General features: G+C 43.1%; 1 protein-coding gene across 1 annotated transcript; it reads left to right on the top strand.

The window, feature by feature from the left end:
• The first annotated feature begins 37,860 nt into the window (after nt 1-37,860).
• On the top strand, nt 37,861-69,161 carry ISX (intestine specific homeobox). The gene is made up of 5 exons (XM_064154806.1): nt 37,861-38,032; nt 46,210-46,452; nt 63,082-63,233; nt 68,135-68,251; nt 68,925-69,161. The coding sequence occupies exons 1-5, from the start codon at nt 37,861-37,863 to the stop codon at nt 69,159-69,161; spliced, it is 921 nt and encodes a 306-aa protein (XP_064010876.1).
• The last annotated feature ends 2,928 nt before the right edge of the window (nt 69,162-72,089 follow it).

The raw sequence follows: 72,089 nt of genomic DNA, 5'->3' as shown, positions 1-72,089 counted from the left end.
TCCTTTCTTCCAGCTTGTCCTGGTGTCTAGCAGTTGTTTTTTTTCCCCTTCTTACATATGTTATTTAAGATGCTACCAGCGTCATTGACAGGCTCAGCCTTGGCCAATAGCAGGTTCATCTTGGAGCTGGTATTGACACTGTTGAATGAAGACAAAGCTTCTAGAAGCTTCCAACAGTAATTTTCCCACAGAAATCACCTCACAATGTTACCAAAACCTTGCCACATAAAAGCTAATACAAAACCTTATAAAGTCTGTGCCAGACATAGCACAAAGCCTGAAGTGCAGTAGCATTCATAAAGACAGAAAGCTGGACACAAGCTTTTTGGGGCCAAAAGAGCTAAAGCACTTTTGCTACGTAACTATAAAGAAAAAGTGAGTCAGAATGGAAAAGTGTTTGTCTCCTGTGCACAGGTAGCAAGATAGGAGGCTTGAAGCAGAAGTATCTCCTCAGTGTGGAAGCCTCTGTCTCTATCTGAAGAGAAATAGAGAGCTCACATTCATAGAATCATAGAATCAACCAGGCTGGAAAAGATCTCCAAGCTCATCCAGTCCAACCTATCCCCCAGCCCTGTCCAATCAACTAGACCATGGCACTAAGTGCTTCATCCAGTCTTTTCTTGAACACCTCCAGGGATGGTGACTCCACCACCTCCCTGGGCAGCCCATTCCAATGCCAATCACTCTCTCTGTGAAGAACTTCCTCCTAACATCCAGCCTAGACTTCCCCCCGCACAACTTGAGACTGTGTCCCCTTGTTCTGTTGCTGGTTGCCTGGGAGAAGAGACCAACCCCCATGTGGCTACAACCTCCCTTCAGGTAGTTGTAGGCAGCAATGAGGTCCCCCGTGAGCCTCCTCTTTTCTAGGCTAAACAACCCCAGCTCAGCCTCTCCTCACTGAGGAGCAAGGTGTCTTACAGTGCAGCAAATCCTTGCCTCTCAGCATGGCACCAGCTTTTGGGTCAGCTCTGCCCCACACCAACAGGAGCTCAGAAGGAACCAGAGCCCAATATGAAGCAGCTAATATTTGATACCTGAGTATCTGAAAGAGTTCAGAGGGTTAAAATAAATTAAAACTAACTAAATAAAAGTTCATGGCTGATGACCAACTCTGACCATTTTTGACAGAAGAAGACTGAATCCTGTTCCACCACCCATTTGTTTGAAAGGTACCACAAAACTGGGTAGGATGAAGAGAAGAGTCACAAAATGTAATTCAAATACTAGGAATGGAAAAAGAACAAAAAATCCTTCTGCCTTTCAGGGAAAGACTTAAGGAGCTCAATCTGGTTTAGTTAATCAAAAATAAGATTGAGAAGCAATGTGGCTACAGGGTATAATTACCCACGTGGGGAGAAAATACTGGCTACAAAAGGAATTTTTAATCCAGCAGAGAGAGACATAAAATGAGCTGATTTCCAGGAGGTGAAGCCCAGAAAATCCAACACGGTAATGGGGCACAGCTTCTTAGAAGCACAGATGATTAACCAGTGAAAGAAAATACCTAGAGAAATGGTGGGCTCTTCATCACTGTAGTCAGGTTGAATACTTCTCTGTAAGACCTGATTTCAACACAAGATATCAGACTCCATAAGTATATTCCCAGCAAAAACCTTTGGCCTCTGTTGCACCAGAGCACTTTTGGACTCTCATCTTACATTCACTTGCCCTCAACATCTCTTCTGCACAAAGACCCCAACCCCACACCAACAACACTACTTTCTTATCTCCACTTTGCCATTTTTTCTGCTGCTTCTTCCAAGACCAGTGCTTGGGTGCCCTGCGTTCTTCTGCTACTGATCTCCATCTTCTCCTTGACTTAGACATCTGCTGTTACTTTCCTCCTGCCATACTATGGTATCTCTCCACTTTGCTCCTTAATACTTCCTCTGTTTCTTTGCATGGTACCTACAAAAGCTGTCTGTGCTAACAAGCAGGTGAAAGAACCAGGGCAAGGAGCTCCAGGACAAGAATCGTCATGATCTGCTCCCACTCACGGGCCACCCATACTTTACACTTTTGATTGTTCTTTCTGCAGTGGCAGCTATCTTCTGAGGGACACTCAGCTCCAGAAAGGGTTTCCCAGGCAGCATTCCCCTTTTGATACCACAAACCTTACAGCGCTTGGCCTTGGGGAAGTGTTTGCTCTGCCTCCTCCTCCCCACCCCAGCAGTCTGACCCAAGGGGTCAGCCTCACTACCCCTTCCAATCTCTACCAAAATTGTTCTTCCTCTTTTTACGTCCAAAATAAACACTGCTCCTCTAGTGATAACATTCATTGACACAGTTGAAGCACTGTAACCTGCAGAGCCTGCACCAGCCTGGCTTTCAGTCAATTGATACATCTTTGTAATAACATTCATTGACACAGTTGAAGCATTGTAACCTACAGAGCCTGTACCAGTCTGGGTTTCAGTGAATTGATACAGCTTTGTAATAAAATGGCCCACCTGCTGGCATTTCAGGGCAAACATGCACTGATGGTGACTGCCTTGGTGAAGCCCACTTGTTGAGAATGGTACAAAGCTCCAGAGTCCCATCAGAATCCTCACTAAGCCTGGGCAACCAAGTCACATTAAACTCTAAAAATGCTCCTCTTTTTTTTCGTGCTTGGCTTGAAAAGCATCTTCAGCTCTTCCTCCCATGAGTAGGACATGGCTAGCACAATCTGTGCATTTATCAGCATTGGCATGGATTATTAGAAGCAGCCATACCTGGACATCAGTTTTAGGTCTTCCCTCAAGTCCAGATGGAATACAACACGTTGCCTTCTGTATGGCTGAAGTCACAGCAAGCACTCGGAGCTGTAGTCCCTTCCCTAGCTTGCAGATAGCCTCTGGCATCAATTCAAAGCCTCATTTTTTCAAAGAAGCTGAAGGATTAAATCCCTGTTTCATGAAGGACCAAATTTCAATCTGTGACCTGTGTTGGCAGTTGGGCTTCTCTGAGCCAGTGCCTCTAAGAACTGATAGCAAAACAGCTCTGATTAAAAGGAAGTATCTGTGGAAATTTTTCAAGCAAGGAGATTCCCAAGCCTGGGGTTCTCTAAAGGATGTCACTCAGTTTCACCTGGATACAACTTTATTGCCATCACTGACACTAACAATACAAAAAGTCTTATTCTCCCTACCTCATGCCCTCGTTCCTTCTAAAGAGAACAGTCATCCATGCAGAGTTCTGACCCCAAAGAAAGGAAACTGTCAGGAGCTCCATGAACTCTATGTGGAATTTGGTGACTGATTTTTTTTTTCCCTACATAAAAAAAGTGCTTGGAGGCTGCAGTAATGGATGTGATATAAAATGCTACAAAGAAGCAGGAGAACTTGACCCTGACTTTCTAGGTCAGCTGTCAAAGAAATAACCCTAATTTCTTGCACTCTGGAAATGAGTGCTGAATAAGGGAATTGCACAGATGAGAAATGCAGCTTGTAAATGTAGATGAAGACTAAGCCACTCAACTCCTACTCAATTCTAATGCAGTTCCAGAGCTCACTCCAAAAAGCACTTTCACTATATCTGCATCATTTCCATTGCCCCAGGAAGAGGTATGCAAAATACTGCAACTGAGGAGTTTAGGTGCAAGCCTGGTGTTCTCCTGTGGCTTTCCTAACATCAAGATGACTGAGTTTACACCACTTTTCCCCCTCCAGTGTTGGAAGGAGAAGGGGAAAACATGAAGGAGCAATAATTCAGTACATTAAATATACATGCATGTGTGTACATATTTATAAAGACAGAGAGAAAAAGAGAGTTAATAAACTACAAAATCCATGAGCCAATTACAATTGGCTTCCCCTCCCCTATTTTTTTCCATTTATTGTGCAAAATCAGCCTTAAGCTCCAATTCCTAAATACTCATTGCAGTAATTCTCTCCAGCAGAGAATTATTATTTACTGCTTGCATTCTCCCTTTGAATAGGAAATAACAAGCTGCAGATATAGAAGAACTGGGCTTAAAGTAAGGTATTTCCCATTTTGCTCAGAATGGCTTTGCTAGAAGCATTAATTGCATTGTACAAGTTGCAAATTTGAAATTTTCACTGAATTTTCAGTGAAAAAAATCTATTAGTTCTGGAGTCATATTGTGCTAGTTTGAAGCAGGCTAGAATGTTTTGGTGAGAGAAAGTAGATAATTGGCTGTGAAAGGAAAACAATGGTTATGTCTCCTTCCCTCACAGTGTCGCTGAGAGGTGTGGGAACAAGAAAGTAAACATTAGACAACACTTTTTGCCATTTTCTCTCTCTCTGCTTTTGGCTTCAGACTGAGCTACAGCTCCCTAACCTCACTGCCACTAACCTTGCTCCTTAACCTCTTGGCTGAACCTCTCTTCTTTCTTTGGACTGGGGTAAGGTTGAGAGGGGCAGGGGAAAGGTGCAGGGGTGGTGGAGAGCCCCTCCTGGGGACTCAGGTTTCTGGGAGGGGAGTTGTGTTTCTGTATTGTTTTTACCTTGTATATTTTTGTATATTTCTCTATATATTGTAAATAGCTGCTTGTATATTGTGCTAGCTGTAAATAAATAGCTTCATTTATGTTCCCAGAGTCCGGCTGAGTTAGCTGGGGTTCTTTCTAAAGTGTAGGGGGGCGGGTAACAGCCAAACCACCACACGTATTTATCTCTTGACATCACACGGCATAGAGTAAAGCTACAAACCCATAACTCTATCACACAATCACTGAGCATTGGTGAGGAGCAAGAGACCTGGAGAGAAGAGACCAACCCCCACCTGGCTACAGCCTCCCTTCAGGTAGTTGTAGACAGCAATGAGGTCCCCCCTGAGCCTCCTCTTTTCTAGGCTAAACAACCCCAGCTCGGCCTCTCCTCATTGAGAAGCAAGGTGTCTTACAGTGCAGCAAATCCTTGCATCTTAGCATGGCACCAGCTTTTGGGTGCCCCACACCAACAGGAGCTCAGAAGGAACCAGAGCCCAATCTGAAGCAGCTAATATCTGATACCTGAGTATCTGAAGGAGTTCAGAGGGTTAAAATAAATTTAAACTAACTAAATAAAATAGCATATTGTTTACTATAAAAAAAGATAGAAGTTCATGGTTGATGACCAACTCTGACCATTGGTGACAGAAGAAGAGTTACAAATTACAATTTGAAAATTTCACTGAATTTTCAGTGAAAAAAAATCTATTAGTTCTGGAGCCATATTTATCTCTTGACATCAGTTACACACAGCATAGAGTAAAGCTACAAACCCAAAACTCTATCACACAATCACTGAGCATTGGTGGGGAGCAAGGGGAAGCTGTGGTGATGAAAAACAAAAGAGATAACAAGAAAAAGAGCCATCTTGGTAACAAGTGTGACCTTGCATTTGGTGTCAGTAAACAAATATTGGTGATAATCTACTGAAAGTTGCTAGAAGTCAAGCATCAGAAGGTAGAAAATTGCACTAGGATTGTGCTTGCAGCTTTATTCAGAATAAAACACTGATGTTTTTGCCAGGCTAACAATGCTAATCAATTAACAAACCTTCCAGGCCAGACTAGCAAATGAAAAAAGAGAGATGCTTATCCAGCCTCTGAAGTGCTGCAGAGCACAAAGCGTGGGCTCACTCCATATGTTCTTCCTTGTCCAGTAAATGTCAGTGTTGCTTTTGCATGTTTAATGACAGGGTTTTTACAATCCACTGAGCCTAGGAAATATTAGAGGAGCTATGAGTGGTTAAATTCAGCTAGAGTGAGGACAACTCTTCTCACCATTCTTCAAAATTGGTGGAAATGTACACCACTAAGAGGTGTGGGTAGTAGGTTCCCCAGCACTAAATAAAGCTGCCACAGTGCTTTATTTGCCCCAGAGAGGCAGTTCTTCATATATTCATGCCTGAGCCCCTGCTGGTCCAGCATCCCAGGCCTTTATGCTTGTTGGCAGCCCTTGCACTACACCCAGCCTTACCTTAATCTCTCGACAATGGGATGAAGTAATTTCTTGAGCAAATAAATAACAGGAGGCTATGAATCATGAGGCTATTACTTCTTCAAGGGTTCCGTTTCTAATTCAGAGCAGAAATCTTCTAATGATGCCATCAGCTGCAAGAAAGGAAGCTTGAGTCATCACAGCCTGTGGGTAAAATGTGTGCAATACACAATTGCCTCTTTGTTTAGATAAGCTGGCTTTGCCACACACAAGCCTTCTGACTGCCTCTAATAAGGAGGAATTGGTTTGATACTTGCCCCCACTGCAAACTGAGAGCCAATATGCTGTCATGCACTCACTCTTTTTCTTATACTTAAGTGCTGAGATATGGATCACAAATGGTCACTCGAAAATCACAAAAAGATGTGCCTTTTTGTGCCCAGCACAATCCTGTCATGCACTTAGTCCGTCTTCATAGACCCCTACCCATGTACCTCCCTTCCCAGAAGCTGTTATGTAAGTCACAATTGAGCTCATGCACGGCTCCCCATGCTCAGCTGTGCCATGTAGCTGTGGTGTACCTTACAGACCAGAACCGGGAGATGTCAGAGCAGCTGCAGCATCAAACGTTTGGGCTGGTGTGCTCAGAGAGCCTCAAAACCTGTGCTGAGGACCCACAGACTGTATGGCTTATGGGAAGAGAAAGGTCAGTACATCACAGCAGCCTGAAGATGGTACTGAGCAATGCAGTGAGCATGTGGTTGAAAAAGGCTTAGCACTTGGAGTTTCCTGGTTTTGGGGAGAGCAGGAGCATTCTTCCCAACACTGCAGGGAGATATTCCTTCTTTCCAGGGGTGGAGATGGGTTGGTGGCTTGGGTCATTCTTGTCCTAGTGGAAAACCTGAGTTTGCTTCACCACCTAGCAAAGACAGACTGACATCTACCTTTTCCCACATTCATTTGAGCTGCTTAACAACCTGTCTATCTTTTAGGCTTTTCCAATTCTTAATCCAACATGAGCCACAGGCAGATGGGAATGCTCAATCAGGTCAAACAGCAAGAAAGCACAAGCAACTGTTGCTTTCTACTCCAATGATCAGAGCATTTGCCTGGGTAGAGAAAATATCTGGGTTTGGCATTTCACCCTGAACAGTTGCTGAAATGTTAGATAACGGTTTCCTGAGGCAGAGCTTGTTAGCTTGGTCACATTAATACAACTCGAATGCCTTCAGACTGGAGCTTGTCTCTCAATGCACTGCTGCATTGTGGGGATGCCCAGATGGCAAACGGCTGGCTCCCATGCCTCTAGGCAAGTCCATCATTGTTATGAGAAGAGCCATACAACAGCACAGGACATAGCATGTATGAAGACCATACATGCTTTTCCTTTGCTTACACTCTCTGAGAGTGGCAGTGCTCTGACAGACCCTCTGATATCTGCTTCTAAAATAAATACGTGCTAGTGTCATTCATAAGTTGTTAAGCAAATCCTTGTTTACTGCTATCCTTTTAATGTCTGTTGCTAAATAGCTGTCTCTTGTCTCCACCTCCTTTTGCAATGCATACAAGACTTGCTCAGAGATTGGAAGGCAATGCCAGAAGAAAGAGTTTCCCAGCCCTTTTGCTGCAGTGGGTGACTTCCCTATTCCCTTTAATAGCTGTGGCATTGGATCCCCTTTTTTAGTGTTTTAGCCAGGCTTGCCAGAAGCTCACAGTTCCAGCTTCAGCATAGGAATTGCAAATGTTCTCTTGATCAACTGCCAAATGCTTCTTCAGGAACAAGGAGAGAGGGATGGCTGCTTAGTGAAGCCAGCCTGCATCCTCATCTACAGCTTTCCAGATCCTGCATATTAGACTGCACCCTTGTTCAGAGTGCAGCAAAGAGAAGCCATAAATTACAGAAAGCTATGATGTCCAATCACAAAAACAGATCAGAATAAAATTCAAGAGTGCTTTTCTTCTCTGCTCTGTATATATTTGCTATAGATCAGAGCAGCAGGAGGAGAAAGGCATGTGCACTCTATGAAGAGTGCTTCTTTTCCTGAGAGTCTGGGTCACTCAAACCTGTTCAAGATGTTAAAAGCATTTCAAATTTAGCCAGGTCATTTTGCATTAAAATTAGTTGCAGTATATGTTAATGATTGATAAAAAGATAAATAAGTGAACACGCAAGCCTTTTTATAAAGACCTGCTCCCCAGGCTGTATGCATTGTGGTCATTCTGTTAGAACCAAGAGAACTGCTCAGCCCAGGCCAAGTGAAGCATTTGTCTTTCCAGGATCAGGGTGATAAGGCAAAGTTAGGGGAAAAAAAATATGAAAAAACCTTTAGTTGGTGTGAGACCTTAAAACATTCATATCTCAGTTACATAAAAGTCAATTTCCTTCACAGCAAAGGTGAGCATTGCAACGTGGGCATAGCTATCTCCATGGCAAATCAGTTTTCAATTGTCAGCTATTCTGCCCATGAATGTTGTTGAAAAGGGTCACAAGATACAATGGCAGAAATTATTCTGCTTCTCATTCTTACTTAAAAAATGGTCCAAATATTTCATATGTTAACTTTTCAAAGCTACTCACCAAGCATGGTGAACCTTAGCCTAGAAAGTGGACATTTTGCAAGCTACAGCTGTTGGAAAATACCATTTAGTAATAAAAATCATTTCAACATCATAAATATAGAGCTAGATGTCACTTCCCTTAACACCTGCTAATATGATTTTGTAAGTGTCCAGAGAAGGGCGACGAGGCTGGGGAGAGGCCTTGAACACAGCCCTACGAGGAGAGGCTGAGGGAGCTGAGATTGTTTAACCTGGAGAAGAGGAGGCTCAGGGGTGACCTTATTGCTGTCTACAACTACCTGAGGGGTGGTTGTGGCCAGGAGGAGGTTGCTCTCTTCTCTCAGGTGGCCAGCGCCAGAACAAGAGGACACAGCCTCAGGCTGCGCCAGGGGAGATTTAGGCTGGAGGTGAGGAGAAAGTTCTTCACTGAGAGAGTCATTGGACACTGGAATGGGCTGCCCGGGGAGGTGGTGGAGTCGCCGTCCCTGGGGCTGTTTAAGGCAGGGTTGGACGTGGCACTTGGTGTCATGGTCTAGCCTTGAGCTCTGTGGTAAAGGGTTGGACTTGATGATCTGTGAGGTCTCTTCCAACCCTGATGATACTGTGATGCTGTGATACTGTGATAACTTAATTTTACTTCTAGTACCTCGATTCCAGGCATATAAGTTTTGTAGAAAGAAAAATAGCAACCAAATAAGAAGGAGTGTGATAAAAAAATCAGGTTTTTCTCCTATTCACTTTTGAAGCACAAGAATCAGAAAAGTATTAGTGCTTGCAGGGGTTGGAAGAACTGATAAGGTTTGGTTTTACAGTGGGATCATTCTGCTATAATCTTGCAATAATTCTAAAGTTATAAATGTCAAGGAGTTTCTCATGCTTTCCCCTCCACTAAACAAGAGAGCTCCTCATTACAAACCATATGCTTCATCTTGGGCACAGGTTTCAGCTGGGCTGCAAAATCTTCTTTGGAACGTAACTCTAAGAGCAAAGCAAAAAGCCAATGCCTCAAACTCCAGGGCTATCATTCCCACCTCTCAGAAAGCAGCCTTCCCCACCAAGGAAAGCAAGCATTCACCCTCAAAGGTAACTCCATCTGGTTAGTGTTCAAACTGGTGTGTGTTTGTTTGTGTAAATACTGCTGGGTTTCAGTTAAATTGTTTTCTTTAGTCACAAGATGTAATTAACACCTGCTGAGTTCAGTGGTAAACCTCCCACTAACTGAATGGGAAGTGGTCAGCCTTACAGAGAACACTTTGGGTGGTAGAATAAATAGTGTAAAATGGCAATAACATGTGGACAGTTACATTGGTTACAGATCACAGCCACAGTTAGGGCTTGACCCACTGTGGTATAATAAGGTTCTATCTGTGTATCTGCATACACATAGCTGAAAGGCTAAACACACTTTTTGGCCTCTGGTCATAATAACTCCTCTATTTCATGCTGATGTTGTACCTGCTACTTGCTATGACCTCATATAACATTTGATAGGATCTGGTTTTCAATTTTTAATGGAAGGTACAGCATCATCTCTTCTGACAGCACATCTGCTGCATGGGAAGGCTTTGTCCTTTGGAAACACAGGGTAGCCACTTTCTAGAACCACACACAGGCTTCTTTTTCTGCCAGATACTATTTCTCAGCCAGGACCAAAGCAGCTATAGAAAAACAACAGAAGTGGCAACAAGCTTAATTAGCCCTTTCTAATGACTAGTCAGTACACAGTACCCGAGGACATAATCCTGCTTTCATTTACTTTGCATATCAGGAGAGAAATGCTGCCTTCTTTATGGAGATGTAGCTCCACCCAATGTGCCAAAGATTTTCTCTGTTGCTTTTTATTTCCTGTTCTCTTAAATAGCTTCTGTAATGTCAAAGAAGAATGTAACTCTTGGCCATTTCTACAGCACACGCACTGGCCTGGATTGCAATTTCATGCAGATGTGTGTAAAATGCAGAGGCTGCAGTCTGCCTAGTCCACTCTCCCACTTCTGACAGCCATGAATGCACAGTGATATCTAAAGAGACAGCCCCAGACCTGCCCTCACCTCAGAACCATTGCATCTTTCTTCCAATGCTGCCTCAAAGCTTTCACAGGCATTGAAGATTTCACACCCTGCCTGCACAAGAGCTGCATCCTTCTCTTACGTGGCCTCCCAGAATCATGTCTGGGTGTACTGGGTTAACACTTTTGGGAAAGAAGGGGGAAGAGGGAAGGGCACTCTTTAAATTTTTATTTGGTTCTATCAAATTTATTTGAGTCTCTGGATATTTAAATTAGAACTAAGACACTGGGTGACAGGAGGGCAGGGAAAATACCTTTTCAGAACAGAGGTTCACAAGCAAAAGAATATATGTCACGCTGTACCACCTTAGGCAGATACTGGGGCAGCATCCATAACAGCACAGCTGCCAGTAGCATTTTCTTCTTTCTCTTTAGACCTTGTACTGATTTGGAGAGGCTAAGGAGATACTAACACAGTGACTCTGTTGCCATATGGGAGTATGAGGACTTTAGGATGTGGGAGACTTTGCAAGGATGCACAGTGACATTCAAGTCAGATGTAGCCCTAGGGTAGAGAAACAGGAAAATATTATCGAGTTATTTTAATACATTTGTTCCTCTTTGTCTATTTTTTTTTTCTTTGTTACTTTCTTGTTGGCGTCATCAATCCTTTGGAAATGCAAAAAGAAAGATGAGGAACTTCATTTTGGGTTATAATGGATAACAGCTTTTGGGATGATTGCAAAGTGCCTGAATTAGGACAAAATATAAATTTGTAGATGCACACAGAGAAAAAGGATAAGGAGAAATGGAATTATAAAGTAACATTTATGATTTGTGAGAAAATTCTTCATTTTACTGCTAATCATAATGGACTCCTGCTGCTTATAACCTTATTGTAATCAAAAGGGTATATTCATTTCTTGCATAGTTATGTGCACGTAATTCCTATTGAAGCTAATAAGTGTTATGCACTTGCTGTGAGGGGCAAAGAGGTGCCACACAATTAAATCACTTACTATAGCTGCATTGCAAATGATAAAAAGGACCTAGAATGTTATAATTATAGATAACATTGCACATTTTACATTTTTTCCAAAAAGAATGTATAGCATTGGCCCTTTGGCCTTGTGCTTGGGGGAAGACAGAAATGGTCGCAGGCACTGGAGGCAGTGGGAGGATGGGTTTCTGTGCATGCTCAGGACCTCTGTAGGCCTCCAGCAAGTCTTGTACATGTTGTAAGGAGGCTGCTTAACCACTTACCAATGAAGCTTCACATGAGTGCCTGCAGGGCTGGGTAAAGACTATCAACTTCAGCATGCCTGAAGTTGCAGAAGAACTGGATCTTGATAGGACTGCTCATCACACTGAAAACAGAGAGCAGCTTCAAAGAAACCACAGACATATCTGTGTTCACTGACAGGAAATTAATAGCCCCGTTTCAAGGGTATTAAGGAACCTGTTAATAATGATCTGACATGTCTTTGTTCAGTATATTTTAGATGTGATTCATTCATTGGCCAGTGTCTGACATCAGCGTTCAAACCAGCGGCAGGATGTTGAGCCACTGAAGTTAATTTGTGTGTTCCCTCCTGGGAAATGTGTATCCAGATCCACCCAGAAAGTATAACCACAGCTGCATGCAGGCTGGAAGAGAATCATATTTATATATAAATAGTGTCATTTTGGATGTATCATTTCAATTCTGGATGGCAGGCTGAGCTGAGCTCTCAATATTGAAAACCAAAATGGTGTATCTTAGCTAGTAGATGAAACCTAACATTCTTACAATAATGCTTAATCAAAATATTTCCATCATGCTGAAATAATTTCATACGCGGTGATAGAGGTGAAATTGGTACAGCCTAAAAAATTACTTTGATTTTGGTAAACTGTTATTTACTCAAAGACAATCAAAGCCATGTTCTCCAGTTCTCAGTATTTTCTAAACTTCTGCATTTCCCTAAAGGAAAATATACAAAAAAGAATAAAGCAAAAGTTCACAGACCTGTATAAGGGATTAGACACTTATCTATTACAGATAGAATCATAGAATTAACCAGTCTGGAAGAGACTTTCAAGATCATTCAGTCCAACCTAGCACCCAGCCCTATCCAGTCAACTAGACCATGGTACCAAGTGCCTCATCCAGTCTTTTCTTGAACACCTCCAGGGATGGTGATTCCACCACCTCCCTGGGCAGATAGTGAAGAAACAATTCATCTTACTGCAGTTCAATGGGTATAAAAGTGTTTGAGGGGCCACTGTCTTAGGCTATTGCACATCCATGCAGTTCCAGGATGTCCCGACATGATTATTCTTGAATACAGCAGTCACAAAACAGCTTAGCAAAGAAAAGGTAATGCAGAAACTAGGTTTAAAAAGCAGGTTCCAAAGCTGAATTCTTCAGAAATTTTGTGTCATCTTGAATTTGCAGAGTCTGGTTTGGAATAAAAGGCACCTTGTGGATTGATGGAAGTTGCAGCACAACTACATTACTTCTGTCTCACCTTAGAAAGCAGTATTATCATCTTCCCATGTGATATGCAGCATTTAATGGAGGAGCTTCTACCAGTAATTAAAGCAGTCCAATCTTCAACACTTGCACAGCACAGCCAAGCTCATGAATGTTTCAATCTGGAGACAAGAACTTTCTTAGCTAACAAAATAAACAGCACTTATTCTCAGATGTGCCAGAGCACTTCAGGCTTCAGTTAAATAGCTTTCAGAGTCTATGGACAATCATTTTGCATCAGATCCAGCTGTGCTGCTGGTGGTTGCCACTGCAGATGCTCAGTGTGAAGCACAGCAGTTTGTGTCAGCACTCCTTCATTTGTGCACAGAAATTATTCCAGGTTAGTTTAATCAGTTAAAATAGGAAGCAGCAGTAGGGACTGAAGCCCTTAGAGGGATGAGTCTTTGGGCAGCAAGGCAAAGATGAATGGTGAGATTTCAGCAGCATGAGAGCTGATGAGGAGGATTAAGAAGCTCATGTGCAGAACAAAAGTAAATTCCCATTTCTGACCTAAATAACCTATATTGTGGTGTTGGGGAAAACAAATAAATTTTAAAAATTAAAAAGGCAGGACTTTCTGCCTTGGTTGCTCCCTTAGGCCAGATCTGCTGATCCCATGCAATCCTGAACATCTGCTTTTCCAGCTTCTCCCATGATCTGAGGTAAGTCACATGCCATCTATCCACAGTAGCACATGCTCTATTCCTCTCTCTGTAAATGCTGTACCAGTGACCTCTGAGATCCTTGTTTGTCTAGTATTTTTCAGGGATTCAGGCAAGTATTGGTAGTCAAGCATCACTGCTTAGCACGATCAGTCCAGAAAGAAGTCATTTGCTGCCTCGAATATGTGCTCTTAGCAGCTGTGATACACCCAGAGAGTGTCTAGCTCCTCATGTGTGGTGTGTTTCTATCCAGGAAATCTCAGTCAGAAAAGTGGCAACATTACCTGAATGGCACACATGACCCAGAAAGGTTGACTGGTTGCAAAAATAGTGGGTGGGCCATGCCTGGGGAAGCAGCACTTTTCACCTGCAGCACATTCTCTTTTGGCCAGTGGCTCTGAACAGCAAATCTTGTAGCCCTTCTCATTTAGGAGATGTTTCAGACTGACCTTCTCCTCTGTCTCCCTTGTCTAAGGCCAGCTCTTTGAAGATGATGCCATGCAGTGTTTACTAATAACACTAACATAACAAAAGACAAAATAGTAGCACCTATGCAAGTGACAGCCCAGTCACCTCAGCTCTATCTTTGGGGAATTGTGCCCAGTGATGCATGGAGCATGCTGGGCACTCTCTCATCAAATGAAGCTCAGCTGCAGAGAATCTAGGAATCCCCATCCTAATCAGCAGATCAGGCTGGAGAACAGGGGAAGCTGTAGAGAGCATAGCCTGTGAGAAACCAAATCAAGAAAGTATTAACTAATGTCAACTTGCTCTCAGGAAGGACAGCTCATAATCCTCCCTGAGTCCCAGTGGGAACATAAAAGCTTAAATAATGAATCTCAAAGTCTCCTTTGCCAGGTGCAGTAATGTGACACCTCTTTCTCCTTCTCAGCTTGTGAATTTACAGATTCTTTCCCAGTACACAGAGGGGAAGGAACATTCACCGAGGACTATTCTTACATCTTTCGGTCACCTCCTGTCCTGCCCCAGCCGATTATGCAGCTGTGACAGAGACTGTTAAAAAGTGATTGTATTCTGCCCCAAAGCTAGCTGCATTTCAGAGAGATGAGCAGAATCCAGGCTTCTCTCAGTTTCACTGTCCTCTGGATTAAAAATTAAAGAGCAGGTATTTGTCTTAACTTTTCTCCTAACCCAGGGAAGGATTTAAACCATCTGAAACCTCAGACAACTTCAGAGAGAGAATGTGCAATTGTGCTACCAGGCACAGTTACTCCTCATAACCCTGAGGAAGACAGGGTAAAGACTTACAGTAACTTTTATGTACAGAGACTCTGATCCTTATTTCCACTACACTTACGATGGCATGAGACCTTAGGGTGAGAGTAAATACTATATTTGCACAATTCTTCCTTGCTGTTAGATCTGGGATAGACTTGTAAGAGAAAGGGTTGATGAGGCTACAGTGCAGCTCACAGCATTAGCTGCAGGTTGAGGAGCAGCTGCTTTGCTTTCCCTAATTTCTTAGATTGTGATCACATCCCACTCAACTTTAAAATACCATAGTAAAAATGCCTCTCTGTAAATGAGAACAAAAGGCTACATCTATACTTACTTCCATATTTATTTTAGACCAGTCCCATGCCCCATCCTGTTTTGTTTTGCAACTGGTAGTGGTTGGGGGGGGGTGGGAATTCTATAGCCACAGTTGTGGTACAGGCTTCATCTTGGAAACTTTCTAGAGAGGGATTAGAGAACAGAAATTAGCTTCTACATTCCAGAGTGCCTCAAAGACTTTTGGCACCATTATACGAAATAATGAGTGGCTCTTTAAGATGCTCCAATAAATTATGTCCTCAAACAAAGATGTTCTGCTGTCTGTGCACAATGCCACTAATTTCCTATCTCCAAGAAGAGACATCAAGTGGTGGTAAAAAAGGCACCCACAGAATCTCACCTTCATGACTCACGTCTGCCCATCTTCACAACCTTTTCTTCTGGACTCATTGTTTGAAGCTTTGCTTTTTTTTTGCTCTTCCATTTCACACTCTGAAAGGCCTGATTTGCTAGGACAAATTCACCTAATTCATTGTAATTAGGTACGCAGTAAACTTGTACTTGTGCACAAAAGATGAAAGGTAACAGCTAGCAAGTGATTATTTCTATCAGTAGGTTTCTGTATAGCATTTCAGACAAAACATTCCTGCTCTCAATAGCTTAAATGTCTCAAAAGAAATCCATGGTAACTTGATCAACAGTGTTTGAATCTTTTCACAGGCTGGATGCTTTTCAAGAAATAATGACAGTTGAATCATCTTTCTTAATGAAGAAGATCACACCAATACAATGTGCCAGGTCTGTTGCTTAGCCACACAAAGCTGGCACTAGCATCACATTAGGATTGTTCCCTTGGTGACTGCAAGGTGCTCTAAGACCCTGATCCAAGAAAGTAATGAAGCAAATGTGCCTAAATGTAAGCCTGAATGTAGTTCTTTGGATTTTTTCATGCTTGTACCATGCTTCTTTCCCAAGCACCTTGGAAAAACAGAATGGGAAAAACAGGATGGGAAAACCAGGATGGAAGGCAGGTGTGTGTTATTTGCTCACACTTTCAACAAGCAGATCTCAGTGTAGAAGAGCTGACATTTCACAGTACTTGGAGTGGAGGTCGCCTGAGCATACTCAGGATACACAAATGATTCACATCAGTCTCCTTAATTATCTAGAGGATCAGGAGGCACAAAACCATTGTACTGAACTGCACTACACAGGACTGCAATAACTGGCACCTCTAAGCATGATAAGCCCACTGGAGCAGGGATCCCATTACTGGAGCAGGGGTCCTATTACTAGTTTTGCTTTTCTTCCTGTGAGATCTATGACAATCAGCCTAAAATTACATGGTAAAAATCATCCCTGAGAAAGGTAAAGTGGGAACTATAGAGAGATATGTATCCTAGCAATTATCTAAGCCCAAGTTTATCCTTTGCCAAGATTTGTTGGGTTATCCAGGCACTCGTACATTGTGCCTCAAGAACTTTTTACGCAGATGATATGTGAGTGGAGAGGGCATTTGTTCCTCTCCTGCTTCTCAGAATCAATGACCAAGAGAATCTTGATTTACTCTGTCTGCAAACCTTCTGAAGTGAAAAAAACCCAAGAAACTTCAGCCTGAAGCAATGAGATCTGGCTGCAGAAAGCAGAGACCTCAAGGTTCCCAGGAAAATCTGTAATAATCGTTGAGATCTTATGGCTCTGCAGAGACCCAGTAAAGCAGAAGCATGTCTGTGCAACATCAGCCTGCACAAGATGGAGGGTGTAAACAGCCTGGATGCATCAAGCTAGGTATTCTTGGGTGTGGGGGGGACAATCTCGAAGGAATAAATTGTTGCATTTCATTTCTGGTTAATTGTGTGAATATTTCTCATCCTGTGGTCACACAAGAATATTGGAAACCTCTCCTTTTATTTTTTTCCCCTCAGCTGCATTCTTATTCTCTGCAGAGGCAAAATCACTCATTAATCTTAAACAGCTTTTGCAGAGAATCAGCTCAACTAATGAAAAAACAGAGAAGATTGCCATAATCTCTTGAATCTAAGGAGTAATATAGAGCACTGTTTCCATCAGGATGAGGAGGAAAGAAAGACATGAGAAAGATAGCCAGGTGCATCATGAGTTTTCTGCAATATATTTCTTTTAAAAATGGGGGGGGGGGGGGGGAGGGAGAGGTGACAGCATTTTAACAATACCATTATTTTACTTCATCCTTCTCCTCATTACTTATGGACAGGCTGATGCTGAGATTTAGCACAGGAAACAGTTTTAAGAATCCATATATTCTTGGCTACAGTTCATGCCCTCAGACTGTGCCAGAACTCCAGCTGAATGTTAAATATCTAGCATACCTATGCATTTTTAATGCACGAGTTATCATCGTTTTGAAACCACACTGAGCACTAATGGCAAGTCTTTTTTTAACAAACAAAACACAGTACCCAGAAACTACACTGCGAAAACACACACTTTCTTCTGGGGTATGGTGTGCCATGAAGTGCAGTAAAGAGCATCAAATTAGATGTAGTGCAGTAAAGAGCATCAAATTAGATGTGACCACACCTGTGGGTAAGATTTGCTAGACTGGGAGCTCTTTGTTTGGAAGATTTAGGCATGTATGTAATTTATTCTAGCACTGTCCCTCCCTGTGCCCACTTTAGGTGCTCTTCTCACTGAGGGCAGGATGGGTGATGGCTCTGCTACCAATAGCCAACAGAATTGCTCTGGGGGTGGAAGCCACACTGTTGGAGAGATTCTTGCTAGCAGAGGACACGAAATGATAAATGTGAGCAACCTGTGCTGGGAAGTGTCCTTGGGCCTGTCTCTGGCTCAGGAAACCAAACTGTAAACATTGAGCACACAGCTGCAATGGGCAGAGCTAGCCAGCCCAAGGGCACTGGGTTGGCCAGCCTGGGGGCTGACCCTGTAGAATGTTACTGTATGTCACCTTATCCATGCCTCACATGTAACCCTGTACCCTCTATATGTAACCAATCTTAGTTGTGCACACCTCTTGCAAGAAGGCATATAAGTCTCTGTAACACCGGAAATAAATGGACTTATGACCATCTAATGATATTGATGAACAAAGTGTCATTTTACCCAGGTGCTCCACTGGCACCACACCAGCCTGGGTCAGAGGAGGTGCAGACACAGTTTCTCCATCTGTGACATTTTTCTGGATCCAGGGCTTGTCCTGGGACCTCTACACAGTACTGCTCTGGGACATTTTAAAGCACTGCCCTGATCAGGAATATCTAACCAAGAACTGTTCTAAGTAAAGATTCTTTTAAAAATTATGAGGATCATCAGAGATACTGAACAGGGGAGATGTCTCTTCTTTCTTGCCGTGGCTTCTCTTGCCTAGTAAAGCAATGACAGCTTCAAGGTTAGGACTCTTCCTTAGTGTTTGTGCAAATACAGCACAAGGGAGCTTCAGTTTCAGTGGCATCTGTTAATCACCACTGCAATACATGAGAATTAACATGAATTGTGTATACCAAAAGCATCACCTGACTGACAGGCCCTATGTACCACTTCTGAAAAGATTATTAGCCCTTTTTTTTTTCTTCTCTGCTTATAAACAAATATATATGTGTATCTACATATTTCTTTTCCATGTAAAATTTCAGTGATCGACCATTTAGATATAGGGTATGTAAGGCCTGAGATCTGGAAAGAATGGAGGATGAACTGGAGATCGAGTTCTACATAAGCAATTGAAAGGGAAAAAAAAAGAGAGAGAGAAGAGAAAGAGAGAGACATCATCTATCCCTGGGACAGATTCCCCCCAACCTATGTCCTCCTTCCTGCCTTCCTAAAACATATAACCTTAAGTATTGATTCACTTATATTGCCTTCTACAACATTCTGTTTTGGTTTTGCTTACTGTTAATTTAAAATATGCTTGTTCCAGTAGCCAAGATCCAGTTCTGAGTGATACTTCTCACCGGTAGAAGGTCTGTTGCTGACAGAAAGAGATGCAACTCTGGTTAGACAAAGCAATTACAGCTCTGCATCAGTTCACTGATGACCTAAAGTGTGATCCCTATTCAGTAATCCTGCACCAACCAGATATATGTAGGCTTATGCAAATATTGTTTCTGGATTTTGCTTGCTCAACCTGTCACTGAGACACCTGAAAAGTATGAGGACACTATTACGTCCTCAAGGCAAACAGTACCACATTTATTTTCCTTAGGGAAACTAAGTTCTCAGCTCATGTCTTTAGCACAAGGTGTCCAAACACCATCAAGTTAATTTCCTGTTTCAGGTACTGAAGAGCAGGAAGGTGACTTTATGCTCCTGATGTTTTAGTCACTCTTTACTTTTTCTGGAGAGAGAAGCATCTTGTCCTTGTTCCCTCTGGTGAACCTGGTACTGTGGAAACATTGTGACACTAAGAGGTATCTCACTTGCCTAAAGAATAACCACCTAGTTCTCAACACCAGCTAAAGTTAGCTGAAACGAATCCCACTCAACAGTCACTGCTACTTTCTGGGTAGCTCAGAGCTACCTGTTACAAGCTGCTCATGCTGTGCCAGCAGTCTGGCTTCAATCAATGCAGCACTTTGCGCAGTGAGACATGACCCAGCTAGAGGCAGAACTGATTTCCCCCGTCTTTAAATCAATGAATTCTGCCACTGATTTTCCTCAGGACCAAAATATTTCTTTATCTGTAGCATAATGATGTCAGTACGGCCTTGCTGGTTAAAAGTGAATGTCTGTGCATCCCAACAGATTAAAACAAAAGAGCTTCAGAAGCAAGGATGGGATTGGGTGATTAACCCCATCCCCATATGCCTTTCCAGCAGCTGGAAACTATGTTATTTCCTGAGCTGCAGTCGTGTCTACATCACTCAAAAAACTACAAACTTTGCTTGGCCTAATGCCAACAGCTTCGTTTAATTGTTGCTGTTGTTTAATTATATTTGGGCTTTCAAAATTTCCCATGGCGGTGAGTTCCACAGTGCCATTGTCTCTTGAATACTTGTGATGCTTCTTTTAAATCTGCTGTCTAACAAATTGTTCCTGCCCTCCAGTGAACCTTGGCATCTTCTTCATGACTTTCTAGTCCTCTATTTTCTAAGCAGCCACCTCATACTTCTTTTCAAGGTGTAAGCACAGCATAGGTTTGCATGGTAACAAAAGTATGCTTTTTAATCACGTTTACTATTTCTTTCCTAATAATTTCTAAAGTCCCATTTGTCTTTTTGACCACTGCTAGCTTTAGGATGATGTTTTTGAAGAATTATGTGTAACGATTCCAAATCTGTCTTCTGAGTGGTAATAGCTCATTTAGAGTCCATCACTGAGAATGTATAGTTAAGGTTGTTTTCCTCCATGTGCATTACTTTGCATTTATTGATAGTGAATTTCATATGCCATTTTATTACCCAATCACTCAGGTTCTCGAGCTCCTTCTGCAAGCCTTCACAAACAGTTTTAGCTTTGACTGCTATAAATGTCAGCAGGTGGCTATGGCAATTCACTTTTCACCTCTGTTCCAAAGAGAACATTCTCAGGCATTCCAGTCACTAGTGGTGTTCTCCAAGGATCAGTGCTGGGCCCAGTCCTGTTCAATGTCTTTACTGATGATCTGGATGAGGGGATTGAGTCTGGCATCAGTGAGTTTGCAGATGGCAGCAAGCTAGGAGCAGGTGTGGATTTGTTGGAGGGCAGGAAAGCCCTGCAGAGGGATCTTGCCAGGCTGGATGGGTGGGCACAGGCCAATGGGATGAGATTTAACAAGGCCAAGTGCAAGTCCTACACTTTGGCAACAACTGCCCCAGAGTTGCTCTCCAGCCACTCTGGGGACAGAGGGGCTGGAGAGCAGCCAGGCAGAGAGGGACCTGTGGGTACTGGTAGATAGTAGCTGAACATGAGCCAGCAGCGTGCTCAAGTGGCCAGGAGACCCAATGACATCCTGACCTGCATCAGGAACAGTGTGGCCAGTAGGAGAAAGGAGGTTATTCTGCCCCTACACTCAGCACTGGTCAGGCCACACCTTGAGTACTGTGTCCAGTTCTGGACTCCTCAATTCAAGAGAGATGTTGAGATGCTGGAATGTGTCCAGAGAAGAGTGACAAAGCTGGTGAGGGGCCTGGAACACAAACCCTATGAGGGGAGGCTGAGGGAGCTGGAGGGGTTTAGCCTGGAGAAGAGAAGGCTCAGAGGTGAGCTCATTGCTCTCTACGACTGCCTGAAGGGAGGCTGTAGCCAAGTAGGGGTTCAGTCTCTTCTGCCAGGCAAGCAGCAATAGAACAAGCGGACACAGTCTCAAGCTGTGCTGGGGGAGGTACAGGCTGGATGTTAGGAGGAAGTTGTTGCCAGAGAGAGCGATTGGCATTGGAATGGGCTGCCCAGGGAGGTGGTGGAGTTGCCATCCCTGGAGGTGTTCAAGCAAAGCCTGGATGAGGCACTTAGTGCCATGCTCTAGTTGGCTGGCTAGGGCTGGGTGATAAGGTTGGATTGGATGATCTTGGAGGTCTCTTCAATCTGATTGATTCTGTGATTCTGTGATTCTGTGCTGTGCCTGTGGGACGACAGCAACAACCTCCATCTTTTGTAACACTGTCCTTGCCTCCCATGTTTCTAAAACGGCAGTCTCCAAACCGCCCTGTATCTCGGGGATACCCAAGCCGTGTGGCTTTCCCCTGCTAGAGATCCACAACTTCTCATACTAAAACTCCCTTTGTTCATTTCCAGAGCCAAGTCTCCTAGTCCTAGCTCAGCAGGAGGTGAGGAGTATAGTTATAGCTTGTGTCCCGCCCAGGCTTGGGCTCCTACGCGCCCTGACGCGGGCGCAGCCCTCTCCAGCAGCGCAGCTCGGCGCGGAGCAGCCCACGGCTCAACCCTGGCCCGGCCGTGTGCATGGCTCCCTCTGGCGGCCGCCGGCCAGCATTGGCGTCTCGGCTCAGCCGGGCCGGCCCTGGCCGCCGCCCTGGCACCTCGGTCTTACAGCACGAGTTGGAAACGCGCTTCTGGGCAGCAAGGAGCCGGGCATGCTGCCAGGACTGAGGCTGGGAGACCTCCAAGACTGAACGAGCAGTGCAGGCAACACTCTGGAGCCCGAAGTTTGAAGCTTCTGGAGAGGAGTTTCTTAGTACTTCGTTCCCAGATCTTTGTTAGCAGTGTCTGTCATTCCCTGCTGCACTCCCTGCCATGGCACCTTAGAATTTATGTGGGTCTCAGCAATAGTGGGGGATGAATGCTTTTACAGGGGGGATTAAAAAGAAAAAGGAATTAAAATCCTGTTTTCTGTTCTGTTCACATCCTCCCCAAAAGGAGGTGAGGAAAGAAAATTGAACTGAAGCTCTTGAAAAGGAATAGCTGATGAATAGGGAGCCCAGGACCCTGCCAGGATAGTACTTTTTACCTGGCAACTTATCTGCCATAACTCAGAGCTCTCTGCTTTTATTAGCGTGCTGGTAACTGCAGACAGGACTGGCTGCCTGTGCTGCTCAGTGCAGGCTGAGGAAGAAGTACCTTAGTTAATTCTCCACTTGCTTGGAGAGAGGGCACTGAGAATGGAATGTTCATGAAGCAGTTATCTTTTAGAGCACTGGCTTTTGCTTCAACACAGTCTGAGTAGCACTGTGTGCTGATACAAAAGCCAGTGCTGTAAAAAGGTAACTATTTCATCAGGCTCATGCTGTAGGACAGGTCTAAATAGGCTCTTAGGTGTTCTGTATTGACAGAGAGGTAGTTTCATGGGTCTTAGAAGCAGCACCTCACTACAGCGAAGTTCAGCATAATCCTACCTGGAGGAACAAGAGTATTTGAAATCAGCCCATACATCTCTGCACCACTTGGTGCTGATATGCCCTGAGGCACCTGGAAGAAAATTCAGATAGAAGCGCCCAGAATACAACCATAGGACAGGTTGAGGGAGCTGGGCCTGTTTAGCCTGGAGAAGAGGAGGCTCAGGGGTGATCTTATTACTGTCTACAACTACCTGAAAGGGCATTGTAGCCAGGTGGGGGGTGGCCTCTTCTCCCAGGTAACCAGCAATAGAACAAGGGGACACAGTCTCAAGTTGTGCCAGGGTAGGTATAGGCTGGATATTAGGAAGAAGTTCTTCACAGAGAGAGTGATTTCCCATTGGAATGGGCTGCCCAGGGAGGTGGTGGAGGCACCGTCCCTGGGAGTCTTCAAGAAGGGACTGGATGGGGCACTTAGTGCCATGGTCTAGTTGGTTGGATAGGGCGAGGTGATGGGTTGGACTGGATGATCTTGGAGGTCTCTTCCAGCCTGGTTGATTCTATGATTCTATGGTTTAGCCCATTCCACGAAGACAAGCATGAAGATATAGCAAGACTTTTATAACTTAGTACCATGGTCTAGTTGACTGGCTAGGGCTGGGTGCTAGGTTGGACTGGATGATCTTGGAGGTCTCTTCCAACCTGGTTGATTCTATTCTATGAAGACATCTGCATGGTGCTGCACAGTCTCCCTGATGGACATTGGCTGGAAGTTGTCTACACTGACATGGTGGCTCACTGCATCCTCATCTTTACTGGACCCTCCCCTCTACCCTGTTTAACATTCATTTAGTGCCCACTCTCTTACTGCTTTTTGTGAATCGTGTTATGCCATCTGTGTCACTGTTACCTTGCATTAACAGAGGAGAAAGCAGTCCTTGCTTATGTATAACTCTGTATGTGTCTCTGTGTATGCGTGTGCAGGGTTTTTTTAACTGCTGTGATATATTAAGCAGGACCCAACTGAACGTTTAGCTATTTAGCTTGTTATGCCTGAGGTGGATTTTTATTGGATGTGATATTTCTATTAAAAATGATAAGACCCAATTCCAAAATGTGGAACTTCAGAAGGCTTGAATTCAAAATACTGCCTCAGAAAATTAATATTTCAGTTGTGTTTTGTAATTCTAATACTTGGGTATTAATGAAAAAGAACAGACATGCTGTAAGCTTAATCCAGCCACCATTTCATTCAAATGAACTTTTCATTTGACTTTTCTGGGAGTTAAGCTGGGCTCTGAAAACACTGGTTCAAATTTGTTAGTGTTCAAGTGAACCTGCAGGTATAAGCAGGAGAATTCTTGAACGTGGCATTCGAATTACTTGGCAGAAAAGTTCTGTTTCTTTAGAATGATTTCTAAATAACCAATGCCAGAACATTAAATGGGATCTAAATGTATTTGCTGTGTCACTGTTGTTAGCCAAGTGACAGGTTACCTGTATTCTTAACTTTGCAGATGTAAAAGCAATGTGAGTTTGCACTTCCTATTCTTCATAGTTGCTCCAAAGAGTAAAAAAAAACCCAAACCTTATTATTTACAATAGGAAGTGATGGGTAATTATAAACTGATTTTAAACCTTATCTCAGCCCTGCTGCTAGTGTACTAACATGCAAATGAAATGAAAAAAAAATATTTACAGAAATCCCCACCAAAGCTGCCAGTGACTCTGTGTGTTCACCTGCTCATGCTAACAAGCCTGGGGGGCCAACCAGATCCTGGGCTGCATTCAGGAGAAGTGTGGCCAGCAGGTCGAGGATGCTGATTCTCCTCCTCTGTTCTGCTCTGGTGAGACCCCACCTGGAGTACTGCATCCAGTTCTGGACCCCCCCATTACAAGAGGGATGTGGAGATGCTGGAGTGTGTCCAGAGAAGGGCCATGAGGATGCTCAGAGGGCTGGAGCAGCTCTGCTATGAAGACAGACTGAAAGAATTGGGACTGTTCAGTCTGGAGAAGAGGAGGCTCCCAGGTGACCTCATTGTTGACTTTCAGTATCTGAAGGGGGCCTGCAAAAAAGCTGGGGAGGGACTTTTTAGGCTACAGGGAGTGACAGGACTGGGGGAAATGGAGCAAAGTTGGAGACCTCCTCACATCAGACCGGATGTGAGGAGGAAGTTGTGCACCGTGAGAGTGGTGAGAGCCTGGAATGGGTTGCCCAGGGAGGTGGTTGAGGCCCCATCCCTGGAGGTGTTTAAGGCCAGGCTGGATGAGACTCTGGCCAGCCTGCTCTAGGGTAGGGTGTCCCTGCCCATGGCAGGGGTTTGGAACTAGATGATCCTTGTGGTCCTTTCCAACCCTGACTATTTCTATGATTCTACAATTCTAACAGTGCAGGGGCAGCAATTAGAACGTGGAGCATCTACAGGGAAGTTGCTGTGGATAAAGCACATGCAAGGCTGTACCTGCCTTTGTAGAGCCCAGGGAACACATCTACATGATGCACAGGACAGATTAATGCACAGACATCTGCCTGGGGCTCCAGCTCTGCTTTGATGACAACATCTCTGTTTTCATTATTGAGAAATGTTTTTAGCCCCCTTGGCCATGAAGGAAAGCTGGAAATGGTAACCTGCATGCCAAGGATACAGCAACATCTGCTCAAATCTGCTGTCAGCATACAGCAGAGGGGAAGGGCTGTATCTAAAGCTAAGGGGAAATTACAGGGCATATTTTTTTCCCCTGGATAAATAAAGAAGACAGAAAATATTTTTCGTTTTTAAAAATGCTGTTTTCATGATTTCCATGGAAAGAGCATTGCCAATCTGAGAATGTTTTCATTTTCCAAAACTTACTCCCATAATAGTACATCTAAATGGAATATTTCAGCCAATTAGGTTTATTTCTGGCTGCCTAAACTGCGAATAAGCATCAGTATTCAGTCAGAAATGAAAATCACTGCCTTGTTACACTACTTCTAGCGTAGGCAGAGGTGGGGAGAGAGGAAGACACACTGCACCAGATGCCCCTGGCAGCCCTCACCCTTCACCAGATCTCTCTGACTATGCAAGGGCAATTCTCAGCACCTCGCCTTGGCCATGCATGCAGCTCAGCTGCTCTGAACTCTGCTGATGTGTGATGGGGGGGTAAATCTTCTTTTTCTCCTCAGCAAAGGCCTTGGAAGCATTTGCTGGAACAGAAAATAGCATTACTTTTGTAGTAGGCCAATGACTGACAGCTCATCACCAGAGGAAGCTGAATAAGCCAGGAACAAACCACAGAGAGGGTAGATCTACCTAGCAGCTTCTGTCTGTTGCCTTCTGGCTGCCCCTCAGAGGCTGTTTGAACCAGGTGATGCTCCTCTACCACTTCCTCCTCCTCTGCAGCACGGTGTGGTGGCGTATGATATAGACACCAAGGTTTTAGGACCTTCTAGCAGTTTTAGAGGATGCAATGGACCAAAATTAAGAGAGAGAAGATGGTTGGGGGACAGGAATTAATAAGAAAGAATTAATGCAAATTAGTCACTTTTTAGGTAATTCATCAGTCCTGCCTGTGAGACACATCTCCCACCTTCTGCAAGAATCTGACCATCTACAAAAGCTTTTAGAGTGTCCTAATGCATCAGTTCTCAATGTATAAGCAGAAGCAATCTCAAAAGAGTGGCACTGCCTGAGCTTTCCAGTACTTGACTCTGCAGCCTCCTCTAATGTTGTTCTTTAGATGGACTTTCTGGTATGCGATTTTATGGATGAAAAGTAGACAGTGCACTCAGAGAGGCCAGGTTGGCACAGATCTACAGAAAACTTTCTTTCCTACTGCAAAAACCAAAACATCCCCACTATAGAGTCCAACAATTTCCATAGCCCATGGCAGTGGCACACCAGAAAATACAGAAATATGTGGCTATAAAAATGTGGGATGCATTTTTTGCAGGAAATTTATTTGAAATGCATGAAGTGGGTGTGTTAGGTCTCAACCAGGGGAGCCAAAGTCGGGCTTTTCTGCTCCAAAGGCATAGGCAGCTCTAACAGCTCAAGTATATGTAATTTCTGGTTCAGTTCACAGAAGGTTCTGCAGTTATCTGTGAGTCAGAAGTGTCTGTTTCCCAGACATATTAGCTCTCATGCCACCCTGTGAGTGGAAGGACCACGACTCAGAGAGCAATTTAAGAAGGAAAAACACCCAAACCATACTTTTACCCTGTAATTGAACAGTTTAGTTTATCCTGGTATATAACTCAGCCCCCCAGCAGACCATCGCATACCTGTGTAGTTTAGGAGAAGTCCTACCCTTATCCAGTCCCTAAGAGTGACTCACTACTCCACTCCAAGGATCCTGCAATTCCATGATCCAAAAGAGCATCTCTCTTCCCATGCCCCTGCCACTTCAGCACTTAGCCTTTCTCTGGAGGGATGCAGCAAGGATAGTCTTAATGGGCCCCCATGGGATATCACAGGGAAGTCCAGGACTGAAGAACATCAGGCACATAATTCATGACCTTCCTCAGTCAGAAGGGGGCAAACAACAGCAACAGCAACAACAAAAGAGCAGATTAATAGGAGCTCCCACTGGAGCCCATTAAACAAAACAAAATGCTGAAAGTCTAGGAATATTCTGCACTTCGTGATTTTGTCAGGATCCCTGGAGAGAGGGCAGGGGAAATTGCAATGCTACCAAAGTGGAGGGAAGGAGAGGTGAGAGCACTGCCAGGTGGATGGGGCTCATGTCTCTTCAGTAAGCAGATGAACATCACCTTTGTGTGCCTGCAGGTGATGTTTTTCCTTCTCTAGTCTGTACATAGATACCTTGTACTCTCCCAAGATTTTGCAGGGCCTCAGTGGACTGTGTTTGTTTTGCCATTCTGCCATCTGGCCAGCCTGACACAACTGTCCCTGGCAGAGACTGAAATTTTGATTTATTGTCTAAATTTGGAAGTGACATTTTCCTCAGGCTTTGTAAGCAGAACTAATGAATCACTACAATGCAATCTCTTTTACTTGGTGGAGTTTGACCTGAGTTTTAACATTGATGAAGACGATGTGTTGACAGAACAGGTTGCAAGGATAATACCTCCTAGTCGTCTCTGCTGATATGTGTTGCTCCTTCACAGTATCTTGTCCTGTTATCAATACTTTTTTGTCTTGCTCTCAATTGTATAACAGCAAAGGGTTTATTCCCCTCTTGGCACACCCTTTATAAGGCTCTGAGGATACATTTTCCTGCCTTCCTGCCCTTCCTTTTCATCACCTACAGAGAAATTCAATGTAAGCATCCCAGCTCATGCTGAAAGAATACTTAAGTTCTTAGCAGTCAAGAGCCTGTTTGCCTGAGCAGGACCTTGATCAGGATCACTCCCTATAGTTTGTGTGATAAGGAGATTTTTGGAAAACCTTGAATGGTTGTCATTTTCCCCACTATTAATTTATTTTAAAGTGTATGTCTAATTCACTGGTCAGGGCTGGGTGCTAAGTTGGACTGGATGATCTTGGAGGTCTCTTCCAACTTGGTTGATTCTCTGATTCTAGGTGCTGAGAAGTCTGAAGTGTAAAGACAGGGAAGCTCTCAGCTCCCCTTGTGCTTTCTAGAATTAGTTACCCAGAGGCGGGGGGAAGAAAGGTTTTAGTGATGAGCTTTTAATTGATTTTAATTTACTGTCTTTATAGATGTTGCATGCTGCAGCTTTCTGAGGAGGGAAAGTGGAGAGCAAGATGCTTTCCTGTCTGGTATCCAGTGATAGAGGTGCGGGAATATTTCAAAGCCCTGCCAGGGAAGGGTTGACTGGACATTAGGAAGCATTTTTTCACAGGGAGAGTGAGCAAACACTGGAACAGACTTCCTGAAGAGGTGGTCAGTGCCCAATACCTCCCAGTGTTCAAGAGACATTTCAACAATGCCCTTAATAATACGCTTTAACTAAAGTCAGGCCCCTGACACTACTGGGCTGGAACCAATCTATAGTCTGGCCCCCAACACTACTGGGTTGGAAACAAACTGTAGTCCTGCCCCCGACACTACTAGGCTGGAACCAATCTATAGTCTGGCCCCTGACACTACTGGACTGGAACCAAACTATAGTCCAGCCCCCTGACACTACTGGACTGGAACCAATCTATAGTCCAGCCCCTGACACTGCTGGGCTGCAACAGAACTATAGTCAGGACCCTGACACCACTGGGCTGGAACCAATCTATAGTCCGGCCCCTGACACTACTGGGCTGGGACCAAACTATAGTCTGGCCCCTGACACTACTGGGCTGGAACCAATCTATAGTCCTGCCCCCAACACTACTGGGCTGGAACCAATCTATAGTCCGGCCCCTGACACTACTGGGCTGCAACAAAACTATACTCTGGCCCCTGACACTACTGGGCTGGAACCAATCTATAGTCCAGCCCCTGACACTACTGGGCTGGAACCAATCCATAGTCTGGCCCCTGACACTACTGGGCTGCAACAAAACTATAGTCAGGACCCTGACACTACTGGGCTGGAACCAAACTATAGTCTGGCCCCCTACAAACTATAATCCGGCCACCGACAGTGTCTGAGGGACAGTGAACCAGCCCCCTGTTTAAAAAGTTTGAGGACCCCTGACATAGAGGATGTCAAGTGGTTAAAATCCACTTGGAGTGTCAGAGCCAGGTGGGAACTGCTTTTTTCTTGTGGGAATGGAAGCAATTCTAAAGAGAGGTAAGGTTGGCATACTTGTACACACTGAAATCTGCGACCATTCCAGACAGATAAAAGCCCTCTTATGTGTGCAGTATAGAATTTCTTTATTCCTGCATAAATTACCTATGCAGTAACTGCTTCCCAGGATGTCTCACAGACTGAACTGCTGGATTTGAGACAAAAATAGCTATGGAAATAGAGGAAAAGCCTTTGAAAAAAGAAAGAAAAAAAAAGAGAGAGACTTTAGGGACGTAATATGACCAGGTAGTTAACTATGCCTCCAGTTAATCAGAACAGACAGCAGCCTTAGGAAAAGCATATGTAATGCAACTTCCTGAGCAGTTCTTTGGCAAATAGCTGAATTTCCATTTGCAACGAGGAGACCAGGAAAGTGGGTCAGAGGCAAACACATGCAGTTGCTCTGCACACACAGAGCACTACACCATCAGGCTGGTGGGTTTTGCATTCACTGTACATTACAAATAAATAAGTAAATAAATCCCTTCAAATTCCTGAAATATGTTGCTCCAATAATTTTCTCTTTTTAAAATGTCATTTTCCCATATTTGACATCACTTCATTATTGAACAATAAATTAATTATAGTGAAGAGATAATCAAGAGTTGAACAGTAAAGCAAAATATTGTACTATTAACAAAATTAAATGCTGTTAGTGAACTGAGGCTAATGAACTTTAAAACTCAACAACAACAACCCCTTTAAAAAAGTTATTATTATTCTTTTGAGTCCTGAAGAATTTGACTTCTCATTCTGATTTGGTATAGAATCATCTCTTGAAATGTCAAAATACCTCCAGCACAAAAAGACTGCTTTGTGGGAATGCAATGGGAGAAGGAATAATAACAAGGAGACTGAGCATTTCGACCTTGGTTCCCACAGCTTCAGAATGCCTCTCCTGGGGGAGAAAAGAGATAGTGGACATCTGGTTAATGAGAAAAACAAGGCATGATGTATGTAAAAGACTGGGTTGTGCTCGCCTAGGTTATGCTGATGTGTAGGTGTGTGCTCTGCACTCAAGTCTATAGAAATGGAGTCAGAAGAATCAATACAGGTCTCCATTGTGATTCACACTGAATCATGTATAGTACATGTGGCACTGCTCTGGTCATATTTGTCTGTGTAGCTTTGTCCGTTGATCTTACAACACTACTTCACCTGAAACTTCACCCAGGAAGTGAATGGCACTAACTCAATCATCCTAGGAATGAGGTAACAGTTTGCAGCTTCACCCTTAATAGAGGCTCAACCTCAATGACTTCTGCCTACTGCTAGGCTCCCTGTGTGTGAGTTTCCTCCATATAAGCAGAAGCACATTGAAAAAAACCCTGCCTATCAAACAAAACAGTTCAGTGCACACATGGTTAAGAACACATGATGAAAATAGCAGTCTCACACTTCCAATCTGTGCACTGCATAGTTAATCTGAAGGTGTTGGTGGGGGTTATGTTACTATAGGCAGATAACTTTCAGATAATTAAACTACTTGTTGAGGCTTTCTCTCTTGAAAATGAAGAGAGAAGTGCTTCCTGAGAGAGGTTAGGAACACCTCTTGAAGATATTCCCCTGTGGACAACTTGAATTGTCCATTTGGATGTGCTAGTCTCCTCCACATTGGCAGATGAGACAGTTTGTCAAGGCACTGCTAAAAAGATTATCTTCTGCTGAGCATCTCCATAATGGAAAGTGTTGTGAAGGCGTAGATCTTCCACTGAAGATATCACTACAAAACAACAGCAGTCCTGCATAGTGCTAGTGAGGAGGATTTGGTGCCTTCTTCACCTCTGGGTGATGAAGAATTTTTCTGGGGCATGGGATATTTATTTTGCTGCATTATTATGGACATTTACTAACTACCAAACTACAACCAATTTGAAATAATGAGCTAGAGGTCATGAACTTTCTGGTTTTACCCTGTGATTGATTCCTGGCTTGTTTGGGTTTGTGGGTTTGTTGTTGGGAGTTTTTTTTCTGAAGAATTGTTTTTGTTTCTTTCCATGTAGCCTTCTTCAGTAGGGTGGGGAGAGAATTGTTGTTCTTCCTGTGTTTGCAAAGATGGGCTACATTAAGCATATTTGTTACTTTCCCTCAGCCAAAGAGCAGATGGATCAAAGCCACATTATAGCCATGCTGGACAGTTCACTATGGTAATTACTGCTGAGAGACCTGAATTGCTATGAAGAGGACAACCTTCGATCTCTCCAGCCTTTGCCACATAAAACAATGTTTGCTCCATTTGAAGCAAAGAGCCAGGTTCCTCATCATGGAATAACTAAAGAATTTTGATTCTAAAAATTCCATGAAGGGCTCAAAGGGAGAAGAAACATTTTGAGATACAAGAATGGATGAAACTGAGGGGAAAATCACTAAAACCACTAACATCACTAATCAGTGACCTGGACTCAAACTGTTTGTGTGCTTCCTCTCTTGCAGTCCTGCTGCTGCTGCTGCTGTTATTATTTTTGGCCTGGGAGAAATATTTTGTTGAGTCCATTTCACCTTGATGGATTATGATGCCATTTTAAAATGTCAATTGATAATAATTATGCCATAAAAAAGCATAATAAATGTTATCAGTTTAAACCTACAGTGTCCCTTTTATTAATATTTCTAATTTATGAGCTTGTTGAGAAATCCACAGAGACAACAGGGCTAATAAATCTTAGGTTAAAAGGACTCCAGAAGGCAGGCTGCATGGGCTTTCTGCTAGATCATTGGCCAGCTGTTGAACTTTGAGAAGATCAGAGCAGCTCAGCTGTCACTCAGGAGACTGTCTGAGTCCAGTAAGGCATAAAGGATGCAAGAAAACTGACAAGGGCATGAGGCTCCAGAGGTGATGTGGGCAATTTGCAGCTGCACCAACACTGCCAACTGCCAGCCCACCTATGCCCCGGTACCTCTGACTGCCTGAGCTTGTAGGCTTGTTCTGAACAGCTGACTGAGCACAAGCCCTCGGAGATGAGGTGCTGTGAGATGCAGCATTCATGCTGTGCATAAACACCAGACAGCTCTGACTCACAAAAATGGGAGCTTAGAGGACGTTTCAGAGGTGCTGGGTAGAATATTGTCCTGGCACCATCTTTATCTAGAGGAAAAGAGCAGTGGGACAGGAATGACAGCATAAATACAATATACTACTTCTTCCTCACTGAAATGGGCAATACAGGATTAAAAAACTCCCAGGTATTGATCTCAAGTTGATTTCAAGTCCACATATCCAGGATTTTTCACTTTCTGAAAGCACATTGTATTTTAACAACCTCACCTTTAGATTTGCTTGGCACAGGCAGAACAAGCTGAGAAAATCAACACAGCATGATTTTGGTCTAGACAGCTGCCTTCTTGTGTAAAGTGTTGCCTTCAGAACTCATCAACCCCAGGGAAAGATGTGTTTTGTACTTCAAGGAATTTATAGGCTAAATTAGACAGGTAACAAAATAATTGTAACAAATAAGGGTCATCTGCATTTCCAGGTCAAGCAGAAGTGTGAAAGTATTCCCAAATTACGCTACAGAAGCAGAAAAAATACTTCTTCATTTTTGTATAGTTTAAAAGGAAACAGTTTCTTGAATTGAATATAAATAATTTGTTACACTTCAGCAACTCAATCATTTCAAAAAGGGGGTCAGCTGAACTATTTTAGTCTGCAAAATGTTCATTTGCATTTCAAGCCTCTATTTTTATGCCACTCATCTTTATTTTAACATAATACAAAGCAAAGAAATTCCAAAGTAGAGATCCTTCCAAAGAAAGCATTTTGCTTTTGGTTTGGTTTGGGTTTGTTTTTTTTAGTTAGTGAAATAGCAGTTATCACTAATCCTTTTTGTACAGGGTTAACACTCCCAGGGGGAGTAACCTTGAACCTGACCCTAGGTGGTCTTGACCCCTCCCCAGGGGTGGGTCTGAACACTACCAGGCGATGGTTAGCCCACTCCCCCTTTCTGTCTAAAGATCCATAAAAGCAGGGGCACTCCCTGTTTCTCTCTCTCCCTCTGCACTCCCTGCCTCTGTGCCTACCAGCATTACCATCCTTTCCTGGTGCTCTTTGTTTCACCACGTGGCCATCACCCACAAGGCAGACAAAGCCATCACCACCAAAATCAGGTTGTATTTATACATCTTGTATTTGCTTTCCCTTCCCTATACCCTTTGTAACTTCCCTACATCAGATGCCTTTTTTAAGTTACTGCCAAACTTTTCTTTCTAACTTCCAAATTGAGTGAGATTCATTTATTTGGGTGTGCTTACGTTTTCCTCTCTACATCTAATCCCTTTCTTTTGGGAAAGAAGGGAGAAGAGGGAAGGGCACTCTATAAAAAATTGTTATTGGTTCTATCGAATTTGTTTCAGTCTCTGGAAATTTAAATTATAACTGAGACACCTTTTTTCTTTTTAAATTTTAAAAAATATATTAAAAGGTTCAATTTTTTTGCTATTATTTAAACATTTTTATATCAAATCTGCACTTTTTTTCTGCAGAAACTTTTGTGGGAAAACATGAGATTTATGCATTGTTAGGCTCCCCTTCCAAGAGTTGTCACTTAGTCACTCTGTTTCCCACTTTCATGCTTGTTGTGCTTTTCCTATAGAGAAGAACAAAAATATGTTTCTTACTTGGTGCTGGAACCTGTCCAGAGAAGGGCAAAAAGGCTGGTGAAGGGCCTGGAACACAAGCCCTATGAGGAGAGGCTGAGGGAGCTGGGGTTGTTTAGCCTGGAGAAGAGGAGGCTCGGGGGGGGACCTCATTGCTGTCTACAACTGGCTGAAGGGAGGCTGTAGCCAGGTGGGGGTTGGGCTCTTCTCCCAGGCAACCAGCAACAGAACAAGGGGACACAGTCTCAAGTTGTGCTGGGGGAGGTATAGGCTGGATATTAGGAGGAAGTTCTTCCCAGAGAGAGTGATTGGCATTGGAATGGGCTGCCCAGGAAGGTGGTGGAGGCACTATCCCTGGAGGTGTTCAAGAAAAGCCTGGCTGAGGCACTAAGTGCCATGGTCTAGTTGATTGGCTAGGGCTGGGTGCTAGGTTGGGCTGGCTGATCTTGGAGGTCTCTTCCAACCTGGTTGATTCTATGATTCTAATAAAAAGAACAATACCATAAGGAAGAACAAAAATAAAGCCTTCACGGGGAAGCTGTCAAGCTGTAAATTTGCATGTGTGCATCTCATTTAAACACCCACGGAAAACCAACTTGTCCCTGCAAGCCGCAAGGAGGTTTAAAGTCACAGACTGAGACAGAATCGTTATACGAACACGCTCGGTTTGGTTTTGTGCCGCAGGACTACTGCGTTGTCTCAGCAGGTGCGTACCCAGAGCAAGTTTGTGGCGGTGGAGACAGGCAGCATGTACTCTCTGAATACAGAAATACTCTGGTTTTGCTCGGTACATACTGTCAGTGTGATCATTGAGTAAAGGTATTTCACTGAGGTGAAAACTTCCAGTGTGCCTGTCTCAGCTCTTTCCTTCAGAAAATGTTTAACACAGCGGCACACATATTTCTTTGGGAGGCGGTGTGAGCATTTATAATGATGCTGCTGCCAGAAGTCTGTGCTTCTTTCTTTCAAAACAAGTACTTAACTTCACAAAAATGGAGCAAAGAGGAGGGATAGGAGGTTTAGTTTTTGCCCTGAGAGTCTCTAGTCTAATTTATCCAGTCAGTGACCTCCAAAGATATAAATCCTCTCATGAAGAGCGTAGGGACTTACTGGATTTTCCTGTGGAATTCTCCCCCTTCTCCCACTGCAGCAAGAAATTAGCCCTGCAAACACACAAAAAAAAGCATTAATAACAAACCAAAGCCAAGCTTTTTCACAGCAAAGGAAAACGTGTCCTTTCTTGAGCTTCACTTAGCAATTGAAGCAGACAAATTCATGGACTTCATTCATAGAATCATAGAATCAGTCAGGGTTGGAAGGGACCACAAGGATCATCTAGTTCCAAACCCTCTGTCATGGGGAGTTGCTCCTGCAAATGCATAAAGCCTATTGAAAATGGACAGCAAGGAAGGCTTTAAAAGATGAGGCCTTAGAGTCCCAGAGCCATCTGTCCTGTGCCTGAAAGCTTTTGGCTAAAAGGTAGCATGGTAAACATCCAGACACTGCCATATGTGCTAAACTAATACACCAAAGGATGGATCACAGACATTCAGCTCATGACATCGGACAAGTGAGTAGGATTTTAAGTCATTGCTCTACAGGAAGCAAGCAAAAGCAAGAAGAGTGTCCTCTCTTTAAGTGCCTTGGGCAAGATGAGTAGTGAAAGCAAGGCATTTGTGAAAGAATGCACCAGACTTCTGTGCTTTTTCATGAGTTTTGAATTGGGACTATGTCTGGATGTGTTCCTCTGTGATCTGTGTTAGATAGTATTGTCCTGCTCTGGCAGGGGGGTTGGACTCGATGATCTCTTGGTCCCTTCCAACCCCTAACATCCTGTGATCCTGTGGTCCTTATGTTCCTGTAACCATGAGGTAAAAGGGGAGCTCTGATCCTAACTATGCAGTTTTGACCCAGGATTTCAATTCAGATTGTGTTTCTTTCCCTTTCTTCTGCACGCAGATGACACTCTTGCTCTTCTCAGCCTGTAAACTACCCACTGTTTCATTCTGCCTAAGCAGAGAAGGAGAAGGCATCCCTGTCTGTCCAGCCAGAATCACAGGTGCTGGCAACAAAGCAAGAGAGTATGACTCGACCAGAGAGGCGTAGCCTGCATGCATTGAGTGAAACAGCAAGTTGCCCTCTGCTTACCGAGGGCCACCAGCAGGGCCACATAACATTTGCCACCTCATCAAACAACCAGGAAGGCTCAAAATTCTCTTATAGACAAAGGGCTCTATTGAGGCACTGGTCAGAGAGATGCAAAGGAAACAAACAAAAAAGAAAACAAAAAACAACCCACGCCTCAGTCTCTACCCCAAGCACTTCATCACTACAAAAGGCACTTTGCTTGTCTACCCTGTCACCTGGGGAGAAGCTTGACTAATAAAATCAGACAATTAAATATTCTTCGACAACCCTGCCTGTACCATTTTTTCTCTCTTTTGTTGTTTTTTTTCCCCACCACTCCCACCCCTTCTCCAGTATCTCCAATCTGGAAAACGTCGAAAGCCTTTCATCTTATCAAGTGTGGTTTATTGCCCCCTGGTTACACAGTAATTTTGGTCTCCACTCTTTGAAGAGGTCATATGATGGGATACCAGCTCAAAAATTGTCAGTTCATTGGACAAATAAGGCAGGGCCTGCCAATACAATTATAAGAGTCTGATAAGGAATGCGGAAAGGAGAAGCAGCAGGAGAGGGAAACACAACTATAGCAATTTAGAAGGTGAGGGGCAGTGCCAGGAGGTGGGGAGAAATGCCAGTGGGGGCAGGGAGAGGGAAGGACTGGGAGTGTATCTGGCCACACATTCTTCCTAAAATAAAAATTAACAAGGAGATAGAAGTGGCTTAGGAGAGAACCTGCTGGAAATCATCTGCATTATCTGGGAAAACTTCTCCCCTGCCGTGGATGCCTGACCAGGAGGCAGGCACAAGCAACTAATGGGATGATTTATCAAGAGAAAGAAAGTAATGTTTTATCTTTAGGCGTATAGGCAGGGGATAGAGGGCACGAATTCCTATTTCTAAGCATGTTGCAAGGGCCATCTCTCTTTCTCTTGTGATTGGTAAGATGAGATGGTGTTGAAAAGCACCTGTTTGGAAAGTTCAAAGGTTTTCCAAAGCGGAAGAGAATCTGAATCAAAGCTGGTGGCTGAGGGGTGTGGCTGAAGGACAACCTGGGAACTGCTGTTGAGGGAGTTTTCTGTGTGTGACACCTTACATGTGACAGAAGTTTACAGGATGTCTCTCTTGGTAGTAAATGGTGTGAGGGATGAGCATTCATCCTGTTGATAATTTTCTTAGGTCCACAAGGGTAGAAATCTAATAGGCTTTTCACGGACTTCAGCTTGAAAGCAGAAAAAGACAATAACTGCCCTACAAAGAGGATATAAGAAGAAGGAACCCTTCTATAAACACACCTCCTCCTGGTATGGTCATGTGATTGTTCAGAACCCTGTAAGTTTGCCCCAGCTGGAGGATGTTCAGCAATGGGTGGGGTTGGGAAGACTTTTTACCTCCACTTCTAATGCTGTCTTGCCTAGGCACAGGAGCGCAGGTCTTGGTCCCAAGCAGAGGAGCAGGTGTGTTTGCTCACTCGTGAGTCACCTTTGTTTCTCCTCCCAGTACTCCTGCAGGTTGGCTGGGTACAGGTGGGGGGAGAAGCGCACCTTCCTTCTGCATGTTTCTTGAAGTGAATCAAGAGCCAGGAGAACAGGATAGGACTCTCTGTCCAATGGTAAATTTGGCATGAAGATGATGGATCCTCAAGCCTGTGCTGGCCCACGGAAACCCAGCCTATCCTTTTCCATTGAGGAAATATTAAAGAAGCCTTCTGCTGGCACCGCCCTGAGCAGCAAAACCAGGAACAGAAGAAACCATGCTGAGAGACCTCCAGACTTAAAAGTAGGGTCACCACTGGCCTTTGGTAAGTACCAGTCATAACATTCAATGAGAATGCTCCTTTCTTTTTGACGTATAAAGCTATCCCATTTGACCACGTAGGATTTTTATTCTTTGGCTACTGTAAGAATCCAAGATTTCCCTGATCAGGTACAACTGATTAATTGTTTATAAAGATATAATCTTTAAAAAATAAGTAGCTTTCAACTGTGCAGTAGGCTGGGCTCTGCTGCCAGCCTTCGGTGGGAATTTGTACCATATGAAGGTCCAGTCTCATTGAAGAGGTGGGCATATGATCTCAATAATTATTGCAGATAGGTTTCTTCAGTAACAGTGGGAAGTGTTTGTTGTGAACAAATAAAACATCCTGGTGTCTTTCCCGTTGAAAGCCAATACTTTGGTTATTTAAACAACAGAAGCAACAACAAAAGAATCACCTGATGTAAGTATGGACAGGCATTCAAACGTAGGAAGCTATCCTAAAACTGCTACAACTTAACTTGTTGGAGTTTCACTTATATCAAGAGCTGCCTGTGGTCTGGAATTACAGCCATATCTAGCATCAGCACCATTTTCTGATAAATCCATCCGCTCATCCTCAAGCAGAAGAAACTGTCTCTAAGGTGATAGGTTGGACTGGATGAGCTTGGAGGTCTTTTTCAACTTGGTTGATTCTATGATTCTAAGGGTAATGGTAGCTAAGGAGTGTTAGAACTCAATTGCTGGGACAAGAAAAGAAAAAAAAAAGCATTTGTGTTTAATCATTTCTCCTTATCATTATGAACATCAGGTCCTTTAGTGGACTAAGTAATACCAGATAGTAGAAAAATAGCGTTACTTCAATCTTAGCAAACCATCAAGTGCATTAGCCTTTCTGACTTCAGTTTCCTCAGTTTAGTTATTTTGGCTTTGAGAGAACTTTCACCCACAGAGAAATTGTCTTTTTTCCCCCTTAAATGAAGACTAGTGGCTGGTATTTTCTAGATTTATTATTTATTCCCCTTTTTCAATCTACAGCTTCCATAAAAAGGAGATGGTTTATGTATACAAACACATTCTCTTAGCTGAAAAATTACCTGTACTTCAGACAGCGAATTTTCACTCACCTCTCTCTCTCAGCTGCTTTCTTAAAAGCTTAATGCTACACTTTATTTTTTCCTGTAACACACAGAGATCACTCCACAGATCAGGACCCTATTCCCTAGAATGCCTGATGAATGACCCAGTAGTAAGTAAGGCAGTATTATTCCACAAACCTGGAACAAAACATGGCTTACTCACATCACTTTGGCTGGTTTTATGTCCAAGCTGGATACTGACCTTGACTGGAAAGCAAACAATACCTAAATCGGGAAGACAAGTGCAGTGAAGTGAACACCACGTCACTTTTGTAATGTTAGTTACCACCTGAGTCTGAACCCAGTCCCACAAATGCTTCCTCTCAAAACATGCTTTGCACAAGATTTGCACCTTCTTGTTCACAGCTGATGTAAGGTAACTTCTCTGATTTTGTACAGAACTTGTGTCCTGACCATGGGTCAGGATCAGGCCATAACACATCTCACAGCCACGGGAGCCCCAAGCATTGAGGCTGAGTATACAACCTATGCCTTTGCCTGCTTTCCGTGGAAGCCTGTGTACAGGCAAGCAGGGTAGCATCCTGCTGCATTGTTACAGAACCACAGGATAGCTGAGGCTGGATGTCACCTCTTATGGTCATCTGGAAGTCCAGCATGTTACTCAAAGAAAGGGTAGCTTCAAAGTGACATGAAGTTTCTGATGGCTGTGGGTAGTGTTCCTTGGCTGTTTCGCTGGTACTGCATTTGGGGGTTTTCTAAAGCTGGAGTGTAAATTGGACCTAAACAACAGCAGACCCAGGCAATGTTTTAAATATGATCCTCAAACAGTTGAGAGTTTGGTCATTTCTAGGGGTGGATAAGGACACACCTGATGATGGTGCAAATGTAATGGGTTCTTTGTGTTGAAGGAGCCCAGGTGGCAGGTGGCAAGGGAAGGGAAAAGCTGATGTGAGCCCTGTAGGTGTGAGCTTTTGCGAGATGAAAGTCCTTTCTAGAGGGCTCATGGCAGTCACTTTGTGGCACTGGATCCCAAGTGAGACAAATAACACCAGGGAAAATGAAGCCAGTGCTGTTCATAACACGGACCACAGAATTGTATTTTAGCACAAGCCTCTTCTCTGGGAACAGAGAATCATGACAGAGACAGGGCCTTTTTAAATTAAGTTTGTTTCACAATCAATATGTTGAATCCCTGTTTCACTATGTGCTTTGGCTAAGTGTGCCACTCCAAGCATAAGGTCTGACTAATCTGTATGCAGGACATGTTGGGTTCTTTGGATTGCAGTAATGCACTGCCGGTATTGCTCATCCCAAAGTGCTCTACCTGAGAGCAGTCAGCTTTTCACCTTGAAAGTAGTGCATGCAGAACAGCCAGGCCTTGCCCCTGACTTTGCTTCATCACTTAGCCAGGGAGAGGCTGTAGCAGTGGCAATGTAGTGACTCTTCTTTCCCCTGCTAGAAAGCAAGGCTGGATGAGTACACTCAAGGCAATGTAAAGTGTAACTAATTAAAATAGTATATGCACACAAAGATACACTTAACTCTCACTGGAGGTAGGAAAACAGGAAAGCTGTAAAGATACTCCAAGATGCTGTTGTACATTGCTTTTGCAACCGATCAAGGATGTTTAAAAAGGGAGTGAAAATGAAGCTTTTCCACTGCTGATTTCTTACTAACCACAAAGAGGTATGATTCTTACCCTTTGCTTTCCTAGAGGAGCTGCCATTTTTTGCAGACAAGGTTTATTTATTTCAGAAGTGAAATACTCTCTTCTGTACATCTTGGAATAGTCACTGAATTTGATCGAAGTCGTTTAGCTTCACACCTTATAACACTGGAGTTAAACAAGTTTACATATAATCAGCAAAACCTAATTTGACTCTGTGCTGGTCAAGGTCAGGGAACTGAAATGAGCAAGTGAAGTTGTGGGAAATTCCAGGGTGGGACACAAATACAGCTAATTCCCCAGAATAGTTCAGCAGCAGGAATGAAGGAAATGCTACAGGTCAGAGCTGAGTTATATCTTACAATGAATTTGGAGATCATTCCCCACATCTGATCTGATGCATATCTGAGTCAAGCCATGATTCATATGAGACCAAGAACCGGCACCACACACATACTTGTGGCTACCACAAGGTAAATACACAGGACAGAAATTATCATCCAGCTCCTGTGCCAATATAAACAGTCTAGGTACTAAGATCACACTTGTCCTAAAGCTTAAATCCAGACGTTAAGAGCTGAGGAGATAGGTAGGACCAGAAAACACAGAATGTCAGACATAGGACATAGACAAAGTTTATCCTGGAGCCTTTGCTGAACAAAAGAGAGGAGTGCTGGAGCAGATGACATCTAAAAGTCACTTCAAATCTAAATTATTCTATGATTGACAAAAAAGGATGTTGTGATGTACAGTGCTAGCTCACATGGAAAGATGGTGCAGAACTTAATCAACTGAGAGAAGACTGCTGGGCCTGTCTCTTAAATTCACTGTTTTTTTGTGAGTGTAATTCCAGTGGGACTTGCAACAAGGAGTGTGCAGCCGTCTGAGCAGTCCACAACTTCCCAGTTGCAGTGTTAACCGTTTGTGAGTTTACTGCACAAACACAGTTACTGGATGACCTGGGTCTGCAGCTCCTGATCTGATTTCTTTTAATGTTTGAAAGACTCTCACCATGTTAAAAGTGGAATAGTGAACAAGAAGGCACTTCAATATTCAGCGTATGCTTTCGGTCCTTTTTTTTGCCACAGGGCCTAGAAAGAATAACCACAGCCTCTGGAAGGGACACAACTAAACACAAAGAGTTGTTGATCTTCTTAGTGCAAACTCTTGCATTTTAACCAGAGAAGACTAGCAGCACTATTTCAGAAGAAATTCTTCTAAGATCCCTGGGAACTTGACTTCAGTGTCCTTCTGAAATAATTTCATTACTTCCTCAGTTTCTGCCAATGAGGTTCCTTGATCGAGTCAAGGAGAGGTCAGGATGAGGATGTTACACCTAGGAAATCCATAGTAAAAGCAGTAATACAGTATTTTGTCATTCTGCTTGTGCCGTGCCACATTGTGCTGAGAGTATGCAGAGTAACTGGAATACAACTGCTGCTTCACACATAAAAGTCAATACAGTGATTGTTTAGTTCACCCTTAACAACACTCCACCCAGCTTTACGGCAAGAGAGGAAACAGCCTGGCACAATATGAGATATTTATTGCTGTCGTGCACAGAAATCACTTTGAATTGTGGTTCAAAATGGTCTTTTTGGCTTGCATAGGAGGCTCAGGGGAGACCTTATTGCTGTCTACAACTACCTGAGGGGTGGTTGTGGCCAGGAGGAGGTTGCTCTCTTCTCTCAGGTGGCCAGCACCAGAACGAGAGGACACAGCCTCAAGCTATGCCAGGGGAGATTTAGGCTTGAGGTGAGGAGAAAGTTCTTCACTGAGAGAGTCATTGGACACTGGAATGGGCTGCCCGGGGAGGTGGTGGAGTCGCCATCCCTGGAGCTGTTCAAGGCAGGATTGGACGCGGCACTTGGTGCCATGGTCTAGCCTTGGGCACTGTGGTAAAGGGTTGGACTTGATGATCTGTAAGGTCTCTTCTAACCTTGGTGATACTGTGATAAAAAGAATAAAACAGGACAAATAAAGAGCAGCTTCCACTTCTCAGTGACAGACTTCTCTCTGTTCACAGCCTGAGTAAGACCATAAAATCATAAGCCTTATGTCTATAACATGTCTTTTTCTTTCCAGTGATTACACAAGAAGGCCTAACTGGACTTAGGCCATCAGATGTAAGCTCCTATTTCCAAAAAGTAGTCTTACAATCTTGCCTGGTACTTCCCATCCTTCCTATGCAAGCCGAGAAGACCATTTTGAACCACAATTCAAAGTGATTTCTGTGCACGACAGCAATAAATATCTCATATTGTGCCAGGCTGAAATATCCTTGCCATTGCTGGAGGAAATTTTACCCCATGCCAATTCATTTGTCAGAGCTCTCTGCAGGAGTTACATGAATATGCACCAAAAAATGTGGCTGGCCTAAAGAGGTCTCCTTGCTTTTCCTTGGAAGAAAAAGAAATGGTTGCAATGCAAACAGGATTAGGCCTTAGGACTCCTCTCAGACATGTGCTTAAATTTCTCATCTATCTTCAATCTTATCCTTTCAAAAACTTTCCTGATTTTTCCAGACTCTCTTTAAGGATCATACCACTCTAATTTGCTTCTTTGATCTCAAAAAAACAGATCCTCCTGCTCCTTTTCACCAGTGCACAGAAGCATTGGTATTTTCCCACATGCCTAGGACAGTCTTCACTTCTCCCTGTATATTCTCTTCTTCAGCCTATAATTATTCTATCCATGCTTATATATAAGTTGTGCTCATCACTGTATGATGAGTATGTGAGCATCTCAAAGAGAAAAATCAGGGAGTAAAGTTCTGTATGAAGAATAAAGACACATGAAAAATCATCTATAATTTAGAAAATGCCAGTGTCATCCTTAGAAACCTTTGATCGCTGCTCAGAGGAGCACCTCAACCAGATTCCTTTATGTTCTTCATTACTATAAGATATAAGCACCATCATTTCTGTAATATGTTCATTTTGCAGCCTTGCATCTAGCAAGGGATTGCAACTAATCCTTAATTTAGAGATGAGAGATTGATACAGAAATCCTGGGCTAACAATCTATGGCAACATTGAAATCCTCTGAGTTCTTGAGCAAATAATTTAACCCCACTGCCACGGTAGGGACCACTCCCAGGTCTATGCTTCTGCTTCAGCACACAAATATTGTTCAAAGCTTCACAGCTTCACACATTCTCTTGCCAGAGAACTTGAATCTAGTTGATCCTAGAGGAGTTAGAAGAGTCCCATTTTGCACAATATGCTTCAAACACAGAGGTGGACCTCATATCAGGCTTCTAAGGTTCACATATCTGGAGACATGCAACTGTATTTAGATGTTTACCCAAAGATTGTTGATAATCTCAAATGATAACATTCAGAACAATCAGAACAATCATTCTTTATTGACATAAGGCTTTTTGCTGATTTTTGGAGCTCCTGTAACTGCATATTCTTCATGTCAGTGTCAGCCTCTCTGCAACATTTCTATTATGTGGGCTTTTACTGAGGGCGGAATTGGGCACTTTGTCTCCAGATTTTATATCATTGCTCCAAGGAAATTCTCCACAGAGCGAGTGATTTGCCATGGGAATGGGCTGCCCAGGTGGAGTCACCATCTCTGCAGGTGTTCAAGAAAAGCCTGGATGAGTGCCATGGTCTAGTTGATTGGATAGGAGTGGGTGATAAGGTTGGACTGGATAATCTTAGAGGTCTCTTCCAACCTGGCTGATTCTGTAACTTATTCTTTGTTCAGAAATTAAAACTCTCTTAAATCTAAAAGGATAGATACTTTGCCAGTGCCAAATACATCATCAGAAGTAAAACATGTTAAAAATAGAGTTTCTTCCAGTACAACCTGTTGGAGTTCACACCTGCTGCTATTTAGATGTGAGAGGTGAGGAGAGAGCAGCCAAAGGTGCTGCAAACCTCAGAGCCTAGGTGTGGGTGACTGCTCGGGAATGGATGCTCAGGAGTGCAGTTCATTATTATGACAAGATTTTAATGTTCTTTGGTGGTAATAGCAGACAGTCTGGTGCTGTTCCATTCACTTCAGGGTCATGCTAACCCTAGAACCTAAATTCCACAGTGGGTCCACTATGCTTATGATTTGTCTTTTATTCTCTCTTCCCAAGGAAAACAATCCAGGCATAGATGAAAATGAGGGTAGATTCTAAGTTTGACATGAAAGCAACACAGATCAAGTTATCTTGTTTCTGGACAGCCAAGCCTGAGCCTTGATCACATCTTTCAAATGTAGTATAAAGCATTCAGAATTGAGGCTTATGGTGAGGGTTTAATGTAGAAAAGAACAGGTAAGAGAATGGGAGGATTGGCATACCTAGCTTGGGATGCCATTAGCCACAGCCCACTTGCCTTGAACCATGAAGCTTCCCATCATGTATGTCCACTATATGGCTTTTAAAGGTTCACTGTATGGCTTTAAAGATTCACTTACCTTTGTAAAGAAAAGTAAGGACTCAAGACATTCATGAGGGCAGAAGACTAACCTGAAAAATCTTTGCAGTGCCCTTGCTACACACAGAGATTATGGTGTTAGTAATACGGCAACACCAAGGAAGAGGGAAGACCGTGGCTTCTTTTCCATCACCATTCAGGTGTTCTAGCACATGTCACCACTGGTTACCTCTAAGCTGCCACTGAGGTTGTTTATAATGCCCACACTCAAATCTAAGCTAACCTTATGTCTGCAATTCATGAAAATGGGGCAATATGCTTCACTCTCATGTTTGTCCTGTTATGTTTTTTCCTGTCAACAAGAGGATGGAAGTGATTTCAGGAAGATGAGCTGGCTATCAGTACCTTCCTAACTACCACCAGTGTCACCTGTCACAAAAGCAAGTGGCATATATTGGCAGCCTGGGCAAAGGCAGCCATTAAAATTATCCAACACTTATATCTGAGTAGCAGGCAGCCCAGGTGTAGAAGAACAAGGAACTTGAACTGAGGAAGACTTTAAGCCTATTATTTGGTCCATTTTCCTATAGGGTAGATGTACCTACAGCCAATGTTTATAAAAGCCTTTGGCATCCAGCACATTCTACCACACTCTTGCTGACAGATTTTCAATGAAGCTCCATACCTGCTGTACTTCTGGGTTCTTCAGTAAAGGTAGCCACCACTTAGGAAATCTCAGCTTCCCCATTGATATCCTGATCATTTGACCATGTGTCTTTTTATGTCCTTTTATGAAAATCTCCCCCAAGGAACATTGCAAGTTTTAAGGTGAAAGAAAGCAGAGAACAGGCTAGATTTTGGGCTCGAACTCACCACGACCATGCCCCTGCAACACAGAGTCATCTTGGCATTGATGCACAGCACAGAAGGGTTAAAGCCATTTGAAATATGATCAGGTTTGAATGGCAAAATTATCTAGACCACAGCCATGTTGAGTTTTTTTTCTTCACACAAACTCAAAGGTGTGCTGAATGACAGCTGCTTTATTCAAAGCTGTCTTGTGTTATGTCCTTCACAGATTCCCTCAGCAGGAGTCAGTTAGACTGTGACTTATCATCAGCCAAAATGCTTTTCACTGGCACATGTGCTACATCCATGGCCAGGGCAGAGAAAGTACAAGTAGCTTACTGCAGAAAACCTGCTGACAGCCCAGCTTCCCTCCTGGTTGAGGACACAGGACATGAACACCTAGCAGGCAAAAGAAAACATGAGGAAGAAGAAGATCAGCTATGTCATTTCCCTGTGGACCATCCACTTCATGGTAAGTGCTTCTCTCATAGAGTACCCAAAAATACATCTGTCATTTTTAATGACAGCTAACTACAGCCACTGCAAGTATTTCTACTTTAAGCTCTATTTCTACTTCTGGTTGAGTAACAGAGACAGTTCTCAAGTCTCACCATCAAAAACATAGAAACCCACCCTCTGAGCTAAAAATCTAGCTCACACCTGCCAACTCTGACTATTCTAGTCAGAGGGACTGCTTCAAGTGTTTATTGATCTCCGACATAGGGTGGCAATCTACAGAGTGACCACATTCAGCAGCCTCCCTCCCTGGGTTGTGCAATGCCCATTTCCTGGTAAATGTTCATTGCACAATGTGGGGAGCAAAGCTGCTGAACATGCCAAATCAGCTCAATGTGTTCTGTACACCTTGGACCCACTGTAGGGGTGATGAGGAGGTCATCAGAATGCACACAGGCCAACCATCAATGCGCAATAGGTCTGGCACGCAGGATGCGTCAGGTTCAATTTTCAAGCCTGACCATGTTGGTAGGTCTGCTCCTTTCAGGAGTGGTGAGGACTGGTAAACAGCAGTCTACTAGTCAAAGCAAAGGACAATATAAATACACTTGGCTGATACTTTGCACAGAGACTTTAAGCTAAGCAAAATGCATGACGCTCCAACAAGTTCTTAAAAGACAGTTTGCAATTTATGAGTAGTATGTGACAAAAACTGCTCTAAGTTCTATGAGTTTTAGGGGAGGTTCATACAGGTTGTCATACTACACTTCAAAGAACAAGCTCTCAAAAGCAGCAACAAGCTGCTTCCTGCATCGTTTGTTATTCACTCCTTTCTGAAAGAAAAACCAAAACCAACCAAACAATCTACAATTTCGATTAAGTGCACTGAAGGCTCCCAGTGGGCTCACATGACTGCAGATGCAGGACTACACATCTTCCTCAGCCCATACTCTGCAGTGTGGCAGAGTAAACATTTCTCTGTGTGAAATACATTTGAAAGAAAAGAAGCCTTGTTCCTGCTGCTGCTTCTGCTACGGTATACATGAGCCTCGTGCCAAGCTTTTGTCATCTCCTTCTGCATAAAACAGCAGCTGTCTTGATGCAAAGAGAAGCCTGTAAGATCAGCCTACCTCTGCTCTGTAAGCTGCAAGCACCTGACAGCAGTAGAGCAAAATCACATTGCCTGCTGGCAGAGGAGCCAGGATTGTATGTGTCTGGCACTTGGAGTTGCCTGTGAGTGCTACAAAAGAGTATATTTCATGAAGGAGGGAGTCTCCAGCCATGGGCATCACACCAGAGCTAGGAGGTGTCTTTTCCAGGATGAGAGAGGAGGGAGGTAGCTGTCCTGACTCAGTGCTTAGCTTCATTGACCAGCGCAGTGGTCGGTACCAGCCTCATTATTAAAGCAGGGGTGAAGCACGTAATTATCTGCTCAAAACTGAACCAAGCTGAGCAGGCATTTTCAATGGCAACTTATATTTTAAAGGCATTTTTTTAATCCCTGTGTTCCCTGGAGGCAGTGGGGTTTTGAAACCAAGCAGAGGTTTAATGATCTGCCATTTTCTAGGCTACTGGTTCCTGCAGTTGCTGAGCCTTTGATGGAAACTGACTGAAGGGGGAAGGAGGATCCTGAAGCACTTGATTGGCATTTTGCCCATGGTGCACAAACAATAATGTTTCGGATCTCGATCTTGTACTGTTCCATTCTTAGCAGAGAGATGGAGGCCTGAACTTAAAATCTTTCCCAACACCATAAGCTTCATCCTCTACCTCATGCTGGGGGGAAGAGTTGGTAGTTCTTTTTCTCCTTCCTCTAACTGTGAGTAGAGTCATCTTTCCCAGATGAGGTCACCATCATTGCCTGAAGAAGAGGCAAACTGTGCCATCCCTGGAAGCGTATTGTAATCCTTACAGTTCGAGTTGACAGCAGATGAATTTCTGTTTCCATGCCTGTTGACACTGTGGTACTTCAGACACACTTTTGACAGGGCAGTTAAAGGCTGGTTACAGTCTAACAAGGCACCTGGGCAGTGCCAAATGCACATAGCATATGCCACAGATGTGTCCCCAGGACCTCCTCCACATCCACAAGAAGGATGCCTTCAAGCACTCAGAGGAACAGCATGAACCACAGCAGCAGGAGAGCTTCCTGACAAAAAAGGTGTCAGAAGTGCTGGGCCAGGCATTCCCTCACTTTTTTCAAAGCCTGCTTTTATCTATAGGAAACACCTGCATAATTTGTGAGGAAGGGCACTAGACTCTGACTAAGTATACACTTCTGTGTGATTGTCAGGGAGCAGAAGAAATCAAGTGTGACTTTGGAGGTGGGAGGGCTGGGGTTCAGTGCTTTTTTTGGATAGAAGAAAGATGAAGAGGAGGCTATGACAATGTGACCTTCATGGGCAGGTGGTCTGAGCTAGCAAGAGCACCATGGCTGTGGCCATGAGTGTGGATGAGGAGTGTATTTCCAGGGAACCCTGTAAAAGTGTAGTGTTCCTTAAAACTGTGCTTTCCCCCATAAGCCAGCCCCTACAATTCAGTGGTTTATGAATGCAGTGTCATTTAAGCTACACACATTTATGTCGTTATCACAAAAGATTTGCAGGAAGCAATGCCTCTTGCACTTTGAACTTAGAGGCTGCATTGTAAGCAAAAAACAATGAACAAAAAAAAAATAGAGAAAAGCTCTCATATGCTAGTGAGAGGCTGATAATGAGATTTAGTTTTTCTAAGCTTCCATCTGAATTTGGAAGCCTTCTGAATTTTGGGTGTTTTCATCTGTGAGCTCCTGCAACAAAAACTCAGCAGAAGTTTTCAGAAAACCTGGTTGCTATTTTTTTTTTCACGAAGCAACACTGATATAACCCATTTTAGAAGGAGACCATTCTGAGATGGGTCCTACTTTGGAGCTGTGGGTACAAACTCTACTTGAGCTAGCTCACTGTGATTGCCATTTTGCTAGGTGCAAGCACCATTGGTGCAAGACTCTTCAAAACTTAAGAGCAAGCAGGGCAAACTCTTGTGGATGTCAGTGAGCATCACTGCAATATTATGTTCATGCAAACACCTGTTCCAGTGAGTTCTTCAGGACCAGGGAACACTCTCACACATGGGTACTGCCCCCTCCATCCAATGAAATACTTCATTATAGCTTAACACTAAAACCATAACAAAAAAGGTATACTGGAAACCACAATACCTATGGCTCACCTGCTACAGCCATAGGGAGAAACTACAATGCTGGATAAGACATAACAAACAATGCCAAGCAGCTCAAAGGGCAGGCTGTACTCACCCTATCCCACTGGCCAGCAGAGCTCCTGAGATGCGTAGATAGCAGAGCTGGTCAGATGCCGTCTCAGAAGATTGGCGTCCCCGGTGGGAAACACACTATTGTGGTGGTCAGACTGGTGATGCTCCAGCTCACCTACTCACCCTCTCAGTTTTCATGTGCCCAGAACTCCGTGACGTGTGCCCAGAATTCTGAACCAAGGAGAACCAAACTCCTCCTTTATTTCAGAATCTGTCACATATCATCTTTCCCTACTGCTCATGCACATACCTGCAAGCCCTGCTTCCCCCACATCTTCTCTCTAGTGTCTATTGACGTGGTGTAACTTCTGATCACACACAAACTAGCTCTTCCCTCTTACATGTAAATCCTGTAAAATCATGTAAATCACATAAAAATGTGTTCATGTAAATCCTGAGTTCCCACTTTCCTTTTAATTCCTTCCCTTCACTCTGTGTGATGCCCTAGTGTGGAGGGATTTCTTGCTAACAGGACATGAACTGATAAGCAATGAGCAACCCCGTGCTGCTTGAATCCATCTCAGAGGCAGGAAACCAGGCAGTGGATAACACCCCCCACATGCAGCTGTAGGGGGCAGAGTCAGCGAGCCGCAGGGGGCTGACCCTACAGGTTGTTTATGTAAATTGGCCTATCTGTACCTCACACATAACCTTAAGCCAATCTGTACTTTCCACATGCACCAATCTTAAACTAACTTATCTATGCATGCCTCTTCCAAGTAAGCATATAACTCACTGTAACATGGAAATAAACAGAGAACGATTATCTAACCATATTGGTTGTCCAAAGTCGTTACTCAGGGTGCAACGCTGGCACCCTAGGGACCTGACCAGCTCACAACAGCCAAGAACTGGAGCCTGAAAGGATTTCATATGTTACCCACAGATGCTTTGCTGGAGAGCGCCACGGACAAGATCCTAGCCTAGTTCAGGTCCTCAGGGACAATTCTTGTGTGTGTGCTTGTATACATTTGTGTGTGTGTGTGCACTGTAAGTATTTACAGCTAAAGGCAGCAGGTGAGCATGCCCATCACACACTGGTTCCAGTCCTCTGCTCCAGCCAGGGAGCAGTCAGCACCCTGGATAAGCCAGATAGCAACAGTAGCTTAAGACATCGGTAGATGGTTAGTCTTGTGAAATTTCTACTCTGGCCAATAATTAAAGTATAAGGTAGTCAAGGCTTTAATAAATGGAACTGGGTCCTAACTCCACCAGAGACTGGAGGTTTGAGGCCATGGGAAAATCAGGTCTGTGTCATGTCCTGCAGCTCATGTCTTTGTTATTCACTGTAGCGGAGGCTGCTGTAAGGAGTCAATATCACCCAAATATTTCCACAGCAGAAATCCTCTGCACATAGTAAACTGGGAGGTTGGGGTTCTTTTGAATTAATCTAATTGTTTTATTATTGTGGTAGCATCTTTGAACCCAAAGCATATTGACAAATTCTGGTGGCAATTATCATAAAGCTGCAGAAAACACAGAAATTATCTCAGTTCTGGAGAACTTCCAGTGTAAGTCATGTCCCCTCTGTACTGGTGCCAGCTGCAGGCATCTTTAGCTTAGTGTTCATGCTTTCTGTGAACACATAAATTAATTTGTATTGTTCATTTGTGGATAATATGGTCAAATGCACATATCCCTGTGAAGGAGCATGGTTTATCTCTTGCAGAACATTCTTTTACCCAATAGGCTGACTCATCTTAATGCATTTATAAAACCCCTAAGAGACAACAAAGCACTGTATACTGACAATCCCAGATGATATCAGCTGCACAGAATACACCAATGGAACTGGGAGAAATGACACAAGCATCCCATTGTCCTGCAGGGCATTGTCCTGCTTCCTCAAAAGAAACAATTCTCAAGGAAAAAGAAAGCAACAGGAAAAACATCAATGCCTCTCTATATTTTTGCTGCCATTAGCTATCTTACCAGTCTGATGGTTTCCAGTGTGAATAGCCCATTCAGCCCTGTGTCTCTGAAGTGCAGTATTCCTGTATACATTCAGAAATACAGCAGATAATTGACCTTGTTTTGGTGAGTTTACCTAAGGGATTGTTGAAATCTGGGTCTTTGTTTTTCTCTCTCTTTGAAGGCTGTTTTTAATCATGTCATGGATATTAAATCCTAGAATCAGAGAAAGTTTTGTGTTGGAAAGGTCGTTTAGTCCAACACTGTCTTTAAGTAATCAGGCTGCTTAGAGTACCATCCAACTTGACCTTGAATGTTTCCAGGCACTGGGTTTCTACCACCTCTCTGAGCAACCTGTTCCAGTGTTTTACCACCCTACTTGCAAAAACTGACTTCCTTCTACATAGTCTAAATATCCCCTCTTCTAGTTTAAAACCATTACCCCTTGTCCCAATTTAACAGGCCCTGCTATAAAACATTGCACCCATCTTTCTCTTCAGAGTGTTTAAAGATGACAAAAAGGTCTCTCTGGAGACTTCTCCAGCCTGAACAATTCCAACTCTCAACTTTTCTTCACAGAAAACGTGTTTCAGCTCTCTGATCATTTTTGTGGCTCTCCTTTAGACCCATTCCGTCAGGTTCATGTTTTTCTTGTGTTGAGGACTCCAGAGCTGGACACAATACTCCAGGTGAGGGTCTCATCAGAGTGGAGCAGAGAGGCAGAATCACCTGTTGGTCATGCTGCTTTTGAAGCAGCCCAGGGTACAGTTGGCCTTACTAGCTGTGAGCACACAATGCTAGCTCATGTCCACCATTATATTCACCACCACACCTGAGTTTTTCTCCTCAGGGCTCATCCCAATCCCTTCATCCTCTAGTCTGTATTGAAGGCCCACTTTTCCAACCTGTCCAGGTTCCTCTGGATGGCATCTTATCCCTCGAGAGGGTTAACTGCTCTCCTCATATTGGTGTTGTCTGCAAACCTGCTGAGGGTGCACTCAATCCCACTCTCTCTGTCACTGATGAAGATATAAAACAACACTGGTCCCAGTATGGACCCCTGAGGGCACCACTTGTCACCCATCTCCATCTGGACATTTACCTATTGATCTAGTGTTTGACCTCTGGATGCAACTGTCCAATCAATTCCTCATCCATCAAACAGTCCATTCGCTGAATCTATTTCTCTCCAATTCAGGGAGAAGAATGTTGTTGGGGACCATGTCAAAGACCTTAGAGAAGTCCAAAGAAAAGACAAACATAGCTCTTCCCTTGTCCAGTGATGTAGGCACTTCCTCATAGAAGGCCACTAGGCTGGTCAGACAGTTGCTGCCATCAGTGAAGTCACGTTGGCTGTCTCAAATCACCTCCCTGTCCAGTAGGTGCCTAAGTGTAGCTTCTTGCAGGATCTATTCCATGATTTTCCCAGGCACAGAAGTGAGGCTGACACATCAGCAGTTGCTGAGGTCTTCCTTTCTACACTTTTCAAAAATGAATGCAATGTTTCCCTTCTTCCAGACAGCAAAGACTTCACCTGACTGCCAGGACTGGGCAAATTTCATGTCAACTCCATCATCCAATTCTCTCAGGTCCCATAGTCCTATGTATTTTTCCATTCCTCAAATAGTCACAAAACAGATCTTGTCTTACAATGGGAGAGAATTTGCTCCTCCAGCCCCATCTTACAGTCTATCAACTCAGGGGGTGTGAAGAGGGAGGTTACCAAGGAAGGCTAAGGCAAAAAAAGTTAAGTACCTTGACACTCTCATCTGTTGTTACCAGCTTGCCAATAACAACATGCCTAAACAACTAAGCAGTGTCTCTATACCCTTCCCACTATATATGTCCCTGATTCCACTGGCTGTGCATTTCCTTCCTGCCTTTAAGTTTGACCAGGAGATCCTGATTCAGCCTTCAGGGTCTCTTGCCTTTCTTGCCTGATTTCTTACACCTGAGGACAGAGAGCTCTTCCACTCTCTGGAAACCAAACTTACAGATCTGCCAGCTCTGTTCTGCTCTCTTATTCCTGAGTAGTTTCCCAGGGGTCTTGTTGACCAACTCCTTGAAAAGTAGGAAGTTTGCTTTCCTGAAATGCCTAAATAAAAGGCATGAAACTTGAATCCTGTACTCCTACTCTTCAGACTTCATTCACACAGAAGTCTTACTGCTGTAAATAAGCCCTGAGGAAAGCAAAGTTCTCAGAAGTTAGGGGGCTCTCATAAATTCTGTTTGTGTTATTTCTCCATAGTTTTGTTTGCCTTTGTTTGTTTGTTTAACACAAATGTTAGCATTCAATGATTTCCTCAAACAGCCCATTCTTTCCTGGAAAGTTTGGTTCCACAAGGTACATTATACAGGACCCAGTGGTTATTTCATTCCTGCCAGTCAAATTCATGTAATGTGACCACTTGTAAAGTTGATGGTACATGTCAATTAAGTTTACTTTAAAAGTCTTATTAGTAATTTTTGGCTCCTCCTGAATCATCTGAGAACTCTTCATTACGTCCTTGAGATTTGGTGCTTTTAATTACTGCTCTTTGAAATTGAGGTCAGGCTTTTTACCTACTGTGTTAAAAAGTGCTTTACATTAAAGCGGGAAAGAACAGAGGCTACATACTAAAATAATGATGGAGTGATGATTTCTTGGAGGGAGTGCAGACTCTGAGGCAGGGATGTAAACAAGCATGCCTGATTGATGTCTAGTGGTTTTCAGGTACAAACAACCACAAAGAGCAGGAATAAAGTAGAAAACAAACTATCTGTGCAACCTGCAATAAGCTCAGCTTTCTCCATGGGCAAATAACTGGTTTCTGACAAAGGTGGTTGACCAGAAAGTGCAGGAAGAGTAATGGGGAACCTATTTTCCTTGCTGAGGACTATTATTTGATTAGGGTAGCCACTGCTTTTAAGATGAAGTTTGGCAGCAGCTGAACATTCACAGGCAATATGAGTGTAATGGAGGAGTAATTGACTGATTATTGATGATATTTTCAAAAATTAGTATTGTTTATTAATGTTGATATTCAGGAGTCACACCAACTACTTTTTAATAATAATTGGTTCTTCACACAGTCATGGAAATGTTATACAGAGGAATAACTGGACCCAGAAATAACTAGCAAAGATATATAAACATTAATTGAACTCAATTGAACTGGAAGGGGAAGTTCTGGTAGTCAATACACCACTTGCAGTCAATACACTACTTGTCCACTAGATGGACTCAAGGAGCATCTTTCTGCTTATGGCAGAAGGCAGTGGTGAATTACAAGAGGCTTTAAGTATTTACTCACAAAATATTATTTCCCAACTTGCAGGGCTAGCTACAGCTTCAGACAGTACCCAAAATGCTTTCAGGGAATTATGTTACTGTCTTGTCAGCTGCTGAGACTTGATTCTTCCCAGGCTTCAGAGTGCTGGGGAAAAGAGGCAGACAATCTCTGACCTATCTTTGCTCCTCTGGATGATTTATATATCTCCAGGACTTCTCATCTTGGCAGGTGTAGGCAGGATGTCTTGCAATGTGCAGTCTTAGCATGAAGTCACACTGGTTATGCAGGCCAATGGCATGGAGGCATTCAGGGCTTATTCCTGGGAAACTCAAGGCAGTGGAGTTTCCAGGCAAACAAACTCAGAGCATCAGACTTTGTTACTTTGTGACAGAGCCAGCTTATAGCTTAGCATAGCATGGCAAGATGCAGTAAGGCAGTATACTGTCAGCAACAGAGAGCAATAACAGCAGGCATCAGCAGGCATGAATACAATGGCAGAGCACATTGCATTACCTGCTCAACTCTTTTCAGCAACACGGCCCATGACTAATGGGCCTTGGACACAGAATAACCAATCAGAATGGCAGTTAGCCAAGCTTGACCATATTAGGTGAAACCATAGGCTTGCTTTACCCAAATTTGGGGAAAACATAGGCCTTGCACAAGACAGGCACAAGCTAAGTGTGTGTATCTTGCTTACCGTGGGATGAAAACAAGTCTGGGCAGGCCAGAATCCTTAGACTCAGTGACTCCAGGATCTTTGTCCTCTTTCTCACAGTTGCTTCTCCCCAGAACAGAAGGAGGGAGAGCAGAAAAACATGCCTGGGCAAGCCAGGACATGTACAAGCCTATTTTGGCCTGCTCAGGCCTACCACTACAATGAAATCTTCAGATTTAGCCAACTGGAAGAACTACACATATGCCTGTCCCAAATCCACTGTGACCTGAGGGAATTCATGAAGATGCAGGTCGCTTTTTCTAGGTAGACAACTGATACCAAATGGTGGGAACTAACACACACCCCTGTCAGTTGGCGTTTCTCAAACCACGTCCTGCATTCTTCTTTTGCCAGGTATTTTGCTGACCTCTATACTATAAGTTTGGCACAGAACCGTTTTAGGGCAGCAACAATTGCAAACACTAAGATTTTACTGGTAGATGGGAAGGGTTGAATTCACCAGAGGCTCAGGCTGATAGTGAGCACAATCCTCCACGATGAACTGTCCACAAGAATGGCTTCATATATACTACCTACTCTTTGCCATCTCCTCTGACAAGCAGACTCAGAAACTCCCCTGGCTGCCACAGCACAGCTTGGAGTTTTTTTTTTAGCATTCCTGCTTATATCACCTGAAGTCTGTTCCTCTCTGCATGTCAGCCTTGCCAGCAGGTGGTCAGGCACTGTGCTCCGCACCAGGATGGAAGCAACTCTCTTTTAAGGAGTTGTGGACTGAAGGGAAGTCAAGCCTTTAAAATGTCAAGTTGTGCTTCTCTTCCACACCTGAACAGGCAGCCACTGGGTGCTAAAAGCTGGGTTTCATTAGGATGAGGTGCTATCCAGAGCACATGGTACCCAGCCTCACTGTCTATGCCAGCCCTTCCTAAAAGAAGCTGAAAAGTCACCTTAACAAGGATTAGCCCCACTGCCAACAAACAACCTAAATACTGCAACACAAACCCTTTTGAAAGCTGTGAGCCACCTTTTAAACTAGCAGAGGGACTGCCACAGACCCATCTCTGTACACAAACAAGAATATTTTGTCTCGATGCCATCAGCACTCTGTAATAACTCTTTGATAGAGTTGCAATTGTCTTTGGTTTTTTTTTGCTATGGGCTTTGCTGCCATAAGCAGATTGTCACCACAAGAGAACAACATTCAGAAAAGCTATGAGAAGGAGCTAACTGGGAGACCCACATGTTGTAACTGGTTGAATTAACAAGAAGAGAGAGGGGGAAATATTTAAAAGAGGCTAAAAACTAAAACCAGAATTTAACCAGATAAGATTAGGTTCTTTTTTAACACCCCTAAGTTTGTTTCTGAGAAACAAATGATACAGTCAATGTTCTGCACAAACTGAAAAATATTTCTTGGAATAAGCAGCTTAAGCCAATTGCTTGCTTATGTAGCTGTTTTCTCTCTTCTTGTCAAAGCAGCAGCAAGATCTTTGGATCTAGTTATCACATAGCATGAGAGTGTGTCTGTCCAGAAGTCACAAAGAGAATTGCAGCAAGATAAATTGATCCTACCAGTTTTCATCTATCTAGATTATATACTCTGAAGCATATATGTATTGCACTTGCTTCCAGCCCATCTCTTGGATCTCTAGCCCCTTATCCCTCCAGTGTATCCCTCCACCTATGCAATGAGACCAAGTAGGCTTGACACAGCCTTAGCTTATTAATGGACTAAGTGCAGATGGAAGATGCCATTGCAAAAATCTCCCTGAGGTAGCATTTATCTAGTTGGTTCAGGTATACAGGGAAGCTGAAAAACAGCAGTGCAAGGTGCACCATAGGCTAGTTGCCTACTGCAGACTGTAGTCCTGAATGCATTTGCTCAAGCCTGCCTTTGTTGCAGCTGTACATCTCTCACTTAGAAAACACAGGTACAAGAAGTAGTCTTGGGTATTGATTTGCTCATACTTCTAATATCTTGTAGCTGTGTTATACTGAATAGTGAAAGTAAGACATAATATGCTAAGCTAAAATTGTGTAAATAAGAAATTGCTAATCAAATTCCTTGAGCTGAGTTTAGTATTAAAGCCTTAAGTTCCTTTACTCTTTAGGAAAGGAATGATGGAGGCACTCCTGTACATGTGGATATACAGAGGTTAGAGATAAAACAAAGCAATCTGAGAGGGACCTCTGGGAGACCATCTTGTCCAACCCCAGCTCCCAAGCAGGGCCAGCTTCAATCAGGTTGCTTGGACCTTTGTCCAATCAAGCTAGAGTGTCTCCAAGGAGATACTTTCCATACTCTTCAGGCCCACATCAAAATACTTTCATGGTAAAAACATTTTTTCCTATTATGTAGTTAGGATTTTCCCTGCTGCAAGTTGTACTCATTGGTCTCAACCCTTCACTGAACACCTTCAAAACCAATCTGTATTTCTGCAAAAATCAAATGCTTGAATTTGTTCTAAGTCTAGCCTAATAATAAATCCACATCTGCAGAGGCCAAATGTTGCCTGTTACTGAATTTAAAGAAGCTATATTGCTTTATCAGCATGTTGGATCTGGCCCTTCCAATGTCAACAGTAAGGCAATGTATAGACAGCTGTATCTCTAAGCATCTGCTAATGCTGACATATTTAGCTGCCTGGTATTTTCAGGCTTGGTTTCAGCATCAGCTAACCTGCAAATGACTTTCACAAAGTACAAAAGCACACTTGAATATCCCCAGTTTTTACATAGAAAAAAGCTCAGGAAACTCAGACAGACTTATTTCCCCAGAGATGTTAGAGCCACGTTTGTAAAGCCAATGTTACACTTCCAACACTTTCTAGTCTTATATCTTCCACCCACATTCTTTATTAGACTGTAATTCTGAATGCTGTTGTTTGCTATGGGATCTCTAAGCTAAGGTCCCAAGGCAAAGGGAAGTATCAAAGCTACAGTCAGAGAAAGTTTCATCTTGTAAGAGAAAATGTTAACACAGAGTCTCAGATGTTCTGATATTTTTATAGGTTGTTCTTTTTATTTTATATAGATATATAAATTAAAAAAGAAACAAAACCAGAATGACTGATTACTTGTTGGGGAAAAAAAATGCACATTTCTAGATTTTTCTACTGGCAAAAACCTTGATTAGTTCACAGAAATCTATTTTGCTGGCAATTTAAACTTCATTTCCAGTTGAAATCAAAACCTGTCCTTCAGTCTCTACTGGCCCATAGCTGGCCTCTTGTTATTGTATTTTTGTTTTTAATCTGATGAGTTTCAGCTTTGAAAAATCTGGTTTCAGTAGAACTGATGCTTCTGAGCACTGTGTAGACCCTCTCCTTACATAAGTCTATGGAGCAGTTCACCTTTCAAGAAGGAAAAACACAGAGGATATATGAGTGGACTGATAGGGAGTTCTTTTTCCCATCAATTCCCCACTCCATCTCCACCACAGTTTAAAATACTGTGCTGCTGAAGGCAGTATATCCAGCTCAAAGTTATTTTAAGATGGCCCAGCTCAACTAAGTTTCCTCCCAGACTTAGACCAGCTGTGCACAACCTTTGTCACCTTCTCCTCTATTCTCTATTTTATAGTCTTTGTAGGGTAGTCTTTGCCTCTCCTTCCAGACTTGTGATCTTCACTATGAGGTTTGTTCCACACCTTGACCCTGCAGAGATGGTATTGCATTGCAGTGTAGCAGCTGATCTCTTGAGTTTATCTAGGCTGATTAATCCAATGTACTCAGTACCAAGTGTCCTGCCAGCACCTACAATTTGTTATGCTGGTAGCCAAGGATAGACATCCACATCATCATCTCCGTCTCGGGTGCATAGGAACATACCCTCTATAAAGAGGTTCTGCAGCTAATAATATAAGCTATTCCTTTCTAGTTCAAGTAGTAGTTTTTTGTTTGGATAGCAAAACTCTTGCCTCAGCTTTGATTCTCTATTACAAAAAGGAGATGATAGCTGTCACCATATGTGCTTACAGGGAAGAACTAATCATTGCTGTTTGTATGGTGTCCGCTGTGATGAGGTCTGGTTCAGCTGGTCATTGGCTTTCACTTCAGTCCCATCATAGTCCTCTTCAGTGATATTAATTCTGCAGAGCCTGATTAATGTATGAGACAGGAAGAGTTTACACTGGACTAAATCATTATTTTTCTGTATTCTGGTGGAATATTAAACCATATATTTTTTATTATTATTATTTGGTGTGACATCTTACACTTCACAGTGTAGAAAGTTTCTTTCTTGCTTTGCATAGTCATGAAATGATATTGCAGATAATTTATCAAGTACTTTTTCATTTCAAAGTACATTGGGGTTTTTGCTAATTCAGAAACCTTCCAGGAGGTAAGCAGGTTTGCTCTCTTTCTCCTGAAAGCTTTCAGATTGATAGAAGGTATGTAGACTGCCCAGGCATATAAAACGTGTCAGCAAAAGAACCTTGCAGCATCCCACATCTTTATGTGCAGATGGGGCCACACAAGCAAGGGGGTGGTCACAGTTTGAGCTTGGATCTCTTGCTGCTCTCTTGAAATGCTGGATGTAGATTGCAGTTCCTTCCATGTTTGTTGAGCCACTCTTTTACCCTGGATAGAGACAGAAGCTCAGTTTAATGTTCAGGGAGATGTAGAGGACAACTCAGTGAGGCCCCAAATTTCTGAGTTCATGACAAGGTCAGGGCAAACTTAATTGTTGTCAGGATGTGCTATATGAGTTTTTCTGTGCAAGAGAAATACAAATACCATACGTTGTAATGAAACAAATGCAGCAGAAAGAATCATTGCTGTATGACAGAACATGATGTGCTTCACAAAATATCAGTTTGGTATTCAATCTTACCTGTCTGCAGTATCTCCCAGGAGGATATGAAGGCCACCCTCCACAGAGAGGTATGAAATGAAAATCTTCCAGACAAGAGACACCACTGTGAACATAGTCTGAGATTTGTATTCTCACTACCTGCATTTCCCTCTTATTCTATATAGCAATAGATCCCACCCACAATCATCTTCAGAAAAGTTCAAGTAGCTGCAACTTTGTCATTGAGGCTTCTTAGACAAGGGTGCCCATTGTTATCTTCAGCATAGATGCACAAACATATTCTCATTTCAGATCTCTGTCCCAGTAGAGCCAGCAAGATCCAACACAAATAATATTTTTCTCTTGGGGCAGAGGCTAGGACTGCAGTCAACTGCACTTTGATAGGCCAGTGAAAAGTCTAATGATAGGGACTTAACTGTGTTGGACATCAGCTCTATTAAGTTATTCCTGAGATATGAAAGTATTGACAGCATTTATGATAAATGACTCTCCACAGTCATTCTTGCATGACTACTTTCCTTTCAAGGTACATGAAAGGTTTAGGAAAGATGAAATATTCATAATGGAATATATTCACTCTTTAGCCTTGAGGTATTGTGTCATAGGTACCATCCTAACAAGTCAATGGACAGAATTTTTTATTCCATTATTTTCTGTATCAAAAGAACCACAGTGATTTTTTGACTGCAGAATGAAATATGTTCTCTTCTGATTGGCAGTAAAGTTTAGCCAAGGTGTTTAGATACCCTTCTCACTGCTTTTCCCAAAAGGTTATGTTCATGGTGGAGAGGAAAAAACAAAAAGGTGGAGAAAGAAAGTACAAATTCTCTTTGAGGGACTAAGGTAGCCTTTGCTGGCTAACTGGGCCTATTTGGAAGTGTATACATCTAGCTACATAGTTTGAATTAGTAGCTGTCATCAGAACATGGAAAACCCAAAGCATTCAAAAAGGTCATTTTCTTGAGCAACGTGGTGTCATTGCCAACCTCTTCAGTCATTGAGTAGCAAGCTCATGATAGTCACTAGTGATGTTAGATTTCTTATGCTCCTATAAGGATGCAGATTTCCAGATTCAGCAGAAAAAAAAATACTAAAAATAAAAATCTTTGCCTCACAACCCTTGGAGCATGGCTTCTGTGCTGGGTGTTCAGTGTCAGCTGGAAGGGATTTCATTTGTGTATCAGAGTTCCAGCCTTTGGACAAGTCTGAACTCCAAATTCTACAAATCAGCTGTCCTAGAGATCACTTCTGTTGCTCATTTCTCCTCCTCCTTGCCAGATGTCAGCCTTTCTGGAATAATTTCAGAGAAACCCAGACCTTACTCTGACTTACACCAATTAGCAGGCAGAGTTCATGATTTAAATGAAAACATCCAGGTGTAGGAGGACATTTTCAAAGCAGTGCAGGAGTGCTGAGAGATGTCTTTGGTGTGATTACACAACAGCAGGTGAAGGAGCAGAGGAGCCTAAGAGCACGATAGCATCCACAGTTCCCCATGTGCTGCTCCATGGGTTTCAAGACCCTTATAGTTCTTAAGATTAAGCTTGTTTAGAAAGTCCACACATAACAACACTGCAAACTCAGACCTTATTCTGACTTAGATCAGTTAGCAAGCAGAGTTCACAGCCTAAGTAAAAAATCCAGGTACAGGAGGACATTTTCAAAGCAGTGCAGGAGTGCTGAGAGATGTCTTTGGTGTGATCACACAACAGCAGGTGAAGGAATAGAGAAGCCTAAGAGTATTATAGCATCCACAGTTCCCCATGTGTTGCTCCATGGATTTCAAGACCCTTATAGTTCTTAAGATTAATTTTGTTTAGTAAGTCCCCATGCAACGACAGTGCAGTCAAGAGAATATTGTGACTTTTCTTTGCAAAGTAATGGTTTTTAATGCCACTCTCACAAGATGGTGAAACAGTTGGCTGTTCCTAAATACTGCCAAGGGAATGGTACAGGAAGAGAGTAGTGGTCAGTCAGTGTGAAATGGTTGAGTTCTTACATTTTGGATATTCTTTGGTCTTGCTGAGATACAAGAGGAAAAAATTTATCAAAATTAGTAGTGTGCCAATGGAACAATAATACCTCAGAGCCTCAGGAAAGCTCAGTATGACCACTATGACAGAAAAAGATAGGGGTAGAAAATATATGTGCTGGAAGAAGGATGGTTTGTTAACAGGCACAAGAGCAGCAGCAAGACAAAATGGAGTATCTACTCTTTCATTTTATCTACATCAAGGGTTTCTTCACAATAGGCAACATGTGATGAGAAATTATCAACAGATGTCTTGATAATTGCTCCTGCATGTGTCAGGAGCAAAAACTGGTCAAAGGTTGATCCAATGCTAAAGGACTTTGATGACAAACAAATTTCAGGACTAGTGTAGTACAAACACACAGAGTTTTGTAGCTGTTGACATCCAGTGGATCCATAGAATTAGTACTGCAGATGGGCACTTTTGACTCACTCATTGAGTGATATGAGTTCATTTGCATTCGCTGTTGCATCAGGAGAGAGTCGGCTATGGTAAGTACATCTCTAGAAGGTGTCAGAGGTGCCATCCCAGCTGCAGAGCAATGACAGAAATTGCTATGAAGCTTCTTGTGGCCCTGTGGCTTTTTCCTACAAACTGTGATACACCTCTCCTTGTTTGCATAGTTGAGAGGAAAGGGAAACGGAGAATTCGGACGACGTTCACAGCTGAGCAGCTCCAGGAACTGGAGAAGATTTTCCAAGTGACTCACTACCCTGATGTCCACATTCGCAATCAACTGGCAGCAAAGATAAACCTCCCAGAAGCCAGAGTTCAGGTACATTATATCTCCAAAAGGCTATATTCACTACATCAATTCTTTATTCAGAGTACATTCCTAATAGTTTATGCCTGGGTGATAACATTAATGAAATACGTGACCTCTCTGTTACCTTACAGAGGAGACCAGTATCACTGTTCTCCTTTTACACAGGAGGAAAGAAAGATTTTTCAATCAGCTGGGACTAACCAAACTGGATTAATCCAAGGGTTAACAGGAGCTCTAAATGTACTAAATGCACAGCAAGTAGGAGCTACAGATGGTTATGAGCAACTTGTTGGACTTGTGTAGCTGCAAAGCAGCCATTTATGAAAGTATTTATTAATCATCTAGCAACCTTTTATAAACTAATGTACATCCAGGACAAACTGTCCATCTATCAAGCTTTTATAAACAAATGTACATCCAGGACAAACTGTCATCCACTTCCATTTTCAACAGTCTCCACAAATAAGTGAAAACAACTGCCTGGATCAGAATGCTTTCTTACTGTTCTGTGTTTTGATGTTACAGGCTATAAATGCCCTGGTGGCAATGTCAGTGCAGGAGGGAAACGAATCCAAGTCCCCCCTCCTCCAATCTGCAATGTAGTCTTCCTGACTGAGCTCATAATTGACCCCAAGTGTTTACTGCATATGAAATGTGATACATTAAAACATACATACCACTGTGTATTGGAATTCAGTGTTGTTTACCAGACGCTGTTGTGATGACTTTTACATGAGGCAGTTTCTGCACCTGGCATAATGCTAGAGTCATCACTGCTCTTCTATGCACATATCCCACTCAAAAAAAATCAAAGTTAAACACAGAGCATTCTATTGACTATGACATGCCTGGGATTATTGACTAACCATGGTGATACTGCTTCATAGTTAGGTGGCAAGGAGAATTGGAACAGCATAGCTGTAATGTGCCCATTAGCAATACCAGTGCACCCACAACACATTTCCAGTGGTATCAAGCACAAGCTGGGCTACTAGTCAGTGTTCCCAACTGAACAGAAAATCACATAAAAGAACAGGACAATCTTGTGCTTAAAAAGTTATTTATTAGCTCTAAGGGGAAAAAATAGAAAAGAGTTATCATGGGAAATATAAACCTGAGATGTATACAAAGGAAGTAAAAATACCCTCGTGTATGAATTGCAGATGGCAAAATCCCAGTTCAGGCAATGTAGCACATGACACAGGAAATTCTGCATTGGGCCTCATCTTGGCTAGTAAAGACAAAACCAGATACAGAAGTAAAAATGAGGAGCAACTTAGTTACAAATTGTTGTCTGGTTGGTTGATTGCGTTTGCCACACAAATAAAATAGGGTGCAAAGAATTTGTATATGCTCTTGGTATTTTGAAATAGTAGTTTTGACAGAACTAAAATCTGTGTAAATTAGAGAGAGAATTTATCTGGGGAAAAAAAAAGTGACGGATTATTGGGTAACTAAATGAAACATTTCATAACTGTGCTAAAGATTATGTCCTCTAGTTGAGAAACAAAAAGTATGATGGCCATGAAAGAGTTTGAGTGGATAGCTGGAAATGTAGCCCTGCAGGTGTGTATGCCTACATTTAACAACTTACAAAGAATGCTGGATGGTTAAACATTAGATACAAGAAATTATATTAAAAAATAATGAGCAAAGCAGAAGGCTACAGGCCACAAGAGTTAAAGATCATCAGAAACTCAACAGACTCCCATTAAGAACAAAAACAACCCAAAAAGTGTTATTTACAAAACCAGAGAGACTATCAAGAGTAATGCAGAAATGGCAAATGGCATCCATAATTTCTGCTCTATCCCTGGAAATATGTCAAGTAAGGTGGTAGAATTACATGGTCATGATGATGAAACACTTTTCCATAATGACAATGTTGACCACCAGTAGCTATGGGCAGATATTTTTAAACCCAGACATCTCGGTGACTTACCTCCAGTAGTTCTTAAAAAGCTGCTTTAGAAGCACTTTAGGCCATCAGCACTGACAATTAATCGGTCCTGGCACACATGAGACATTCCAGGGACCTTGAAGAAATCTAGTGTTGTGTCAGTACTCAAAAGGTAAAGAGGACAATCACATAATGAGTGGCTGTCAGCCTAACATTGACTTTTGGCAGAACAGTGATAAAGCTGATATGAGCCTCTGCTAATGAAGACTTTTTAAAAGAGTAATATATTTAAGGCTAATCAACACTGTTTTATGGAAAACAGGTGTAATCAAAGTCATCTTTTATGATGAGATTACTGAAAGGGTATATTTAAACCAGGTATAAGGAAGTAATTATTTATAATGAGGGTGGTAAGACATCAGAACAGGTTACCCGGAGCAATGGTGGATGTTCCATCATTGGAAGTGTGCTACATGAGGTTGGACATGATTTCGAGCAACCTAATCTAGTGAAAGATGTTCCTACTCACTGCAAGGAGGCTGGACTAGGTCATCTTTAAAAGATCCCCTCCAACCTAAAGCCAGTCTGTGGTTCTATCATAGAATCATAGAATCATAGAATCAAACAGGTTGGAAGAGACCTCCAAGGTCATCCAGTCCAACCTAGCACCCAGCCCTAGCTAATCAACTAGACCATGGCACTAAGTGCCCCATCCAGGCTTTTCTTGAACACCTCCAGGGACAGTGCCTCCACCACCTCCCTGGGCAGCCCATTCCAATGGCAAATCACTCTCTCTGGCAACAACTTCCTCCTAACATCCAGCCTATACTTCCCCCAGCACAACTTGGGACTGTGTCCCCTTGTTCTGTTGCTGGTTGCCTGGCAGAAGAGACCAACCCCCACCTGGCTACAACCTCCCTTCAGGTACTTGTAGACAGCAATGAGGTCACCCCTGAGCCTCCTCTTCTCCAGGTTAAACAATCCCAGCTCCATCTCTCTAACTTTGACAGCATGTCACTTAAGGTCCTGGCCTTGGTCCTGCACCCTGCATGGATTAAGAAAACAGAGCAGATCTAGTGTCAGCGGTAACAGAAAAATCTCATTCTGCAACAGGTGTCCAATTGCAAATGAGGACATTTCAAAGGTGGTCTCTCATAGGAATTATTTACTGATACAATGGTGAAATCCAACTACCTAATCAGTAAAATTTTAAATGACCGTGCTATGAAATGGTAAAAATAGGACGGAACTGGAAAAATAATGAAAATGCTGATTCTTTAGTAGAACATGCTCTCTGGGTCACTGGTTATGTGTCTATAAGAGAACAAAAACAGACAGTCTTGCAGAGAACAGATGGAAGCCATTCCTACAATATAGGCCACACTACTCTCCCTCTGCACTCTGATTTAGTCCTTGGCTGCTTGGAGAATCTGCTGACCACTGAAAGGGCAAGTGAGCCTTTTGTGATATCTCAGGCATGTCCCTCCCTGACTTTAGCACTGGTGTGGCTTTTGTGACACATGTGGGAATTCTGTGTGCTACCTGAGTGCCATAGCTCAGGAACACTGCAAAAATGAAGATTAGCAGCACTCAAGAATAAATAATATCGCTAACTTGATATCTGTGGTAGGTAGATCATGGAGGAATAAGTTTAAATCCTGATAGAGGAATTCAGGATGGAAATTTTAAAGGGTAAAGGTGATAGAGAGTGGGGAGGGGGGAAAGAGGTGGGGCAGAATGAGAAGTTCAATCTGTAATCACAGCTTTGCCTTTATAAAGAACAAATAAAACATCAATTTAGTGAGGACTTTATCCAATGTGCAGACTTTTGAAGGAGTACATCAGAAGCTGAATTTTGGCTTCAGTCTCCCCCTCCTCTCTCAATCACTTTGTCAGTGTTGAAGAGGAGTCATTTTTATGGTACCATTTCACCATATAATTGCTACATGGCAGAAAGGGAAATGAAGCAGTTTATACAGGCAAAGCAGTTCTCAAACACACACAAACCCAGAAAAACAAAACTCTTCTTTCAGTAACCATGGATCCTTCTAACTATCAGCAATATAGGAGAAGGCTTTTGATATTCCCATTACTTGCTGGGCAAGAGATGCAGAGACAACTGATCTGCTCATTATTTGGTTTAAAATACATACATGTTTTGATCACTAATCGATCATGTTCATGTGAATCACTTGTTGACATTCAAATAGCCAGCTCCCAAGCCAGCTAAAATCTACAGTCAAAAGGGAATTCAACTTTTCACAGCAATCCAGAAAGATGCACTACCATGGCTGCACAATAAATATCTGTGTGCCTTAGCCAGGAGCCAAACTGGTCAAATCAGCTAACTGACAAAAGAAACTCCACTGATAAAATTAGCTGTCTGATTTCTAGTGCAAAAGAAGATGGCAGAAAACAGACTTCTGAGTGATTTAGAAGATTTCATCCCCTTGGGTCTTTTGCTTAGGTTCCTTATGTGAATTTCAAAATGTTACCAGCTAAAGATAGGAAGAACCCTGTTACTACATCTCCACTAGGAATGCATTTTTACTGCAGCCCAGCAAAACATACAAGTGGCTCTTTTCCCAATCTGTTTACTTGGGAACAGGGTTAAAGGGCTCTGTCATGCAACAAATTGCACCTTCTAGGGAAAATGAAATGCCTTGACTGCTTGAAAGCTTTGACTGTGAAAGGATCCATTTTCCCAGGAGAGCCCTGGAGGATCTGCTACATGCTGGGGCACTGCCTCTTCTTGAACAGGGAGATTCTGGCTTGGCCATAAGCTGTGAGGGGAAAGAGGCTGTACTGACAGCCCAGGCATCCCATATGCTATGTAAAATGTGAAAGATGCTTTGTCAAACTCAATGTTTTCCTTTAGGTTCAGTCCCTGGTTCTGATGAGCCAGAGGTCAACTTTTTCCCACATTCAAGAAGAAAAGTAGCTGGAAGTGAGAAGTCCTTCCTTCATCTCTTGTTCAGTTCTTGGCCTTTCATTTCTTATCCATGTCCAGATCTGGTTCCAGAACCAGCGAGCAAAATGGAGGAAACATGAAAAAATTGGCAACTTTGGTGGACTTCAGCATCTGACAGAAGTTGATTTCATTCCTGCTCCCAAGTCAGATACCACAGTGAGTATTGGAAGGCTGTGTAAAAACCCAATGAGAGAAAGAGTGCTATCCTTCACTAGATCACCTCTTCACATCGGACTATCTCAGAGAAAGAGAATTGAAAGTGACAAAAATGGCATAATGCCAAAGAGAAATCCCAGCAAATCTGGTCAAAGAACACATTTCACCATTAAATTAAAACTGCTTTGTAAATATGCTGTGAGGTGTCTCTTGCAGGATGATTATTCCCTAATTTACTTCTAAATAACTCCCCTGTAAATCAAACTCTGATTCAAAATACCTTTACCATGAGAAGTTTCCTGAATGGGAAGAAATATGACATCTGCAGCCCCAACGCTGTGTTGGTTTACAGGCAGTATCTTTTTACAACATCCAGCCTTGCTAGGTTGACCAGCCCTTTTTACCCTTGACCCATGTCCTTGCCAAGTCCAGGACAGTTAATATTATCCAGGCTGGCACAAAGGCTCTTTCCCTGTCAGGAGATTTTCCATGACTAGAATAAAAGGGTATTTGGCCTTGCTCCCTGAATGACAACACATCAATGAGTTTGAGGGAGTTTATCCCTCTAAATTTTTCTTCCTAATTACTGAGCAAAAAATAAGGCTGATGGTAGATTGTATCTAACTAAAAGTCTGTATTGATTCACCTGAGACTGCATTTTTATTCTTGAAAGGCTCCTAGCTTGATGCCAAGAAAGCTGTCTGCTACCGTTCCTGCCATGGGACACTACTCACCACTGCAAGGGCAGCTGACAAGTGCCTGGCTGCCCAGCACGCTCTCCTTCGTCCCTTACCACTTGGAGCTGATGCCCTTCCCAAAACCATGCTGGCTCTTCAACGTCCTCCCCATTTATGGCACACCACTACCCCACAAATTGGAAAGGAGCAGTACCTGCACCAGCTTCACATAGAGGAGGGAGTGGGGGACTTGGGGGCGCACTTTTCTCACTCATGACTATTTTGGTGATGTGCCATTCTTCCACTCAAACAAGCTTGCCGGGAGGATGGATGAACTGTGGTGCAAGGTCAGCTTGCTACAGGAGTGGTAACACGAGTCGCTGCAGTGACAGCCTAGTGAACATGGGCAACAGCTACCAGGACCAGGAAAGGGCTTCTCATCTGCCTGAGGAGCAGCATGCTCTGTGAAAACCAAGCTGGTCAGCTGAGAGCTTCTCCTTGGTGGAACAGCACAGTGAGCACCTCTACAAAAGGACTGGGGTTTTAGCCCTGAGACGATGCTGGAAGACCTGAGTGTGCTGATCATAGAATCATAGAATCATAGAATCAACCAGGTTGGAAGAGACCTCCAAGATCATCCAGTCCAACCTATCATGGCTTGCCACAGGCAAGATGTCTGTGACAAAGTATGCGTAGTCCCAAGGACTAGCCAAAAGGACTTTCCTTCACAGAGTTAGATCTCCTACCCCATACATTTGGGTCCTCACATGCTGTGGAGTGCAAAGAACATGTTTAGACCACAAATTAAACTTTCAAGATACATTTCCCCCCGCCAAGTAGTCAATGAGGGAAGGCAGTGAGTTTAATTTGCTGTCTATATTTTTGACTTGAATAAAGGAGCATAAACACAATTCCAGCTGAAATATGACAGTCTTAGAGGGGTAGCAGTGCTGAGCTCTGGGTTGGTATCATGAGTCTCTGGAGGCAAGAGAATCTTTCAGCTTGTTAATTAAAATGCTTATGAGGAAGCCTCTCATTTTTTGACCTGAATTAAGAAAGCTCAAAAAACTCCATCAGAAACAATAACAAAAAGAGACAGCCTGAATCTAATCTACTAGACATAATAGGGTGCTATGACCCCACATTTCAGTTTAATTGGAGATCAATAATGAGATTGGCCTGCCCACTTATAAAATGTCTGTATGCCTTAATATTTACATATTATTCATCTCCTTCCAAAATATGTTTCTTTTTTTTTCCCCCTGCTTATTCAGCATCTAATCCTGCTACCACTAATGTCTGCACTGACTTTCACAGGAGGCACTATTGGAAAGCACTGTTGGAAGGGTTACACCATCTTCTGTCTCGCAGCCACAGCACATATTGCACGCTGACAGGGGCAGCTACTTAGCAAAACCATTCAAGTGTGCTCTCCTTCCTGGATATATCATTTGTAAGGGTGGCCATTCATGACAAAGCCCAAAAGCAAAGCACATCTTGACCCAAAGTCTTGATTTGCAGTCTCGTCTGTGCACATGGAGTGCTGTTAGGTTAATGACTCTGAATAAGTTTCTTACTTATGAGATCTCCTTGGCCAGACTGCAGCTGCCAGGTCTTCAGCCTTCTTCTGGCCACTAATTGTTAGTTACATAGTGAAGCACAGTGAATTGAGTTTTCTTGTTGTCTAGCCTGTACCAGTTTTCTGTGTACTTCAGGTTAGGGAGATCTGTAAGCTAAGGTGTAGCTGATTGTTGCAGGGGACAAGACAAATCCTACCTTATTTCATTTCACCAGGCCACAGCTATTCAGCACAAGTCAAATACTCAGTCTCCTTCCTCCTTATACAAGGCATTGTTCCCACACCTGCTTGGATCTTTATATCCTCTTCATCCCTGTCATCTTTTCTGTCATCTAAAGGACAGTTCAATCAGATAAAGGATTAAATCTCATCTCCAACAAAGGGGTTCAAGCACCTGACTATTTAAAATCAACTGGAGTTAGCTATGACATTTACTACATGCAACTTTAGGTGACTGCACTGCAGCTACACACACCTGAAGTAAAGCACCCTGGGCCCACTTTAAAGAAGAAAAAGTGATCACACTAAGGTTTCTAGCCAATGCATTGAAGCAGTTTCCAGAAGGAGAATGGCCCCTATACAATGCTTAGCTTGACTAGAGATACTGACATCACAGTCATCTAAAGCTGAGGGTGCATGACTGTCATAGTTTGAGGTCATGAGCTACCCAGGACTGGACAACAGGAGTGACTCTTATTCATTTTAGCAAGTAAGAATGAAGATGCTGCACACTGACTGGAAGTTTAAAGGCATATATGCAAAAGGCAATCAGGTAGAAGGTATACATCCACAAGCTAAGCCAAGTCTATCAGGCTAAATCCATCTAGAATCCTCCACCTGTTCCACCCTTGGCAGGCCTGAGAGTAGGCCACAACTGCTCCCACCCCTCAACTTAGGCCTACAAGACCTCAGCAGGCTGCATTGCACAGCACAAAATTCCCTGGCAGCTAGAAGCCATCTTCCCCACACACACCATGGGAGAAGAAGGAATGCGTGTGCTGCCCAGAGAAAAGAAGCGCAGGGAGGGATAGAGAGCAACAGCTACCATGCACTGGCTTATAAGCTATCATGCTCAAAAACAGGATGGAATAGCAATATTGCAACATCCTGGGATGGGTCTTGGTCTCTGTAGTTTTCTTAGGGGAACCTAGAACCCCTCAAACTACAACAATGACTCTTTGTACAAGTAGACCAGGTCTGCATGTGGGAATATCCCTTCAGTTCCTTCAGGGGCATGAATTTATTTTCTCTGTGTTGCCCAGGGCTCAGTTTCAGGGCCAGCTCTCTTTAGTATCCTTATCAGTGATGTGGCATGCTGAATTGAGTGCTCCCTCAGTAAGGTCGCAGACGACAACAAATTGCATGGGAGTGTTGATCTGCCCAAAGGTAGGAAGGCTCTGCAAAAGGATCTGGACAAGCTGAAGTCAGTTGTATGAGGTTTAACAAAGTCAAATGCCAAGTCCTGCACCTGGGTCACACCAACTCCATGCAATGCTACAATCTGAGGACAGAGTGGCTGCAAGCTGCCCAGCAGAAAAGAACCCAGAGGTGCTAGTTGACAGGCAGCTGAATATGACCCAGC

Source organism: Pogoniulus pusillus, chromosome 15, assembly GCF_015220805.1.
Source record: "Pogoniulus pusillus isolate bPogPus1 chromosome 15, bPogPus1.pri, whole genome shotgun sequence".
In the NCBI taxonomy this organism is placed as follows: domain Eukaryota; kingdom Metazoa; phylum Chordata; class Aves; order Piciformes; family Lybiidae; genus Pogoniulus; species Pogoniulus pusillus.
This window is presented reverse-complemented; position numbering and strand designations above follow the sequence as displayed.

Bases quoted from the DNA above. Each gene is read 5' to 3' on its own strand.
- ISX (XM_064154806.1), top strand. From the start codon at position 37,861: ATGATGGATCCTCAAGCCTGTGCTGGCCCACGGAAACCCAGCCTATCC. The intron at 38,033-46,209 runs GTAAGTACCAGT...TGTCCTTCACAG, and splicing joins AGGGTCACCACTGGCCTTTG to ATTCCCTCAGCAGGAGTCAG. The intron at 46,453-63,081 runs GTAAGTGCTTCT...TTGTTTGCATAG, and splicing joins TGTGGACCATCCACTTCATG to TTGAGAGGAAAGGGAAACGG.